Source organism: Eleutherodactylus coqui, chromosome 6 (assembly GCF_035609145.1).
Source record: "Eleutherodactylus coqui strain aEleCoq1 chromosome 6, aEleCoq1.hap1, whole genome shotgun sequence".
Taxonomy (NCBI): Eukaryota; Metazoa; Chordata; class Amphibia; order Anura; family Eleutherodactylidae; genus Eleutherodactylus; species Eleutherodactylus coqui.
In genome coordinates this window covers 116,478,782-116,550,870 of record NC_089842.1, presented here as the reverse complement: position 1 = coordinate 116,550,870, position 72,089 = coordinate 116,478,782, and the positions used below count along the sequence as shown (strand labels likewise).

General features: G+C 47.4%; 1 protein-coding gene across 1 annotated transcript; it reads right to left on the bottom strand.

The window, feature by feature from the left end:
- Positions 1–30,475: 30,475 nt before the first annotated feature.
- Positions 30,476–50,047, bottom strand: LOC136632505 (nicotinamide N-methyltransferase-like). Its single transcript, XM_066607434.1, has 3 exons — positions 49,813–50,047; positions 42,780–42,987; positions 30,476–31,207 (listed from the first exon to the last, which is right to left on the bottom strand). The coding sequence occupies exons 1-3, from the start codon at positions 49,958–49,960 to the stop codon at positions 30,784–30,786; spliced, it is 780 nt and encodes a 259-aa protein (XP_066463531.1). The 5' UTR covers positions 49,961–50,047; the 3' UTR covers positions 30,476–30,783.
- Positions 50,048–72,089: the final 22,042 nt, after the last annotated feature.

Here is a 72,089-nt window from a genome sequence, read left to right as displayed (position 1 = left end):
CTCTATACCTTGAAATTTTAAAGCATCAAAGTAATTACTGTGTTTATCTCTGATATGTGAGGCAAGACTAGTGTGTTCCCCTCGACTATTGTTGCCAATGTGAGCCAATACTCGTCTAAGCAGTTGCTGAATGGTTTTACCAACATAGTTAAGGGGACATGTATACGAGGCCAAATAAATGACTCCACTGGTTCTGCAATTTATGAAATCTCTGATTTTATATTCACTGCCTGTTGATGAGCTTTGAAATGTCGCTCTTCGTTTCATAAATTTATAGGCTTTGCAGCCTGAGCAGGAGTATGAACCCTTTGGTCGCTCGGAGGATAGCCATGTGTTGGTCGAAGGTTGTAATGACAAATGGCTGTGCACCAAACATTCCCCAAGATTCCTGCCACGTGTATAAGTGATCTAGGGTTTCTATGGAAGGCAGTCCAGCAAGTCCACATCTCTACAGAGGATGCCGCAATATTTATTCAGTATATTTCTTATTTCCATTGACCGATCGTCATATGTACCTATGACCCGTATCTTTCCATCACTGGCCGATTTAGTTTTAGTCTTCAGGAATTCACCTTTACTAGAATCCTATGCAAAATCGCTTGCTCTAGTCACTACTTCTCCTGGATAGCCTCTATTTCTGAAACGCTGGGACATTTCCTGGGATTTTTTAAAGAATTCACTATCAGTTGAGCAATTCCTTCTTGTTCTGATAAATTGACCCTTATGGATCCCTTGCTTAAGAGGTATTGGATGGTGACTCTCCCAATGCAATAGCGTATTTGTTGCTGTTGTCTTGCGAAAGACAGAAGTCTCCAATGATCCGTCTTCTGATTTAGAAATACGCAAATCAAGGAACGTGATTGTCATTGGGTCAATCTCTGCTGTAAAGTATAGACCCAGGTTGTTCTTATTTAATTGTTAAACTAATTTCTGGAACTCCTCCATCTCACCCGTCCAGAGAATGGTGCGGTATAATGCAAAAAGAACCTGCGTCGTGAAAGAAGTTCCCTGTATTAATAGCTACGCGTTTCAACAATTGAAATGTCTTTTCAAACTGACGTCCAGAGAATGAGCACATCATCTATGAAACGAATACGTAGGTCCACAGATGACGTTCACCTCTCGTTTGCCTCACAGATTTTAGGATTTTACAAAGCGAGTGGCTTTATGCCAAATACAATTAAAAATACAATTAATATTGGTTTCTTAATACATCAGTATCTTATCAAAGTCTCCTTCTCTCTGCACATGTGTAGCCTTGAGATATATCCTGTGAAGCTTTGGCAGGACATATCTTAAGATAAGAACACAGTACAGGAAACTTTTGTGGTGGTTCAATTAATTTTTCCAGCTGCATTAGTCAAGGTGAAATTTAAAGGGGTTGTCCCGCGCTGAAACGGGGTTTTTTTTTTTCAAACCCCCCCCCCCCGTTCGGCGTGAGACAACCCCGATGCAGGGACGTAAAAAGAAAACCGCTCAGCGCTTACCTTAATCCCCGCGCTCCGGTGACTTCTATACTTACCGGCTGAAGATGGCCGCCGGGATCCTCTTCCTCCGTGGACCGCAGCTCTTCTGTGCGGTCCATTGCTGATTCCAGCCTCCTGATTGGCTGGAATCGGCACGTGACGGGGCGGAGCTACACGGAGCTACACGGAGCCCCATTGAAGAAAGCAGAAGACCCGGACTGCGCAAGCGCGTCTAATTTGGCCATTCGACCATTTTAGACGGCGAAAATTAGGCGGGCTCCATGGAGACGAGGACGCCAGCAGCGGAGCAGGTAAGTGAAAAACTTTTTATAACTTCTGTATGGCTCATAATTAATGCACAATGTACATTACAAAGTGCATTATTATGGCCATACAGAAGTGTATAGACCCACTTGCTGCCGCGGGACAACCCCTTTAACATATTTCTAGGTGAAGGTTAGAAAATGACAAAACCATACAAATATTATATATATATATATATAAATATATATATATATATATATATATATATATATATATATATAATGAGTGTGTTTGTGTAGCTAAGTATTATAACAGACAAGCAAAATAGAGTCTTTGTAGGCCATCTTTTAGGCCTGCAGCCTATACATGATAATATCCATAGACAAGAGGAAGAATAGTACCTTATGTTTCTATGAAAGTTAATCATCTTATTTTTATGTATTAAATACGTAAAAAATTATTTTGCTTGCAAAAATGTTTAATTCTACATATTTTAATACTATTGGAGTATGATGCTATGATGAGATTTATGTACTTGACAGACCTGATGAGTTCATTGCAAACAGAATCAAGTTAATAAAAAATTTGATTAAAGTGTTTCACTTTTCTAACTTATTAGGACAGACATACCTACAGTGATACACACAGAAATTGAATACACCCCAAATGGTGTTAGTAGTATTAGGCCTTTAATGAACCAGCAGTTAACCGCCATTTGTATTATCGTTTTTGCGCAGGTTCCAGAGTTGTTGTGGCACCTTACTGCCCTACTGCTGGCATGGAAATTCTGCATTGAGCACAAATTAAAAATCTATCAGTTACTAGATTCACTAAGTATTAGACCGCCCTGCTAGTATGCTCATATCACAATCAAAATAGTTCTAAGTATAGCTTCATTACTTCCACTAAATTTAGAAAGGTAGAAGGAAGTGTGGCAGGGACAGACCATGACGATATGCTAAAAGCCACTATTTACTTCTTGCTAGAGATGAGCGAGCACCAAAATGCTTGGGTGCTCGTTACTCGGGACGAAATTATCGCGATGCTCAAGGGTTCGTTTCGAGTAACGAACCACATTGAAGTTAATGGGCAACCCGAGTATTTATTTATATCGCCGATGCTCGCTAAGGTTTTCATTTGTGAAAATCTGGGCAATTCAAGAAAGTGATGAGAACGACACAGCAACGGATAGGGCAGGTGAGGGGCTACATGTTGGGCTGCATCTCAAGTTCCCAGGTCCCACTATTAAGCCACAATAGCGGCAAGAGTGCCCCCCCCCCTCCCAACAACTTTTACTTCTGAAAAGCCCTCATTAGCAATGCATACCTTAGCTAAGCACCACACTACCTCCAACAAAGCACAATCACTGCCTGCATGACACTCCGCTGCCACTTCTCCTGGGTTACATGCTGCCCAACCCCCCCCCCCCTGCACGACGCAGTGTCCACAGCGCACACCAAAGTGTCCCTGCGCAGCCTTCAGCTGCACTCAGGCCACACCACCCTCATGTCTATTTATAAGTGCGTCTGCCATGAGGAGGAACCGCAGGCACACACTGCAGAGGGTTGGCACGGCTAGGCAGCGACCCTCTTTAAAAGGGGTGGGGCGATAGCCCACAATGCTGTACAGAAGCAATGAGAAATATAATCCTGTGCCACCGCAATCAGGAGCTGCACACGTGGGCATAGCAATGGGGAACCTATATGCCACACACTATTCATTCTGTCAAGGTGTCTGCATGCCCCAGTCAGACCGCGTTTTTTTATAAATAGTCACAGGCAGGTACAACTCCGCAATGGGAATTCCGTATGCACCCACAGCATGGGTGGCTCCCTGGAACCCACCGGCTGTACATAAATGTATCCCATTGCAGTGCCCTGGACAGCAAAGCTAACGTCAGATTAAATGCAGGTGGGCTTCGGCCCACACTGCATGCCCTAACCTGACTGGGGTTTTTAATTCATAGACACAGCCAGGTAAAACTCCCTGTGGACCCACAGCATGGGTGGGTGCCAGGAAGCCACCGGCGGTACATAAATATATCCCATTGCATTGCCCATCACAGCTGAGGTAATGTCATGTTTAATGCAGGTGGGCTTCAGCCCACACTGCATGCCCCAGTCAGACTTGGGTTCTTTAGAAGTAGACACATGCAGTTACAACTCCCTGTGGACCCACAGCATGGGTGGCTCCCTGGAACCCACCGGCGGTACATAAATATATCCCATTGCAGTGCCCAACACAGCTGATGTAACGTCAGCTTTAATGCAGGTGGGCAAAAAATTAATTGGATTACACTGTAGGCGAGGGCCCCAAAAAATTGGTGTACCAACAGTATTAATGTACGTCAGAAAAATTGCCCATGCCCAACCAAGAGGGCAGGTGAAACCCATTAATCGCTTTGGTTAATGTGGCTTAATTTGTAACTAGGCCTGGAGGCAGCCCAGTTAAAATAAAAATTGGTTCAGGTGCAAGTTTCAACGCTTTAATGAGCATTGAAGCGTATAAAAATTGTTTACAAAAATTATATGACTGAGCCTTGTCGGCCTAAGAAAAATTGCCCGTTCGGCGTGATTACGTCAGGTTTCAGGAGGAGGAGCAGGAGGAGGAGGATGAATATTATACACAGATTGATGAAGCTAAAAGGTCCACGTTTTTGATGGTGATAGAGAACAATGCTTCCATTCGCGGGTGCAGCCTACGTATTGTTTAGGTATCGCTGCTGTCCGCTGGTGGAGAAGAGAAGTCTGGGAAAATCCAGGCTTTGTTCATCTTGATGAGTGTAAGCCTGTCGGCACTGTCAGTTGACAGGCGGGTACGCTTATCCGTGATGATTCCCCTAGCCGCACTAAACACCCTCTCTGACAAGACGCTAGCCGCAGGACAAGCAAGCACCTCCAGGGCATACAGCGCGAGTTCAGGCCACGTGTCCAGTAGTTGTAGGGGGCAGAGGCGTCACGGAGGACGGTCGTGCGATCGGCTACGTACTCCCTCACCATCCTTTTACAGTGCACCCGCCGACTCAGCCTTGACTGGGGAGCGGTGACACAGTCTTGCTGGGGAGCCAGAAAGCTGTCAAAGGCCTTAGAGAGTGTTCCCCTGCCTGTGCTGTACATGCTGCCTGATCTCTGCGCCTCCCCTGCTACCTGGCCCTCGGAACTGCGCCTTCGGCCACTAGCGCTGTCGGATGGGAATTTTACCATCAGCTTGTCCGCCAGGGTCCTGTGGTATAGCATCACTCTCGAACCCCTTTCCTCTTCGGGTATGAGAGTGGAAAGGTTCTCCTTATACCGTGGGTCGAGCAGTGTGTACACCCAGTAATCCGTAGTGGCCAGAATGCATGTAACGTGAGGGTCACGAGAAAGGCATCCTAACATGAAGTCAGCCATGTTTGCCAGGGTACCTGTACGGAACACATAGTTGTCCGCACTAGGAAGATCACTTTCAGGATCCTCCTCCTCCTCAGGCCATACACGCTGAAAGGATGACAGGCAAGCAGCATGGGTACCCTCAGCATTGGGCCAAGCTGTCCCTTCCCCCTCCTCCTCATGCTCCTCCTCCTACTCCTCAACGCGCTGAGATATAGACAGGAGGGTGCTCTGACTATCCAGTGACATACTGTCTTCCCCCGCCTCTGTTTCCGAGCACAAAGCGTCTGCCTTTATGCTTTGCAGGGAACTTCTCAAGAGGCATAGCAGAGGAATGGTGACGCTAATGATTGCACCATCCCCGCTCACCATCTGGGTTGACTCCTCAAAGTTTCCAAGGACCTGGCAGATATCTGCCAACCAGGCCCATTCTTCTGTAAAAAATTGAGGAGGCTGACTCCCACTACGCCGCCCATGTTGGAGTTGGTATTCCACTATAGCTCTACGCTGCTCATAGAGTCTGGCCAACATGTGGAGCTTAGAGTTCCATCGTGTGGGCAAGTCGCACAGCAGTCGGTGCACTGGCAGATTAGACCGATGTTGCAGGGTCCGCAGGGTGGCAGCGTCCGTCTTGGACTTACGGAAATGTGCGCTGACCCGGCGCACCTTTCCGAGCAGGTATGATAAGTGTGGGTAGCTTTTCAGAAAGCGCTGAACCACCACCAAATTAAAGACATGGGCCAGGCATGGCACGTGCGTGAGGCTGCCGAGCTGCAGAGCCGCCACCAGGTTACGGCCGTTGTCACACACGACCATGCCCCGTTGGAGGCTCAGCGGCGCAAGCCAGCGGTCGGTCTGCTCTGTCAGACCCTGCAGCAGTTCGTGGGCCGTGTGCCTCTTCTCTCCTAAGCTGAGTAGTTTCATCACGGCCTGCTGACGCTTGCCCACCGCTGTGCTGCCACGCCGCACGACACCGACTGCTGGCGACGTGCTGCTGCTGACACATCTTGATTGCGAGACAGAGGTTGCGTTGGAGGAGGAGGAGGAGGGTGGTTTAGTGGAGGAAGCATACACCGCCGCAGATACCAGCACCGAGCTGGGGCCCGCAATTCTGGGGGTGGGTAGGACGTGAGCGGTCCCAGGCTGTGACTCTGTCCCAGCCTCCACTAAATTCACCCAATGTGCCGTCAGGGAGATATAGTGGCCCTGCCCGCCTGTGCTTGTCCACGTGTCTGTTGTTAAGTGGACCTTGGCAGTAACCGCATTGGTGAGGGCGCGTACAATGTTGCGGGAGACGTGGTCGTGCAGGGCTGGGACGGCACATCGGGAAAAGCAGTGGCGACTGGGAACCGAGTAGCGCGGGGCCGCCGCCGCCATCATGCTTTTGAAAGCCTCCGTTTCCACAAGCCTATACGGCAGCATCTCCAGGCTGATCAATTTGGCTATGTGCACGTTTAACGCTTGAGCGTGCGGGTGTGTGGCGGCGTACTTGCGCTTGCGCTCAAAGAGTTGCGCTAGCGACGTCTGGACGCTGCGCTGAGAGACATTGCTGGATGGGGCCGAGGACAGCGGAGGTGAGGGTGTGAGTGCAGGCCGGTAGGCACTCGTGCCTGTGTCCTCAGAGGGGGGTTGGATCTCAGTGGCAGGTTGGGGCACAGAGGGAGAGGCAGTGGTGCAAACCAGAGGCGGTGAACGGCCTTCGTCCCACCTTGTGGGGTGCTTGGCCATCATATGCCTGCGCATGCTGGTGGTGGTGGCGCCCTAGATGATCTTGGCGTGACAAAGGTTGCACACCACTGTTCGTCGGTCGTCAGGCGTGTCTGTGAAAAACTGCCACACCTTAGAGCACCTTGGCCTCTGCAGGGTGGCATGGCGCGAGGGGGCGCTTTGGGAAACAGTTGGTGGATTATTCGGTCTGGCCCTGCCTCTGCCCCTGGCCACCGCACTGGCTCGGCCTGTGCCCACACCCTGACTTGGGCCTCCGCGTCCTCGCCCGCGTCCACGTCCTCTAGGCCTACCCCTACCCCTCAGCATGCTGTATTACCAGTAGTGCAGAAACAGAACGCTGTAATTAAATGTGCCGCTTCTTGGCCTGTGGTTGGAGGCTGACTTCGCTTACGGAAGGCACAGCAGAGGCAGGAAAGAATTTTGTTCAAGCCTGCTGTAACACTTAGCTGGCTGCGTATGAATTAGGACAATTACCCCCAGCAGAGACCCAGTACACTTGTGGACAGGAATACAGCGGTGATGTAAGAGGCAACACAGAGGCAGGAAAGAATTTTGCGCAAGCCTGCTGTAACACTTAGCTGGCTGCGAATGAATTAGGACAATTACCCCCAGCAGAGACCCAGTACACTTGTGGACAGGAATGCAGCGGTGATGTAAGAGGCAACACAGAGGCAGGAAAGAATTTTGTGCAAGCCTGCTGTAACACTTAGCTGGCTGTGTATGAATTAGAACAACTACCCCCAGCAGAGACCCAGTACACTTGTGGACAGGAATACAGCGGTGATGTAAGAGGCAACACAAAGGCAGGAAAGAATTTTGCGCAAGCCTGCTGTAACACTTAGCTGGCTGCGTATGAATTAGGACAACTACCCCCAGCAGAGACCCAGTACACTTGTGGACAGGAATACAGCGGTGATGTAAGAGGCAACACAGAGGCAGGAAAGAATTTTGCGCAAGCCTGCTGTTACACTTAGCTGGCTGCGTATGAATTAGGACAACTACCCCCAGCAGAGACCCAGTACACTTGTGGACAGGAATACAGCGGTGATGTAAGAGGCAACACAGAGGCAGGAAAGAATTTTGCGCAAGCCTGCTGTAACACTTAGCTGGCTGCGTATGAATTAGGACAACTACCCCCAGCAGAGACCCAGTACACTGAGGACGGTCACAGGCAGCCCAAATAGATTTTTTTTCCCAAATGTTTTTGGCAAGGTCCACTGCCTATATACACTAAATATGTCTTCTGTCCCTGCCTCACCACTACTGGCCCTGGACAATGTAAAATTACTGCAGGACGCAATGCTCTGCATGGCCGATATACAAAAAAAAAAAAAAGTGCAACACTGCAAAAAGCAGCCTCCACACTACCGCACACGGTTAGATGTGGCCCTAAGAAGGACCGTTGGGGTTCTTGAAGCCTAAAATAACTCCTAACGCTCTCCCTATAGCAGCTCCGGCACCAGCAGCACTGTCCCTGATCTCTGTCAGAATGCATCTGTGGCGAGCCGCGGGAGGGGCCGATTTATATACTCGGATGACACCTGATCTCGCCAGCCACTCACTGCAGGGGGGTGGTATAGGGCTTGAACGTCGCAGGGGGAAGTTGTAATGCCTTCCCTGTCTTACTATTGGCCAGAAAAGCGCGCTAACGTCTCAGAGATGAAAGTGAAAGCAACTCGAACATCGCGTGGTACTCGTCTCGAGTAACGAGCATCTCGAACACGCTAATACTCGAACGAGTATCAAGCTCGGACGAGTACGTTCGCTCAACTCTAATAACAACCAATCACAGCGCAGCTTTCATGTTACCTTAGCAGTATCAAATGTAACAACCAATCACAGCGCAGGTTTCATGTTACCTCAGCAGTAAGAGAAATAACAACCAATCACAGCGCAACTTTTATTCTGCCTCAGCAATATAAAAAATAGCAACCAATCACAGCGCAGCTTTCATGTTACCTCTGCGGTATTATATATAGCAACCAATCACAGCACAGCTTTCATGTTACCTCAGTGGTATAATATATAACAACGAATCGCAGCACAGCTTTCATGCAACCACAGTAGTATAAGAAGTAGCCACCAATCACAGCGCAGCTTTCATGTTACTTCAGCAGTATAAGAAATAGCAACCAATCACAGCACAGCTTTCATTTTACCTCAGCATTCTCAATATCCAGCAATTGTCTTGCGAAACATTCGTCGGATGCATCATTTTGTAGTTGAACACTCATCCCGTTGCTCGTAATTCCTTTTGCTTTCGTGTTTGAAATGAAAATCAAACAATCTTTGTCTGGGGGGCATAACTGTCGACGACGCTCGCACGCCCGCCACCTATCGTAGGATAGACGTACTATGCCAGTAATCTTCCCAGAAGTGTACTCAACAACTTCCCAAAGTTTCATGGCAAATGTATGAATGGTGTAGTAATGCATAAAGGACAGACAGACAGACATACATTCCTTTTTATATATATAGAGGACATCAGGAAGTCAGAGAATTAGATTCTGTACGTAAAATTTGGACGCTAATTCTTTTGTGCTTAGAATTGAATAATCGTGTTGGGACCCATTAGCTTTTCCTATTTATGACATAATCAATGCTTGTGCCAAATTTCAAGTTTTAATGACATCGGTAAGTGAGAAAATTAGATTCCGTACGTAAAATTTGGACGCTAATTCTTTGGCGCTTAGAATTAAAAAATCGAGTTGGGACCCATTAGCTTTTTTTATTTATGACATAATCAATGCTCGTGCCAAATTTCAAGTTTCTATGACATTGGGAAGTGAGAAAATTAGATTCCGTATGTAAAATTTGGACGCTAATTCTTTGGCGCTTAGAATTAAATAATCGAGTTGGGACCCATTTGCTTTTCCTATTTATGACAAAATGAATGCTCTTGCCAAATTTCAAGTTTCTATGACATTGGGAAGTGAGAAAATTAGATTCCGTACGTAAATTTGGACGCTAATTCTTTGGCGCTTAGAATTAAATAATCGAGTTGGGACCCTTGAAATTTGGCACGAGCATTGATTATGTCATAAATAGGAAAAGTTCAAGGTTCTATGACATCGGGAAGTGAGAAAATTAGATTCCGTACGTAAAATTTGGACGCTAATTCTTTGGCGCTTAGAATTAAATAATCGAGTTGGGACTAGAGATGAGCGAACGTACTCGTCCGAGCTTGATACTCGTTCGAGTATTAGCGTGTTCGAGATGCTCGTTACTTGTAACGAGTACCACGCGATGTTCGGGTTACTTTCACTTTCATCTCTGAGACGTTAGCGCGCTTTTCTGGCCAATTGAAAGACAGGGAAGGCATTAGAACTTTCCCCTGTGACGTTCAAGCCCTATACCACCCCCCTGCAGTGAGTGGCTGGCGAGATCAGGTGTCACCCGAGTATTTAAATCGGCCCCTCCCGCGGCTCGCCACAGATGCATTCTGACAGAGATCAGGGACAGTGCTATCTTTTTGGAGCTGCTATAGGGAGAGCGTTAGGAGTATTTTAGGCTTCAAGAACCCCAACGGTCCTTCTTAGGGCCACATCTAACCGTGTGCAGTACTGTGGAGGCTGCTTTTTGCAGTGTTGCACTTTTTTTTTTTTTTTGTATATCGGCCGTGCAGAGCATTGCGCCCTGCAGCAATTAGACATAGTGCAGGGCCAGTAGTGGTGAGGCAGTTCACAGTGCAACACTCTGCAGTTCTGTGACATACCCTAGGGCCAGAAGTGCTTAGGCAGGGACAGAAGACATATTATTGATTGAATATAGGCAGTGGGCCTTTGCAAAAAAATTTGTGGGAAAAAAATCTATTTGGGCTTCCTGTGAGTGTCCTCAGTGTTCTGGGTCTGTGCTGGGTGTAGTAGTTCTCCAAGTTGATACGCAGCCAGCTAAGTGTTACAGCAGGCTTGCGCAAAATTATTTCCTGGCTCTGTCTGGGCTCTGAAATCACCGCTGTGTTGCAGTTTACAGTGCAACACTCTGCAGTTCTGTGACATACCCTAGGGCCAGAAGCGCTTAGGCAGGGACAGAAGACATATTATTGATTGAATATAGGCAGTGGGCCTTTGCAAAAAAATTTGTGGGAAAAAAATCTATTTGGGCTGCCTGTGAGTGTCCTCAGTGTTCTGGGTCTGTGCTGGGTGTAGTAGTTCTCCAAGTTGATACGCAGCCAGCTAAGTGTTACAGCAGGCTTGCGCAAAATTATTTCCTGGCGTTCCGTAAGCGAAGTCAGCCTCCAACCACAGGCCAATAAGCGGCACATTTAATTACAGCGTTCTGTTTCTGCATTACTGGTAATACAGCATGCTGAGGGGTAGGGGTAGGCCTACAGGACGTGGACGCGGCCGAGGATGCGGAGGCCCAAGTCAGGGTGTGGGCACAGGCCGAGCTCCTGATCCAGGTGTATTGCAGCCGACTGCTGCGGGATTAGGAGAGAGGCACGTTTCTGGCGTCCCCACATTCATCGCACAATTAATGGGTCCACGCGGTAGACCTTTATTAGAAAATGAGCAGTGTGAGCAGGTCCTGTCGTGGATGGCAGAAAGTGCTTCCAGCAATCTATCGTCCACCCACAGTTCTGCGCCGTCCACTGCTGCAACTCAGAATCCTCTGGCTGCTGCTCCTCCTTCCTCCCAGCCTCCTCACTCCATTACAATGAGACATTCTGAGGAGCGGGCAGACTCCCAGGAACTGTTCTCGGGCCCCTGCTCAGATTGGGCAGCAGTGGTTCCTCTCCCACCAGAGGAGTTTATCGTGACTGATGCCCAACCATTGGAAAGTTCCCGGGGTCCGGGGGATGAGGCTGGGGACTTCCGGCAACTGTCTCAAGACCTTTCACTGGGTGAGGAGGACAATGACGTTGAGACACAGTTGTCTATCAGTGAGGTAGTAGTAAGGGCAGTAAGTCCGAGGGAGGAGCGTACAGAAGATTCGAAGGAAGAGCAGCAGGACAATGAGGTGACTGACCCCACCTGGTTTGCTACGCCTACTGAAGACAGGTCTTCAGAGGGGAAGCCAAGGGCAGCAGCAGGGCAGGTTACAAGAGGCAGTGCGGTGTCCAGGGGTAGAGGCAGGGCCAGACCGAATAATCCACCAACTGTTTCCCAAAGCTCCCCCTCGCGCCATGCCACCCTGCAGAGGCCGAGGGGCTCAAAGGTCTTGCAGTTTTTCACTGAGAGTGCAGACGACCGACGAACAGTGGTGTGCAACCTTTGTCGCGCCAAGATCAGCCGGGAAGTCACCACCACCAGCTTCACCACCACCAGCATGCGCAGACATATGATGGCCAAGCACCCCACAAGGTGGGACGAAGGCCGTTCACCGCCTCCGGTTTGCACCGCTGCCTCTCCCCCTGTGCCCCAACCTGCCACTGAGATCCAACCCCGCTCTGAGGGCACAGGCACTACCGTCTCCTGGCCTGCACCCACACCCTCACCTCCGCTGTCCTCGGCCCCATCCAGCAATGTCTCTCAGCGCACCGTCCAGCCGTCGCTAGCGCAAGTGTTTGAGCGCAAGCGCAAGTACGCCGCCACGCACCCGCACGCTCAAGCGTTAAACGTGCACATAGCCAAATTTATCAGCCTGGAGATGCTGCCGTATAGGGTTGTGGAAACGGAGTCCTTCAAAAGTATGATGGCGGCGGCGGCCCCGCGCTACTCAGTTCCCAGTCGCCACTACTTTTCCCGATGTGCCGTCCCAGCCCTGCACGACCACGTCTCCCGCAACATTGTACGCGCCCTCACCAACGCGGTTACTGCCAAGGTCGACTTAACAACGGACACGTGGACAAGCACAGGCGGGCAGGGCCACTATATCTCCCTGACGGCACATTGGGTGAATTTAGTGGAGGCTGGGACCGAGTCAGAGCTTGGGACCGCTCACGTCCTACCCACCCCCAGAATTCCGGGCCCCAGCTCAGTGGTGGTATCTGCGGCGGTGTATGCTTCCTCCACTAAAGCACCCTCCTCCTCCTCCTCCTCCAACGCAACCTCTGTCTCGCAATCAAGATGTGTCAGCAGCAGCACGTCGCCAGCAGTCGGTATCGTGCGGCGTGGCAGCACAGCGGTGGGCAAGCGTCAGCAGGCCGTGCTGAAACTACTCAGCTTAGGAGATAAGAGGCACACGGCCCACGAACTGCTGCAGGGTCTGACAGAGCAGACCGACCGCTGGCTTGCGCCAGGTCGTGTGTGACAACGGCCGTAACCTGGTGGCGGCTCTGCAGCTCGGCAGCCTAACGCACGTGCCATGCCTGGCCCATGTCTTTAATTTGGTGGTTCAGCGCTTTCTGAAAAGCTACCCACGCTTGTCAGACCTGCTCGGAAAGGTGCGCCGGATCTGCGCACATTTCCGCAAGTCCCAAACGGATGCTGCCACCCTGCGCACCCTGCAACATCGGTTTAATCTGCCAGTGCACCGACTGCTGTGCGACGTGCCCACATGGTGGAACTCTACGCTCCACATGTTGGCCAGGCTCTATGAGCAGCGTACAGCTATTGCGGAATACCAACTCCAACATGGGCGGCGCAGTGGGAGTCAGCCTCCTTAATTCTTTTCAGAAGAGTGGGCCTGCTTGGCAGACATCTGCCAGGTCCTTGGAAAGTTTGCGGAGTCTACCCAGGTGGTGAGCGGCGATGCTGCAATCATTAGCGTCACCATTCCTCTGCTATGCCTCTTGAGAAGTTCCCTGCAAAGCATAAAGGCAGACGCTTTGCGCTCGGAAACAGAGCCGGGGGAAGACAGTATGTCGCTGGATAGTCAGAGCACCCTCCTGTCTATATCTCAGCGCAGTGAAGAGGAGGAGGAGGAGGAGGAGGAAGATGAGGAGGAGGGGGAAGAGACAGCTTGGCCCACTGCTGAGGGTACACATGCTGCTTGCCTGTCATCCTTTCAGCGTGTATGGCCTGAGGAGGAGGGGGATCCTGAAAGTGATCTTCTTAGTGAGGACAGCCATGTGTTGCGTACAGGTACCCTGGCACACATGGCTGACTTCATGTTAGGATGCCTTTCTCGTGACCCTCGCGTTACACGCATTCTGGCCACTGCGGATTACTGGGTGTACACACTGCTTGACCCACGGTATAAGGAGAACCTTTCCACTCTCATACCCGAAGAGGAAAGGGGTTCGAAAGTGATGCTATACCACAGGACCCTGGCGGACAAACTGATGGTAAAATTCCCATCCGACAGCGCTAGTGGCCAAAGGCGCAGTTCCGAGGGCCAGGTAGCAGGGGAGGCGCAGAGATCAGGCAGCATGTACAGCACAGGCAGGGAAACACTTTCTAAGGCCTTTGACAGCTTTATGGCTCCCCAACAAGACTGTGCCACCGCTCCCCAGTCAAGGCTGAGTCGGCGGGAGCACTGTAAAAGGATGGTGAGGGAGTACGTAGCCGATCGCACGACCGTCCTCCGTGACGCCTCTGCCCCCTACAACTACTGGGTATCGAAGCTGGACACGTGGCCTGAACTCGCGCTGTATGCCCTGGAGGTGCTTGCTTGTCCTGCGGCTAGCGTCTTGTCAGAGAGGGTGTTTAGTGCGGCTGGGGGAATCATCACGGATAAGCGTACCCGCCTGTCAACCGACAGTGCCGACAGGCTTACACTCATCAAGATGAACAAAGCCTGGATTTCCCTAGACTTCTCTTCTCCACCAGCGGACAGCAGCGATACCTAAGCAATACGTAGGCTGCACCCGCGGATGGAAGCATCGTTCTCTATCCCCATCAAAAACGTGGACCTTTTTGCTTCATCAATCTGTCTATAATATTCCTCCTCCTCCTCCTGCTCCTCCTCCTGAAACCTGACATAATCACGCCGAACGGGCAATTTTTCTTAGGCCCACAAGGCTCAGTCATATAATTTTTCTAAACAATTTTTAGACGTTTCAATGCTCATTAAAGCGTTGAAACTTTCACCTCAACCAATTTTTATTTTAACTGGGCTGCCTCCAGGCCTAGTTACCAATTAAGCCACATTAACCAAAGCGATTAATGGGTTTCACCTGCCCTCTTGGTTGGGCATGGGTAATTTTTCTGAGGTACATTTGTACTGTTGGTACACCAATTTTTGTGGGCCCCTCGCCTACAGTGTAATAAAATTAATTTTTAGCCCACCTGCATTACAGCTGACGTTACATCAGCTGTGTTGGGCACTGCAATGGGATATATTTATGTACCGCCAGTGGGTTCCAGGGAGCCACCCATGCTGTTGGTCCACAGGGAGTTGTAACTGCATGTGTCCACTACTAAAGAACCCCAGTCTGACTGGGGCATGCAGTGTGGGCCGAAGCCCACCTGCATTAAACATGACATTATTACCTCAGCTGTGATGGGCAATGCAATGGGATATATTTATGTACTGCCGGTGGGTTCCAGGGAGCCACCCATGCTGTGGGTCTACAGGGAGTTGTAACTGCATGTGTCCACTTCTAAAGAACCCCAGTCTGACTGGGGCATGCAGTGTGGGCCGAAGCCCACCTGCATTAAAGGGGTTGTCCCGCGCCGAAACGTTTTTTTTTTTTTTTTTCAACCCCCCTCCCCCGTTCGGCGCGAGACAACCCCGATGCAGGGACCTAAAGAAAAATCCGCACAGCGCTTACCTGAATCCCCGCGCTCCAGTGACTTCTTACTTACCGGCTGAAGATGGCCGCCGGCATCTTCTCCCTCGGTGGACCGCAGGGCTTCTGTGCGGTCCATTGCCGATTCCAGCCTTCTGATTGGCTGGAATCGGCACGTGACGGGGCGGAGCTACACGGAGCTACACGGAGCCCCATTGAGAAGATAAGAAGACCCGGACTGCGCAAGCGCGTCTAATTTGGCCATTAGACGGCGAAAATTAGACGGCAACCATGGAGACGAGGACGCCAGCAACGGAACAGGTAAGTGAATAACTTTTTATAACTTCTGTATGGCTCATAATTAATGCACAATGTACATTACAAAGTGCATTAATATGGCCATACAGAAGTGTATAGACCCACTTGCTGCCGCGGGACAACCCCTTTAAACATGACATTATTACCTCAGCTGTGATGGGCAATGCAATTGGATATATTTATGTACCGCCGGTGGGTTCCAGGGAGCCACCCATTCTGTGGGTCAACAGGGAGTTGTAACTGCATGTGTCCTCTTCTAAAGAACCCCAGTCTGACTAGGGCATGCAGACACCTTGATAGAATGAATAGTGTGTGGCACATAGGTTCCCCATTGCTATGCCCACGTGTGCAGCTCCAGATGGAGGTGGCACAGGATTGGATTTCTCATTGCTTCTGTACAGCATTGTGGACTATCGCCCCGCCCCTTTTAAAGAGGGTCGCTACCTAGCCGTGCCAACCCTCTGCAGTGTGTGCCTGCGGTTCCTCTGGCAGACGCACTTATAAATAGACATGAGTGTGGCGTGGCATGAGGGCAGCTGAAGGCTGCGCAGGGACAGTTTGGTGTGCGCTGTGGACAGTGGGTCGTGCAGGGGGGTTGGTCAGCATGTAACCCAGGAGAAGTGGCAGCGGAGTGTCATGGAGGCAGTGATTGTGCTTTGTTGGAGGTAGTGTGGTGCTTACTTAGCTAAGGTATGCATTGCTAATGAGGGCTTTTCAGAAGTAAAAATTGTTGGCAGGGGGGGGGGGGCGGGCCCACTCTTGCCGCTATTGTGGCTTAATAGTGGGACCTGGGAACTTGAGATGCAGCCCAACATGTAGCCCCTCGCCTGCCCTATCTGTTGCTGTGTCGTTCCCATCACTTTCTTGAATTGCCCAGATTTTCACAAATGAAAACCTTAGCAAGCATCGGCGATGTACAAAAATGCTCGGGTCGCCCATTGACTTCAATGGGGTTCCTTACTCGAAACGAACCCTCGAGCATCGCGAAAAGTTCGTCTCGAGTAACGAGCACCCGAGCATTTTGGTGCTCGCTCATCTCTAGTTGGGACCCATTAGCTTTTCCTATTTATGACATAATCAATACTCGTGCCAAATTTCAAGTTTCTATGACATTGGGAAGTGAGAAAATTAGATTCCGTAGGTAAAATTTGTACGCTAATTCTTTTGCGCTTAGAATTGAATAATCGAGTTGGGACCCATTAGCTTTTCCTATTTATGACATAATCAATGCTCGTGCCAAATTTCATGTTTCTACGACATCGAGAAGTGAGAGAATTAGTGGCAATGTTGGAAATCGAACAATCTACTTGGGGGGGGGGCGTAAATGTCGATGAAGCTCGCACGCGCGCCATTTATCATAGGATAGTTGTACTATGCCTATAATCTTCCCAGGAGTATACTCAACAACTTGCCAAAGTTTCATGCCGATCGGATGAATAGTGTAGTAGCGCATAAAGGACAAACAGACAGACAGACAGACACATAGACACACGCATACATTCAATTTTATATATATAGACTAGCTTTCCCGTCGCGTGTTGCTGCGAAGACAGACAGACATACATTCATTCGTTTTTATATATCTAGATAACAACCAATCATAGCGCAGCTTTCATGTTACCTCAGTGGTATAATATATAACAACCAATCACAGCGCAGCTTTCATGTTACCTTAGCAGTATAAAATATAACGACCAATCACAGGGCAGCTTTCATGCTACCTCAGCAGTAAGAGAAATAACAACCAATCACAGCGCAACTTTTATTCTGCCTCAGCAATATAAAAAATAGCAACCAATCACAGCGCAGCTTTCATGTTACCTCTGTGGTATAATATATAACAACGAATCGCAGCACAGCTTTTATGTTACCTCTGCAGTATAATATACAGCAACCAATCACAGCGCAGCTTTCATGTTACCTCTGCGGTATAATATACAGCAACTAATCACAGCGCAGCTTTCATGTTACCTCTGCGGTATTATATATAGCAACCAATCACAGCGCAGCTTTCATGTTACCTCAGTGGTATAATATATAACAACGAATCACAGCACAGCTTTCATGTTACCTCTGTGGTATAATATATAGCAACCAATCACAGCGCAGCTTTCATGTTACCTCTGCGGTATTATATATAGCAACCAATCACAGCGCAGCTTTTATGTTACCTCAGTGGTATAATATATAACAACGAATCGCAGCACAGCTTTCATGCAACCTCAGTAGTATAAGAAGTAGCCACCAATCACAGCGCAGCTTTCATGTTACCTCTGCGGTATAATATACAGCAACTAATCACAGCGCAGCTTTCATGTTACCTCTGCGGTATTATATATAGCAACCAATCACAGCGCAGCTTTCATGTTACCTCAGTGGTATAATATATAACAACGAATCACAGCACAGCTTTCATGTTACCTCTGTGGTATAATATATAGCAACCAATCACAGCGCAGCTTTCATGTTACCTCTGCGGTATTATATATAGCAACCAATCACAGCGCAGCTTTCATGTTACCTCAGTGGTATAATATATAACAACGAATCGCAGCACAGCTTTCATGCAACCTCAGTAGTATAAGAAGTAGCCACCAATCGCAGCGCAGCTTTCATGTTACCTCAGCAGTATAAGAAATAGCAACCAATCACAGTGCAGCTTTCATTTTACCTCAGTATTCTCAATATCCAGTAATTGTCTTGCGAAAGTTCGCCGGATGCATCATTTTGTAGTTGAACACTCTTCCCGTTGCTCGTAATGCCTTTTGCTTTCGTGCTTGAGATGGAAATCAAACGATCTTTGTCTGGGGGGCATAACTGTTGACAATGCTCGCACGCGCGCCACCTATCGTAGGATAGTTGTATTATGCCTATAATCTTCCCAGAAGTGTACTCAGCAACTTCCCAAAGTCTCATGGCAATTGGATGAATGGTGTAGTAATGCATAAAGGACAGACAGACATACATTCCTTTATATATATCAGGAAGTGAGAGAATTAGATTCCGTACGTAAAATTTGGACGCTAATTGTTTTGCGCTTAGAATTGAATAATTGACTTGGGAACCATTAACTTTTCCTATTTATGGCATAATCAATGCCCGTGCCAAATTTCAAGTTTCTATGTGAGAAAATTACATTCCGTACGTAAAATTTGGACGCTAATTCTTTTGCGCATAGAATCGAATAATCGAGTTGGGACCCATTAGCTTTTCCTATTTATGACATATTCAATGCCTGTGCAAAATTTCAAGTTTCTATGTGAGAAAATTACATTCCGTACGTAAAATTTGGACGCTAATTCTTTGGCACATAGAATTGAAATCGAGTTGGGACCCATTAGCTTTTCCTATTTATGACATATTCAATGCCTGTGCCAAATTTCAAGTTTCTATGTGAGAAAATTACATTCCGTACGTAAAATTTGGACGCTAATTCTTTGGCGCATAGAATTGAATAATGGAGTTGGGACCCATAAGCTTTTCCTATTTATGACATAATCAATGCTCGTGCCAAATTTCACATTTCTATGACACCGGAAAGCGAGAAAATAAGATTCCGTACGTAAAATTTGGACGCTAATTCTTTGGCGCTTAAAAATGAATAATCGAGTTGGGACCCATTACGTTTTCCTATTTATGACATAATCAATGCTCGTGCCAAATTTCAATTTTCTATGACATTGGGAAGCGAGAAAATTAGATTTCGTACGTAAAATTTGGACGCTAATTCTTTGGCACTTACAATTGAATAATCGAGTTGGGACCCATTAACTTTTCCTATTTATGACATAATCAATGCTCGTGCCAAATTTCAAGTTTCTATGATATTGGGAAGCGAGAAAATTAGATTCCGTATGTAAAATTTGGACGCTAATTCTTTGACGCTTACAATTGAATAATTGAGTTGGGACCCATTAACTTTTCCTATTTATGACATATTCAATGCTTGTGCCAAATTTCATGTTTCTATGACATTGGGAAGCGATAAAATTAAATTCCGTACGTAAAATTTGGACGCTAATTCTTTGGTGCTTACAATTGAATAATCGAGTTGGGACCCATTAACTTTTCCTATTTATGGCATAATCAATGCTTGTGCCAAATTTCAAGTTTCTATGACATTGGGAAGCGAGAAAATTAGATTCCGTATGTAAAATTTGGACGCTAATTCTTTGGCGCTTAGAATTAAACAATCGAGTTGGGACCCATTAGCTTTTCCTATTTATGACATAATCAATGCTCGTGCCAAATTCCATGTTTCTACAACATCAGGAAGTGAGAGAATTAGTGGCAATGATGGAAATCGAACGATCTACGTGGGGGGGGGGGGTGTTGTAAGTGTCGACTTCGGACGCGCGCCATTTATCGTAGCATAAATGTACTATGCCTATAATCTTCCCAGGAGTGTACTCAACAACTTCCCAAAGTTTCATGGCGATCGGATGAATGGTGTAGTAGCGCATACAGGACAAACACACACACACAGACAGACATACATTCAATTATATATATATATATATTACATAAGGAGTCTATGAGTACTCGGGCAGCTGCGAATCAGTAAGCAATAGAACTAATGTCTATTCACTGCCATTTATAAAGGGATCATACTCTCCTTATTCCTTATTCTTTCCCTGATAGAGTGTGTTTATAAAGTAAAGTCCCACGTTGAATTTACGCTCACTGTAAAGGAGAACAAAAGACACGGGATACACCTGACATTTTTTATTAAAGTATCTCGACATCAGTTTAATTCAGTAACAGTGACTAGTTCTGCTACAAATAACAGAGCATGGGAATAGAAGTTTAGGAAACAAACCAACTTACCTAGACCTGAGTTCTAGAAATCTTGATAGCCATCCTATTATATCATCTTATGACCTAACGCCATGTAACGTCCCCTCTGAATACTTGACGAAAAAGAGGGAACGTTCTCTACTCTAAAACTATAGGTGGCATTTGATAATAGTCTCCAAGCGAGACCTGTACACCTCTGGAAACCTAGTTGTTTTTCTGTAGTGCCCTGTTTATGTCCATTATGCTTTTAATGTATATTTAATAAAAGGAACTGATTTTAATTTCGTCTAAACTGTGAAGGACTTCAACTAGAGATGAGCGAGCACACTCGTCCGAGCTTGATGCTCGTTCGAGTATTAGGGTGTTCGAGATGCTCTTTACTCGAGACGAACACCACACGGTACTTGAGTCAATTGCATTTCCTTCCGCGCATGTTTAGCACCATTTTTTAGCCAATAAACATGCGGGAAGGCATTACCACTTCATGCTGTGATGTGCCAGCCCACTGCCCACCAACAGCAGTGAGTGGCTGGGCCGATCAGGTGACTGACGAGTACTTAAACTGGTCCCGCCCGCGGCTCGCCTCAGACGCATGCTGGCAGTGGCTAGGTAAAGTGCTGATGCTTATACAGGGATAGTGTTAGCGTAGGATCCTGTTTTCAAGAACCCCAACAGTCCTTCTTAGGGCTACTCCTCATTGTGTGCATTATAGTTATGGCTGGCTTGGAGCAGTAGTGCATCAATTTTTTTTTTTAAGCATCTCGGGCTGTGCAGGCCATTTCAGCTATAGCGTTCTCAGTCTGAAGTACATTAGGCAGAGTTTAGGGACAGAGCTTCTTATGTAGGGAAAGTTTTACAGTCGTGATCCTCTGTACAAGAACCCCAATGGTCCTTTTTAGGGCTACATCTCACCGTGTGCATTATAGTTGTGGCTGGCTGGGAGAAGTAGTGCATTAAAGGGGTTGTCCCGTGAAAGCAAGTGGGTCTATACACTTCTGTATGGCCATATTAATGCACTTTGTAATGTACATTGTGCATTAATTATGAGCCATACAGAAGTTATAAAAAGTTATTCACTTACCTGTTCCGTTGCTAGCGTCCTCGTCTCCATGGTGCCGTCTAATTTTCGGCGTCTAATCTCCAGATTAGACGCGCTTGCGCAGTCCAGGTCTTCTGCTTTTCTCAATGGGGCCGCTCGTGCCAGAGAGCGGCTCCGTGTAGCTCCGCCCCGTCACGTGCCGATTCCAGCCAATCAGGAGGCTGGAATCGGCAATGGACCGCACAGAAGAGCTGCGGTCCACGGAGGGAGAAGATCCCGGCGGCCATCTTCAACCGGTAAGTAAGAAGTCACCGGAGCGCCGGGATTCAGGTAAGCACTGTGCGGTTTTTATTTTTAACCAGTGCATCGGGGTTGTCTCGCGCCGAACGGGGGGGCTGTTGAAAAAAAAAAAAAAACGTTGCGGAGCAGGACAACCCCTTTAATTTTTTCATTACGCATCTAGACCTGTTCCCAGCCTTTCACTTATAGCATTCTCAGTCTGCAGTACATAACACTGAGCTCTCACCGTGAAACAGTCCTATAATATTTTCTAGGCCACTGCAAAGTATTTCAGCTCTGTCACTGTGCAGAGTGTCTCACAATACTCTGTCCTTAATGGGGGGTTGAGATAGCCGCAGTTTCTAGCACTATCCACTGGCTTTAGCATCTTCTCCCACTCCATGCAGCCTCTCTTATCTACAAGTCTCTGCGAGCGGTAAATTACCCCAAGGTATGAGCGCAAGAAAGTGGGTTAATTTTTTCAGGTCACAGCATAGACCTCCACTATTTACAAGTCTCTGTGTGCGGTGAATTAGCCACAGTTGTTAGCGCTGTCCAGTGGGGTAATTTGTTTGGGCCCTGCTCTATCATTAATCCGCCATGATGAGGAGTAGGGGTACGGGTCGAGGACGTGGACACGGGCGCCCAAGTGAGGGTTTGGGCACAGGCTGAGTTCCTGGGTGGGGTGAATCACAGACTGCTGCTGAGGGATTAGGAGAGAGGCAAGTTTCTGGGCTCCCCAGCTTCATATTACAATTTGTGGGTTTGCGTGGTAGACCTTTATTACAAACAGAGCAGTGCGAGCAGGTCCTGTCATGGATGGTGGAAAACGCATCCAGCATATTGTATCGACCACCCAGTCTTCTACGCAGTCCACTACTCCTGGCCTAGGGACTGCAACTCTGAATCCTCTGGCTGCTCCTCCTTCCTCCCAGCCTCCTTACTCCATGAAAATAATAATAATAATAATCTTTATTTGTATAGTGCCAACTTATTCCGCAGCGCTTATAATAACATATTCTGAGCAGGCAGACTCCCAGGAGCTGTTCTCGGGTCGCTGCCCTGAGTGGGAAAAAACGGTTCCTCTCTCAGCTAAGGAGTTTGTCGTGACCGATGCCCAACCTTTGGAAAGTTCCCGGAGTCCGGGAGATGGGGCTGGTGACTTCCGGCAACTCTCTCAAGAGATTTTTGTGGATGAGGATAATGAGACACAGTTGTCTGTCAGTGAGGTAATAGAAAGGGCAGTAAGTATGAGGGAGGAGCGCACAGAGGATTCAGAGGAAGAGCTGCTGGACGATGAGGTGACTGACCCCACCGGGTTTGCTAAGTCTACTGAGGACAGTGCTTCAGAGGGGGAGGCAAGTGCAGCAGCAGGACAGGTTGGAAGAGGCAGTGGAGTGGCCAGGGGTAGAGGCAGGGCCATAGCAAAGAATCCCCCAACTGTTTCCAAAAGCACCCCCTTGCGGGAAGCCTCCGTGCAGAGGGCTAGGTGTTCAAAGGTGTGGATGTTTTTTAGTGGGAGCGCCAATCCGATAGACGACGAACTGTGGTGTGCAACCTGTGTTGCACCAAGATCAACCGGGAAAACACCACTATCAGGCTGACCACCACCAGCATGCGCAGGCATAAGATGGCCAAGCATCCCACAAGGTGGGACGAAGGCCATTTACCACCTCCAGGTCACACCACTCCCTCTTCCCCTGTGCCACAACTTGTCACACAGATCCAACCACCCTCCCAGGACGCAAGCCTCCCGACCTGCACCCACACCTTCACCTCCACCGTCCTCCACTCCATAGAGCAATGTCTCTCAGTGCAGTGTTCAGCTGTCGCTAAAACGAGCGTTGGAGCAAAAGCGCAAATACGCCACCATCCACCCGCATGCACAAGCTTTAAACATGCACATTGCCAAATGAATCAGCCTGGAGATGCTGCCATATAGGCTTGTGGAAACGGAGACTTTCAAAAACATGATGGCAGCGGTGGTCTCGTGCTACTCAGTCCCTAGTCGCCACTATTTTTCCCAGTGTGCCGCCCCGCCCTACACCAGCACGTCTCCCACAACATTAATGGTGCCCTCACGAACACGGTTACTGAGAAGGTCCACTTAACCACGGGCATGTGGACAAGTACTGGCGGGCAGGGCCACTATATCTCCCTGACGGTACATTGGGTGAACTTGGTGGAGGCTGGGACCCAGTCAGAGCCTGGGACCACTCACATCCTACCCACACCCAGAATAGCGGGTCCTACCTCGGTGCTTGTATGTGTGGCGTTTTATGCAACCTCCTTCAAACCCTTCCCCTTCTCCTCTTCCGCCACCTCTACCTCTCAATTAAGAAATGTGAGCACATCGCCAGCAGTCAGTAGCGCGCGGTAGCACAGCGGTGGGCAAGCATCAGCTTAGGTGACAAGAGGCACACAGCCCCCGAGCAGTTGCAGGGTCTGACAGAGCAGACCGACCTCTGGTTTTCGCCGCTGAGCTTCCAACCGGGCATGGTCGTGCATGACAACGGCCGTAATCTAGTGGCAGCTCTGCAGCTCGGCAGCCTCACACACGTGCTATGCCTGGTCCCCGTCTTCAATCTGGTGGTTCAGCTGTTTTTAAAAAACTACCCCCACTTGTCTGACCTGCTCGGCAACGTGCACCTTGTCTGCGCACATTTCCGCAAGTCCACCACGGATGCTGCCACCCTGAGGACCCTGCATTGTTGGTTTATTCTGCCAGAGCACCGACTGCTGTGCAACGTGCCCACGCGCTGGAGTTCTACGTGTTGGCCAGGCTGTACGAGCAGTGTAGAACAATTGTGGAATACCAGCTGCAACATGGGCGGCGGAGTGGTAGTCAGCCTCCGCAATTCTTTACTGAGGAGTGGGCATGGATGGCAGACATCTGCCAGGTCCTCAGAAACCTTGAAGAGTCTACCCACATGGTGAGCGGCGATGCAGCAATCATTAACGTTACCATCCTGCTGCTTTGCGTGCTGAGAAATTCGCTGCTAAGCATAAAGGCCGACGCTTTGCGGTTGGAACAGAAGACGGGGGATGACAGTATGTCGCCTAATAGCCATACCACCCTGATGTCTTTATTCCAGCGTGTTTTGGAGGAGGAGGAGGAATGGGAGGGGGAGGAGGAGGAATGGGAGGGGGAGGAGGAGGAGGAAGAGACAGCTGGCCACACTGCAGAGGGTACCCATTCTGCTTGCGTCTCATCTGTTCAGCGTGTATGGGCTGAAGAGGAGGGGGAGGAGGATGATCATAAAAGTCATCCTCTAGTGAGGACAGCAATGTGTTGCGTACTGGGACTCTGGCACACATGGCTGACTTCATGTTAGGCTCCCTTTCCCATGACCGTCGCGTTAGACGCATTCTGGCCAACACGGATTACTGGGTGTACACCCTTCTCAACCCACGGTATAAGGAGAACCTTTCCACTCTCATTCCAGAAGAGGAAAGGGGTACGAGACTGATGCAATACCACAGGGCCCTGGTGGAAAAATTGATGCTAAAGTTCCCATCTGACAGTTCAAGTGGCAGGAGACACAGTTCCGAGGGACAAGTAGTAGGGGAGGCACGGGGATCAGGCAGCATGTCCAGTGCAGGAAGAGGAACACTCTCCACGGCCTTTGCCAGCTTTATAGCTCACTAGCAATAAAGATTATTATTATTATTATTACCACTCCCCAGTCAAGGCTGAGTCGGAGGGAGCACTGTAAAAAGATGGTGAGGGAGTACATAGCAGATCGCACCACCGCCCTCCGTGATGCCTCTGCTCCATACAACTATTTGGTATCAAAGCTGGACACGTGGCACGAACTTGCGCTGTACGCCCTGGAGGTGCTGGCCTGCCCTTCCGCTAGCGTCTTGTCAGATAGGGTGTTTAGTGCAGCTGCGGGAATCATCACGGATAAGCGAACCTGCCTGTCAACTGCAGTGCCGACATGCTTACAGTCATAAAGATGAACAATGGCTTCTCTTCTCCACCGGCGGAAAGCAGCGGAACCTAATGATTCTTTTCGCTGCAACAGTAGAAAAATGCATCCTCTATCATCACAAAAAAAGGGGGAATTAGCTTCGTTAATCACCATAGGATATTGTTACTCCTCCTCCTCCTAATACAGCATGTCATCACGCTGAAGTGCCATTTTTTTCTGCGGCCCAAAAGGCTCTGTTTAACCCCTTCCCGCTCCAGGACGTACCGTTACGTCTCAGGAGCCTGGTACTTCCCGCAAAAGGACGTACCGGTACGTCCTGGAGATAGCATGGGATCACATAAGATCCCGCGCTATCCCGCAGCGTGAGCCGGCTGTCAGTCACAGCCGGCGTCCCGCTCCAACAGCGTGGGGACATCGGAGATGCGCCCGCCGCTGTTAACCCCTTCCCTGCCGCGATCTAAGTAGATCGCGGCAGGGAAAGAGTTCACAGAGGGATCGCGATACCTGTGTGTCTCCGGCCGGCTCTCGCGCTGTCATCGCGAGAGCCCGGCCTGTCACCATGGCAACAGGACGTCAGACACTGGCGTCCTGTATTGCCTGTGCCTATAATCGCTGTACAAGCGATAAGGCATGGCAGAGCAGTAGCTCTGCCATGCCTTATGACAGCGATCATAGGCACAGTGATGTAAGTCCCTCAGATGGACTCAAATAGTATAAAAAAAAGAAAAGAAAAGTGTAAAAAAAAGAAAAATGTAAAAAAAACCCCTTTTTTATGCTTTTTCTAATATTAGCATAAAAAAAGGGAAAAAAAACTAAAACCCCACATATTGGATATTGACGCGTCCGTAACGACGTGTACAAAAAGTTGAACACGCTTTTTATTTTGTACGACAAAAAGCATAAAAAAAAACCGCTAAAAAAATGCAATAAAAGTGATCAAAAAAGCCATACATTTCCCAAAATGGTACCAATAAAAACTACAGCTCGTCTCGCAAAAAAAAAAGGCCTTAAAGAGCTCCGTACATAGAAAAATAAAAAAGTTACAGGACTTTGAATGCCGCTATAGAGAAAAAAAAAAATTCCAAAAAAAAGGGGGTTTTATTGCAAAAAAGTGTAAAAACCTAAAAAAAATATAACAATTTTGGTATCGTTGTTACCATATCGACCCGCAGAAAAAATTTAGTGCGTCATTTATGCTGCATGATTAACGCTGTAAAAATGCCTTTTGAAAAATGGAGATGGAAAAATACCAAAAAATCGCTTGGTCCTCAACGCCAAAATAGGCCGTGTCATTAAGGGGTTAAAACTTTTTTAGTTTTCAAAATTTAAAAAGTACTTATACTTTAACAGAAACCAATTTTTTTCACAGGGCTGCCTCCAGGCTCTGTTACAAATTCAGCAATAGCGAGCTGTATCTTTAAAAAATGTTTATGTGTTTCTCCTACCCTCGCAGTTGAGCAGTTTTTCGAGGGTACACTTGTACTCTTGGCACAACAATTTTTCAGGCCCTTGCCCGTACTGTTATCTGACTAATTTTTCCGGCCTTCGCCTCCACTCTTGGTAACCAAATTTTTTCAGGTGTTCGCCTATACTCTTGGTACACCAATGTTTCAGGGGTTCGCCTACACTCTTGCTACAGAAATGTTACAGAGGTTCGCCTATACACTTGGTACTAAAAGTTTTGAGGGGTTCACCTATACTCTTGCTACAGAAATGTTACCAGGGTTAACCTATTTTCTTGCTACAGAAATCTTACTGGGGTCCACCTGTACTCTTGCTACATAAATGTTACTCGGGTCCGCCTATACTCTTGCTACAGAAATCTTACAGGGGTCCGTCTATACTCTTGCTACAGAAATGTTACTGGGTTCTGCCTATATCGTTGCTACAGAAATGTTACTGGGTTCCGCCTATACTGTTGCTTCAGAAATGTTACAGGGGTCCGCCTATACTCTTGCTACAGAAATGTTACTGGAATTCGCCTATACTCTTGCTACAGAAATGTTACTGGGTTCTGCCTATATCGTTGCTACAGAAATGTTACTGGGTTCCGCCTATACTGTTGCTTCAGAAATGTTACAGTGGTCCGCCTATACTCTTGCTACAGAAATGTTACTGGAATTCGCCTATACTCTTGCTACAGAAATGTTACTGGGGTCCGCCTATACTGTGGGTGCACAAAGGTTTCCCATTGTGGTGTTCAGCTACCTGACACATACACAGAATGAAGTGTGTGGGAACACATGGATTTCCCATTGCTATTTAACTCACGGCACCTTGAGTCACACAAGGTGGAGGCTGGGACTGAGCCTGACCCAGGGCCCTCTCACGTACTTCCCACACAGAGTACTGCGGGTCCTACCTCGGTCATGGTTTCTCGGCCTTATTATGCCACCTCCTCCTCCTGCTTGGGGCCTGGGGATCAGCGCTGGGCAACATGTATTTTCTCTCATGTTACTTCAGTTATCTGAGACAGTGGTTTGGGCCCAACAAAAGGAGCGTTACTGCATTAATGAGACGTTCACAGCTGCACTAGCATCCGAGTCCAATTCAGGCGCACAATTACTGAGGGTGTGGGCAGAGGCCAAGGTCCTGGGGGGCAAGAATCAACTGCGCCAGGTTTGGCCTGTGGAACTTCTTAGTGGTTCATCCAGTCTTTGGAGTGATGAAAGCAACCATAACTGATTTAAAGAGACGTTCACAGCTGTACTAACATCCAAGTCCGCTTTATGCCTACGATTACTGAGGGTGTGAGCCAAAGCCGAGGCCCTGGCAGGACGAAACTCTGCCATGTTTGGGCAGTCTGATGAGTTTCCTCATGTGTAATACCATGTTTGAGTTCCTTGGGCTTGCCTATGCTGTGGGTGCACAAAGACTTCCCATTGCAGTGTTTTACCTATCTGGCACAAATACACTGACTGACTAGGGCAGAAATGTGGGCCGAGGCCGAGGTCCTTGGCGGGGTGAAACTCTGCCATGTTTTGGCACTTTGATTTCTTCCTGTGTAATACCATCTTTGTGCACCCACAGCATAGGCGAGCCCAGGGAACTCAAAGACTTCCCATTGCAGTGTTGAGCTATCTGACACCTACACAGAATGAATTGTGTTGGGACACATGGATTTCCAATTGCTATGTAATTCGCGGCACCTTGGGTCACACAAGGTGGAGGCTGGGACCGAGCCTGACCCTGGGCTCACTCACATGCTTCCCACACAGATTATGGCTGCATTGTGGAGATGTGTAGAAGTGCAGGCACTTGAGTCCCCTTTATGCCCACGTTTGCGTCTCCTGAAAATTTTGTGACGCAGGTGGCACAGGATTGCAATGATGATTGTACATCAATTTATCATTAATTCTCAACAGCATTATGGGCTATCGTCCACACTTTCAAATAGGGTCGCTGCCTAGCCCTGCCAACCCTCTGCAGTGTGTGCCTCTGGTTCCTCCTCATTCAGCACACACTTATAAATAGACATGAGGGTGGGGTGGCTATCAAGCGAGTGCGTGGCATGAGGCTAGCTGAACACCGCGCAGGGAAAAGTTTGTGTGCGCTGTGGACGCAGGGTCGTGCGGAGGGTTGGACAGCAATACCAGCATGTAACCCAGGAAAAGAGGCAGCGGTGTCACCTGCAGGCAGTGATTGTCCTTGGTTTCAGGTAGTGTGGTGCTTAGCTAAGATGTGCCAGTGCATGTGCCTTCCTAATGAGGGTTTGTCCCAAGTAAATTGTTAGGGGGGTGACCGCCAGGCTCTTGCCCCCATTTTTGCTTAATAGTGGGACCTGGGAGCCTCAGATGCAGCCATGCATGCTGCCCCTGCTGTTCCCTATTCGTTTCTGTGGTGTTTCCATGACTTTCTGATGTTTTTTGGTGTTTCACAAGTCATCACCTATGCGGAACATCCGTCCCATACAAAAATGCTTGAGTCCCCCATTGACTTCAATGAAGTTCGTTACTCAAAACGAGCTCTCGAGCATTACGAAAAGTTCAACTTGATCAACGAGCACCCGAGCATTTTGGTGCTTGCTCATCTCTACTGACAACCTTTCGCTGACTACTGGTGTCTTCCCTTTGTCCTTTAACCATGCATCCATCACACCTAAACTCAAAAAGCATCCCTTAATCCTTCCTCTCTTTGCAGCTACAATGGCCTATTGCTGCTCCCTTTTCCATCAAAAGTCCAGGAACAGCACATCCACCTTGAACTATTATCCTACCTCTCCTATAACTTGCTATTCAATCATCGGAAATCTGGTTTCTTGTATCTAGAACTCCTAAGTATCTATCAGTTATATCCTCCGCTTTCTCATCTTGCTTCCTATAACTTAACATGGACAAAATGGAACTGATTACCTTTATTTCAGCTCACACAACACCCCCTCATTACTTTAATAAGTGTGGTCAGACCCACAGGGTTTTTGTCACCACCTCATACAGAGTGAGCATTTCTTCCCACATGTATCTTCACCTATGTGGCTTTACTGAGGCCCATAAAATTCTACATTTTTCATCCAAGACACTATGTGAGAGCTTGCTTTTTGTGTTTGATCTTCAGTATTTGTTGGTCATCTTTTTTGATGTGCTTGTCTTTTCATGGTCTGTGTTTGTCGATCCAGCCCACTTCTCCTCTTGATCTTTTGCTTTATATTTTTTTCTGTCATTTATGGTATTATGTGTTGTATATGTCGCTTTTATCCTTGTTTTTCCATTTTATGTATGAATACATGATGTAACATGATGATTTATTGTTGTACAGCCATGCAGCTTAGAGGGAATACAGGTTGGGGGTAGATTTCACAAAGATTACGTTAAAAGCACAAAGGATATAGTGACTATCTATAATTACATGCAATCAGGAAATCTATATGTCTATTGCTTTTGATTAGAATCATGAGGGTTGATAGGTAGCAAATATTGAGATCCAGCTTGCAAATTTTATTTTTTTTATCTATCAAAGCTATCAATGATTATATTGAAATGCGTTGCTAGTCACTTTATGCTAAATATTTCAGCTCCTTATTTGCCACCTTTAGGCATTATTTTGCTTTCCTGGCTACTGCGAAAAGCACAGCTGTGTAATCAGCGTTTTCATGTTCTTTGACAGCTGGTATGATCTCCTTTTTAACCATGTCAAGGCTAAGGTCATTTAGCACCTTTTCTATTATCTTTTCATCCAATGCCAGGGAAGAAAATTTGTGTCTGCCTGCCTGATAAAATGTCATATTGAGTGCATGAAAAAAGACTAGACATCCACCAACTTTCAGCCTCGATGTAAGGATTTTCATGTTGTGCTTGAAATCCTCCTTAGTTTGACAGATGATATTGAATTGGTAAACTGTAAGGACACAATCCACTTCAGGGATGGCCACTGAATTTTTAGAATTGCAGTCAAGTAGATCATACTTAAAGACCTTCTTAACTGCTCTTCTTGCTTGCTCCTCCTTTTCTTTCCATCCATCTCTGGAAAAGAATTAAATGTTAATAATTATAAAAAAATAGTTAAAATACTTCATGTTAAGTCCAATCCTAGCTAAATGATATCCAGCAAGATAAAAATCATGCTACTGAGGTTTCTATTGTTCCCCAAAGGACATGGGAGTTTGACAGCTGGTCCATCTACACGTCCTACGCACTGTGGAATAAGTTGGCGCTATACAAATAAAGATTATTATTAGAGATGAGCGAGCACCAAAATGCTTGGGTGCTCGATACTCGAGACAAACTTTTCACGATGCTCGAGGGTTCGTTTCGAATAACGAACCCCATTGAAGTCAATGGGTGACCCGAGCATTTTTGTATATCGCCGATGCTCGCTAAGGTTTTCATTTGTGAAAATCTGGGCAATTCAAGAAAGTGATGGAAACGACACAGCAACGAATATGGCAGGCGAGGGGCTACATGTTGGGCTGCATCTCAAGTTCCCAGGTCCCACTATTAAACCACAATAGCGGCAAGAGTGCCCCCCCCAACAACTTTTACTTCTGAAAAGCCCTCATTAGCAATGGATACCTTAGCTAAGCACCACACTACCTCCAACAAAGCACAATCACTGCCTGCATGACACTCCGCTGCCACTTCTCCTGGGTTACATGCTGCCCAACACCCTCTCCCCCAGTGTCCACAGCACACACCAAAGTGTCCCTGCGCAGCCTTCAGCTGCCCTCATGCCACGCCACACTCATGTCTATTTATAAGTGCGTCTGCCAGAGGAACCGCAGGCACACACTACAGAGGGTTGGCACGGCAAGGCAGCGACCCTCTTTAAAAGGGGCGGGGCGATAGTCCACAATGCTGTACAGAAGCAATGAGAAATCCAATCCTGTGCCACCTCCATCTGGAGCTGCACACGTGGGCATAGCAATGGGGAACCTATGTGCCACACACTATTCATTCTGTCAAGGTGTCTGCATGCCCCAGTCAGACCGCGTTTTTTTCTATAAATAGTCAAAGGCAGGTACAACTCCGCAATGGGAATTCCGTGTGCACCCACAGCATGGGTGGCTCCCTGGAACCCACCCGCTGTACATAAATGTATCCCATTGCAGTGCCCTGGACAGCAGAGCTAACGTCAGATGAAATGCAGGTGGGCTTCGGCCCACACTGCATGCCCCAGTCAGACTGGGGTTCTTTAGAAGTGGAAACAGATGCATTTACAACTCCCTGTGGACCCACAGCATGGGTGGGTGCCAGGAAGCCACCGGCGGTACATAACAATATCCCATTGCATTGCCCATCACAGCTGAGGTAGTAATGTCATGTTTAATGCAGGTGGGCTTCGGCCCACACTGCATGCCCCAGTCATACTGGGGTTCTTTAGAAGTGGACACATGTAGTTACAACTCCCTGTGGACCCACAGCATGGGTGGCTCCCTGGAAGCCACCGGCGGTACATAAAAATATCCCATTGCATTGCCCATCACAGCTGAGGTAGTAATGTCATGTTTAATGCAGGTGGGCTTCGGCCCACACTGCATGCCCCAGTCAGACTGGGGTTCTTTAGAAGTGGAAACAGATGCATTTACAACTCCCTGTGGACCCACAGCATGGGTGGGTGCCAGGAAGCCACCGGCGGTACATAAAAATATCCCATTGCATTGCCCAACACAGCTGATGTAACGTCAGCTGTAATGCAGGTGGGCTAAAAATTAATTTAATTACACTGTAGGCGAGGGCCCACAAAAATTGCTGTATCAACAGTACTAATGTACATCAGAAAAATTGGCCATGGCCAACCAAGAGGGCAGGTGAAACCCATTAATCGCTTTGGTTAATGTGGCTTAATTGGTAACTAGGCCAGGAGGCAGCCCAGTTAAAATAAAAATTGGTTGAGGTGAAAGTTTCAACGCTTTAATGAGCATTGAAACGTATAAAAATTGTTTAGAAAAATTATATGACTGAGCCTTGTGGGCCTAAGAAAAATTGCCCGTTCGGTGTGATTATGTGAGGTTTCAGGTGGAGGAGCAGGAGGAGGAGGAGGAATATTAGACACAGATTGATGAAGCGAAAAGGTCCCCGTTTTTGATGGGGATACAGAACGATGCTTCCATCCGCGGGTGCAGCCTACGTATTGCTTAGGTATCGCTGCTGTCCGCTGGTGGAGAAGAGAAGTCTGGGGAAATCCAGGCTTTGTTCATCTTGATGAGTGTTAGCCTGTCGGCACTGTCGGTTGACAGGCGGGTACGCTTATCTGTGATGATTCCCCCAGCCGCACTAAACACCCTCTCTGACAAGACGCTAGCCGCAGGACAAGCAAGCACCTCCAGGGCATACAGCGCGAGTTCAGGCCACATGTCCAGCTTCAATACCCAGTAGTTGTAGGGGGCAGAGGCGTCACGGAGGACGGTCGTGCGATCGGCTACGTACTCCCTCACCATCCTTTTACAGTGCTCCCGCCGACTCAGCCGTGACTGGGGAGCGGAGACACAGTCTTGCTGGGGAGCCATAAAGCTGTCAAGGGCCTTAAAGAGTGTTGGCCTGCCTGTGCTGTACATGCTGCCTGATCTCCGCGCCTCCCCTGCTACCTGGCCCTCGGAACTGCGCCTTCGGCCACTAGCGCTGTCGTATGGGACTTTTACCATCAGTTTGTCTGCCAGGGTCCTGTGGTATAGCATCACTCTCGAACCCCTTTCCTCTTCGGGTATGAGAGTGGAAAGGTTCTCCTTATACCATGGGTCGAGCAGTGTGTACACCCAGTAATCCGCAGTGGCCAGAATGCATGTAACGCGAGGGTCACGAGAAAGGCATCCTAACATGAAGTCAGCCATGTGTGCCAGGGTACCTGTACGCAACACATGGCTGTCCTCACTAGGAAGATCACTTTCAGGATCCTCCTCCTCCTCCTCCTCAGGCCATACACGCTGAAAGAATGACAGGCTAGCAGCATGTGTACCCTCACCTGTGGGCCGAGCTGTGTCTTCCCCCTCCTCCTCATCGTCCTCCTCCTCCTCCTCCTCACCGCGCTGAGATATAGACAGGAGGGTGTTCTGACTATCCAGCGACATACTGTCTTCCCCCGGCTCTGTTTCCGAGTGCAAAGCGTCTGCCTTTATGCTTTGCAGGGAACTTCTCAAGAGGCATAGCAGAGGAATGGTGATGCTAATGATTGCAGCATCACCGCTCATCTCCTGGGTAGACTCCTCAAAGTTTCCAAGGACCTGGCAGATGTTTGCCAACCAGGCCCACTCTTCTGAAAATAATTGAGGAGGCTGACTCCCACTGCGCCGCCCATGTTGGAGTTGGTATTCCACTATAGCTCTACGCTGCTCATAGAGCCTGGCCAACATGTGGAGCGTAGAGTTCCACCGTGTGGGCACGTCGCACAGCAGTCGGTGCACTGGCAGATTAAACCGATGTTGCAGGGTGCGCAGGGTGGCAGCGTCCGTGTGGGACTTGCGGAAATGTGCGCAGAGCCGGCGCACCTTTCCGAGCAGGTCTGACAAGCGTAGGTAGCTTTTCAGAAAGCGCTGAACCACCAAATTAAAGACGTGGGCCAGGCATGGCACGTGCGTGAGGCTGCCGAGCTGCAGAACCGCCACCAGGTTACGGTCGTTGTCACACACGACCATGCCCGGTTGGAGGCTCAGCGGCGCAAGCCAGCGGTCGGTCTGCTCTGTCAGACCCTGCAGCAGTTCATGGGCCGTGTGCCTCTTATCGCCTAAGCTGAGTAGTTTCAGCACGGCCTGCTGACGCTTGCCCACCACTGTGCTGCCACGCCGCGAGACACCGACTGCTGGCGACGTGCTGCTGCTGACACATCTTGATTGCGAGACAGAGGTTGCGTTGGAGGAGGAGGAGGAGGAGGAGGAGGGTGGTTTAGTGGAGGAAGCATACACCGCCGCAGATACCACCACCGAGCTGTGGCCCGCAATTCTGGGGGTGGGTAGGAAGTGAGCAGTCCCAGGCTCTGACTCTGTCCCAGCCTCCACTAAATTCACCCAATGTGCCGTCAGGGAGATATAATGGCCCTGCCCGCCTGTGCTTGTCCACGTGTCCGTTGTTAAGTGGAACTTGGCAGTAACCGTGTTGGTGAGGGCGCGTACAATGTTGCGGGAGACGTGGTCGTGCAGGGCTGGGACGGTACATCGGGAAAAGTAGTGGCGACTGGGAACTGAGTAGCGCGGGGCCGCCGCCGCCATCATACTTTTGAAGGACTCCGTTTCCACAACCCTATACGGCAGCATCTCCAGGCTGATAAATTTGGCTACGTGCACGTTTAACGCTTGAGAGTGCGGGTGCGTGGCGGCGTACTTGTGCTTGCGCTCAAACACTTGCGCTAGCGACGGCTGGACGCTGCGCTGACAGACATTGCTAGATGGGGCCGAGGACAGCGGAGGTGAGGGTGTGGGTGCAGGCCAGGAAATGGTAGTGCCTGTGTCCTCAGAGCGGTGTTGGATCTCAGTGGCAGGTTGGGGCACAGGGGGAGAGGCAGCGGTGCAAACCGGAGGCGGTGAACGGCCTTCGTCCCACCTTGTGGGGTGCTTGGCCATCATATGTCTGCGCATGCTGGTGGTGGTGAGGCTGGTGGTGGTGGCTCCCCGGCTGATCTTGGCGCGACAAAGGTTGCACACCACTGTTCGTCGGTCGTCTGCACTCTCAGTGAAAAACTGCCAGACCTTTGAGCACCTCGGCCTCTGCAGGGTGGCATGGCGCGAGGGAGCGCTTTGGGAAACAGTTGGTGGATTATTCGGTCTGGCCCTGCCTCTACCCCTGGCCACCGCACTGCCTCTTGCAACCTGCCCTGCTGCTGCCCTTGGCTACCCCTCTGAAGACCTGTCCTCAGTAGGCGTAGCAAACCAGGTGGGGTCAGTCACCTCATTGTCCTGCTGCTCTTCCTCAGAATCCTCGGTGCGCTCCTCCCTCGGACTTAATGCCCTTACTACTACCTCACTGATAGACAACTGTGTCTCATCGTCATCGGCCTCCTAACCCACTGAAAGGTCTTGAGACAGTTGCCGGAAGTCCCCAGCCTCATCCCCCGGACCCCGGGAACTTTCCAATGGTTGGGCATCAGTCACGATAAACTCCTCTGGTGGGAGAGGAACCACTGCTGCCCAATCTGAGCAGGGGCCCGAGAACAGTTCCTGGGAGTCTGCCCACTCCTCAGAATGTCTCATTGTAATGGAGTGAGGAGGCTGGGAGGAAGAAGGAGCAGCAGCCAGAGGATTCTGAGTTGCAGCAGTGGACGGCACAGAACTGTGGGTGGACGATAGATTGCTGGAAGCACTTTCTGCCATCCACGACAGGACCTGCTCACACTGCTCATTTTCTAATAAAGGTCTACCGCGTGGACCCATTAAATGTGCTATGAATGTGGGGACGCCAGAAACGTGCCTCTCTCCTAATCCCGCAGCAGTCGGCTGCGATACACCTGGATCAGGAGCTCGGCCTGTGCCCACACCCGGACTAGGGCCTCCGCGTCCTCGACCGCGCCCACGTCCTCTAGGCCTACCCCTACCCCTCAGCATGCTGTATTACCAGGAATGCAGAAACACAACACTGTAATTAAATGTGCCACTTATTGGCCTGTGGTTGGAGGCTGAGTTCGCTTACGGAACACCAGAAAATAATTTTGCGCAAGCCTGCTGTAACACTTAGCTGGCTGCGTATTTATTTGGAGAACTACTACCCCCAGCAGACACGGACCCAGAACACTGAGCACAGTGACAGGCAGGCCAAATAGATTTTTTTTCAAGATTTTTTTCAAAAGGACCACTGCGTATATTCAATCTATAATATATGTCTTCTGTCCCTGCCTACACATTTCTGTCCCTGGACTGTGTCACGGAATTGCAGTGTTGCACTGTTATTAACTGCAACAGACCGGTGATTTCAGAGCCAGGAAATAATTTGGCACAAGCCTGCTGTAACACTTAGCTGGCTGCGTATTTATTTGGAGAACTACTACCCCCAGCAGACACGGACCCAGAACACTGAGCACAGTGACAGGCAGGCCAAATAGATTTTTTTTCAAGATTTTTTTTCAAAAGGACCACTGCGTATATTCAATCTAATATATGTCTTCTGGCCCTGCCTACACAATTCTGTCCCTGGACTGTGTCACGGAACTGCAGTGTTGCACTGTTATTAAGTGCAACAGACTGGTGATTTCAGAGTATCAAGCTCGGGTGAGTACGTTCACTCATCTCTAATTATTATCATTATTACTGGAACATTGCAACAGATTACTAACTCCGTTGCAGATACTTGTCTCTTAGAAATCTTGAGTGGTCTAATTGTTTTATATATTGAGCTTAAAGGGATTTTCTGGGACTTTTAGGGCTTCCACTCACTGGCGGTTTTTTCTCCACTGCGATGCAATTCTAAGGTTAAAGTCTCGCATTGCAGTGCGAGGAAAAACGCCGGCAGATACCCGAAAATCGCTGGGATATCGCTGCGACATCGCCAGTCTTTTCAAGGGGGCCAGCGGCAGCAGCGCTAGCCCCATTGAAAAGATATGGAGAATGCCGCGGACTTCTGCCACAGCTGTCACAGCTGTCACAGCTGTGGCAGAAGTCCGCGGCATGCTATCCCATTGCTGCCGATCCCATTGAAAGCAGTGGTTTCTGACAAGCCCCGCAGAATGATTATCGGAGAAGGGCTTGAAATATAAGCCCTTCGCCAATAATCATCAAAAATTGGTTAAAAAAATAATAAAAAAGTTATTCACCGCTCTGGTGCTCAGATGCGTCCTCCGGCTGGCTCCCCGGCACTGCTATCCAGCACTTTCAGCAGACGGGGATTTAAAAATCCCCACCTCCTGAAAGGGCTGTGCGGATTGGCTGAGGGCTCAGCCAATAGCAGCTAGTGCTTAGCTATTGGCTGAGTGCTCAGCCAATGACAGATAGCTCTTAGCTATTCATTCATGAATAGCTAAGATATTGCTATTCTCGAATGAATAGCTAAGAGCTATCTGTCATTGGCTGAGTGCTCAGCCAATAGCTAAGCACTAGCTGCTATTGGCTGAGCCCTCAGCCAATCCGCACAGCACTTTCAGGAGGCGGGGATTTTTTAATCCCCCTCTGCTGAACGTGCTGGACAGCAGTTCCGGGGAGCCAGCCGGAGGACGCGTCTGAGCACCGCAGCGGTGAGTAACCTTTTTTATTATTTTTTATACCACTTTTTGATGATAATCGGCGAAGGGCTTATATTTCAAGCCCTTCTCCGATAATCATTCTGCGGGGCTTGTCAGAAACCACTGCTTTCAATGGGATAGGCAGCAATGTGATAGCATGCAGCGGACTTCTGCCACAGCTGTGACAGCTGTCACAGCTGTGACAGAGGATTCCCTTTATCCCCACGGTCCCAGCGGGGATGAAGGAAACTCCTGCCACAGCTGTGACAGAAGTCCACGGCATTCTCCATATCTTTTCAATGGGGCTAGCGCTGCTGCCGCTGGCCCCATTGAAAAGACTGGCAATGTCGCAGCGATATCCCAGCGATATTCTCGCACTGCTCTGCGAGACTTTTCACTTACTCTCGCAGCGCAGTGGAGAAAAAAACGCCAGTGGGTGGGAGCCCTTACTATTGATGACCATTTCTCAGGATAGGTTATCAACAGTTGATCTTTGGGAATCCACTGCTCAGAATTCCCAGGGATCAGCTGTTACCCTGCCTGCTGTTAGTGTGGACAGTGCTAGTAGCAGGAAGCAGATAGAGCTGTTAACAATGCAGTGGCCCCCATTTGGTGCTACAGGCACAATGCCTATTGAATTCAATGGGAACTGTGCCAGCAGTACCAAACCAGGCCACTGCAATGTGGAGCACACTATCTGCTTCCTGTGTTGTCTGCAATGACAGAGGACCCATATATAAGCTGATAAGCTGATCAGCAGGAAACCCAAATGATGACCCCCCCCCCCCCCACACTGATCAATAATTAAAGTTCTGGAGAACCCCCTTAAGAATGGTTAGTCTCAAGTAATAGATTTTTTTAAAAGATTATAATTATTTTCCAGAAGTATTGGATAAAAGATAACTACACTTATCGAATTGTGGCTTATCAGAGCTGTTGTGGGCGGGTGTCGGCTGTAAGAAACAGTCAGCATCCGCATTGTATGGAGCCGGATCGACCCGTGATTCTCCTCCGTACATACCCCAAACATGTAGGATGTAACTGTATGTCTTGAAGCTTTAATGGGTGAAAGAAGCAGTTGAGAAATTGTTTTGGGGTATAATGCTAACTCATCAGCAATATTTTAGCTGTTTAATTTGTTTTAGCTCTTTTAGTTACATCCATTCATTTTGAACACTTCCATTATGGGCAACTGTATCATATGATCTCTAGTCTCTAGTCTAGTCTGACTACCAGTTGAGAGCTTACCGTCTGAAGGAATTCCTGTGAACTATATGATAACATAATCTTTGATTAAATCCATAGTGTCATAGTAAGTAAGATGAAAATAGACTTGTGTCCATCCAGTTCAGCCTATTATCCTGCAGTGTTGATCCAGAGGAAGGCAAAAAAAACTAACAAGGTAGAAGCCAAACTTCCTTATTTTAGGAAAACAATCCCTTCCTGACTCCAATCTGGCAATCAAAATAAATCCCTGGATGAACAGCCCTTGTGGAGTAATCAGTGACTATAGAATGTTATATTGTTACACAGAAGAAAGGCATCCAGGTCCATTTTGAAGTCACTTAGTGAGCTCACTGTTCCCAGCTCCTCGAGCAGAGAGCTCCATAGTCTCAGTGCTCTTACAGTAAAGAACTCCCTTCTATGTTGGTGTAGAAACCTTCTTTCTTCTAATCCACATGTGTCAAACTCAAAGCCTATCCTTAGGATAGACAATAGTTAATCGTCTGCTACCTGCTGCTAGGAATTCCAACCTTCAGCTGATCAGAGGCCCACTGACAGCACCACAAACACACAGTGGTTGGAACAGAAGCCGCTGCTCCGACCCATGTAGTGGTTGGTACTTGCAATTGCAAGTACAGCTTCTATTGATTCCAAAATCCTATTGATTTCAATGGGCAATTGTGTTTTGTAATACAGACCAAAATAGTATGTGATGCGTTTTTCTTTATGTGCAAAAAATGCATGGCTAAATATGCCAATGCAAATCAATTGTGTTTAAGCTGTTCATATCGTACACAAAAAAAAATACATGGAGCGGAAAAACGCTTGTGTGAACGAACCCTTGGAAGGCAACCATAAAGTTGATGTTGCCCTCGGTGAAAATGAGTTTGACACCACTATTCTAGATGTACAGGATGACCACTTATTACAGTCCAAGCCCTGGATATAAATAGATCACGGGAGAGATCTCTGGATTGACCCCTAATATATTTATACATCGTTATTAGGTCCGCCCTCAGCCGTCTTTTTTCTAAACTAAATAACCCCAATTTTAATTACCTGTCTGAGTATTTTGTTCCGCCCATTCCGTTTATTACTTTAGTTGCCCAACATTAAACACGCTAAGGGTGCGGTGATGTAATATGTGAATTCATACAATGATTAGCTGTAGACTTAAGGTCCATTTAGATGGGATGAATGTCGGGCAAACAATGCCCGACACTCGTCCCTGTGTGTCTTTGCTCCCAGCTATTGCACGGGAGCTAGTAGCGCTGGCTCACTCACAGAGCATACGGAAGATGTTTCCTTCACCCCTGCTAGTTAAAATTATTCCCTGCAGCACATGTGGCAGATGCAGCAGAGGAATTCTTCAATTCTCAACCGCAGCTGTCACCTATGACAGCTGCGGTAGAGAATCCTGCTGCCGGCATTCCCCTCAATCGCTTTTCAGGGAAGGACTTCCTAAGCCCTTCCCTGAAAAGCCATTTAATAAGTGTATTTAAAAAAATAAATAAATAAATAAATACTCGCCTCCCTTCAGCTGCCGGGGCTCAGCTGCGACGTCTGCTGCTGTGCCCGGCTCTGTAGTTCTGAGCTACCAGCAGCCGGGAATTTAAAATCCCAGCCTGCTGGTAGCTCTGATTGTGATTGGCTGAAGCGCTTCAGCCAATCACAATCAGAGCTACCAGCAGGTGGGGATTTTAAATCCCCGGCTGCTAATAGCTCAGCAGTGCTACAGAGCTGGGGACAGCGGCAGAAGTCGCGGCTGAGCCCCGACAGCCGTCAATGGCTTTTCAGGGAAGGGCTACATAAGCCCTTCCCTGAAAAGATATTTAAAATAGTGTTAACAAAATAAAATTATATACTCACCTGCCAAGGCTCAGCCGCGACTTCTGCCGCTGTCCCCGACTCTGTAGTAGGGAGCTATCAGCAGCCGGGGATTTAAAATCCCCGCCTGCTGGTAGCACTGATTGTGCTTGGCAGAGCCGGGGACAACCAGGAGAAGACACGGCTGAGTCCGGCAGCCGAAGGGAGGTGAGTATTTATTTATTTTTATTTTTTACAGTTATTTAAATGGCTTTTCAGGGAAGGGCTTATGAAGCGCTTCCCTAAAAAGCCATTGACGGGGTGCCAGCAGCAGAATCCTCTACCACAGCTGATATGTGTGACAGCTGCGGTAGAGAATTAAAGAATTCCCCTGCTGCATCTGCCACAGATGTGGCAGATGTAGCAGCAGGGAATTCTTTTAACTAGCGGGAGTGAAGGAAACATCTACCGCATGCCGCAGATTTGCTTTTCATGCCCGCAGGGGTCACAGCAGTGGCGGAGGGTAAGGTTTTTTGTTTTTTTTTAACACTTATATGTAAAGCCCTTACCTGAAAAGAATGCAGGGGGCCAGCAGAGCATTGTTTTCAATTAAAAACAATGCGTGCATTCCCTATGGTGTGTTCACATGTCCCATCTTTGCAGGAAGCACCTGCAAAGTACGGACATGTGAACACACCATAGGGAATGCATTGTTGTAAATACAAACGTGTGAGCCCACCCTAAGGGTGCCCACCCACTGGCGTTTTTTTTCACTGCGAAATTCGCAGGTTGTTTTTTTTCTGCAGGGGGTCTATGGGACTTGTAATGTAAAAATCGCGATCGCGCAAAATCACGATTTACCGCGATATCGCGATTTTAGCTTTGCATGTCCCATAGCCCAAAGACCCCTGCAGAAGAAAAAAACCGCTGCGAATTTCACAGTAAAAAAACGCTAGTGGGTGGGCACCCTAAGAAGGGACCAAAATGTCCGACAACCCATTATTAGCATATCCAGGTATATGCAAGGCATATACAAGAGCTTTCCCATTATCATATATATTATTTAGGAAAAAACATGCCTGAGTGCTCCTTTGAGACAAGAAAAAGGTGTTGTACTGATTTCCTAATGTATATTAGATAAGTTTGTCTGAAACATCTATTGTTGTCACTGTTGCTGTACGGCTCTTATTTTTGACAGTGGGGATGGAACTAAGCTATGTCCTGGCCAATTGTAATTTTGTCATGTTCCCATATTTTTACAGCACCATTTAGTGGACTTTATAATGTACCTTTGTACAAGGGAAATATTGGATAATAAGAATGACGAACATGATCATAATTACTGTTCTGTTTTGATGGGAAAAAGGATTCTCAGTATTTACAAATTGTATAGCACTCATGTTCAAATGTTACATAGATGGGCTCACATACTCGTTGCCTTCCAGTCCACTGACTAATTGGGCAGGGTATGACCAATCTGTGGCTTCATCACTATTCTCCAACCATTGCTTGAAGTGGTTGACACTGGCATCTGTGAACTCCATCACATAAATTTCTTTGAAGTATTTGCTGGCCGAGAAGAGTGGAGAGACCATTCCCCCAGCACTTGATTCAAGCATTATGTCTCCTTCCACCAGTCCTGTAGAAAAGAGAAGATAAACAAGAATTGGCCAAATAGAATTGAACTGTGAATTAAGGATGTTGGCTGAGAAGAGCAGGTAGGTTTTACTCAACATACTATCATAATGAACCCCACAACAGTCATGTTAAAATTGAAAAAACGCTCAGAAAAATTTAATTTTTTATTGCAAATTTTGAATTTGTCACATGTAAATATATTTGATGTAGAACTCCTTAGACGCTTTAAGTGCATTTTTGACCCCTCAGTGACCTAACTAATGTTAGCGTTTAGAGCCATTAAATTGTACCCCTTTTATGCTCCAGTGGTCATTTTTTTTATCAATGTAGCTGTATGACACCTTGTATTTTATGGAACCAATTTTGGGTACATATAAAGTATTGAATAACTTTGAGGTTTTTTTTTTTTGCTGGGGCCAATGGAAAAAAAGCTATTTTACCACATTTTTTTGTGATTTATTTTTATGCCATTCACAGTGTGGTATAATTATTATCTTACCTTTATTATATGAGTCATTACAATTATGACAACACCATAATTATAGAGCTTTTATTATGTTTTACAATTTTTGCAGAATTTAATTTTTTTTTTTACAAAAGGATCAAAACCTTTTTATTTTTCACTTCACAGAGCTGTATTAGGTTTTACGTTTGTGTTGGCAAGTGAGCACAGGGCTATCCATGGTAACATGATCGTTACCATGGATTGTGAACATCAGGTAAAACAAGCACTGATCAACACTTCTGCCTATTTTCTACAAAGGATGTTGACCAAGGATCCGACTGAGCGGGAATATCACCCCAGTAAAGGGCAGCCTAGCAGTTTTCGGATCTGGGCCCTTGCTGCACTTAGGAACACAAGCACCCAGGCTAGGACGCATATACATGCCAACCAACAGGGACAACTAACAGGATAAAATGAGTTCATGATGCCACCACACAGCAGCCAATACGCAAATGCTAGTAGCAGATGTTAATGCTATAAATACCAGGTATTTGTTGACATTTTGGCCAAAATATGGAAGCTAGTGGGCCACATCACAGTTACTAGCAATTTCGCTAGTCCTTACACTAACCAGGAGACCAGCGGCATAACAAAACAAAACACAAACCTTTTATGCAGCCACCACACATAGAACCTGCTTACAAAACACAGAGAGAATGAGAACAGAGAAAGCTAACCACACCCACACCTGGGAAGACAGCTTTATTTGTACTGACCTGGAGTGATTGGCTAACTGAAGACACACACAGGCCAGCCAGCACAATCCCCCACACCTGAGCAGGAGAACGCCAAAGCAACTGTAGCACCACAGATCTCAGGAGACGGACGAGACATTAGGCTTGTTTGTTGTCTGACAACTTGTAAATTTTATTGGTACAATTTTAAGTTATAATTGATGTTAAATCTATTTTTTTATTCCTGCTTAGGGGAAATAATTTATTCAGAAAATTGTACATTTTAATTTTTTTTCTTTCAATGGAATTTTCTGTGCTTTATAAATAATGTAATATTTGTAGGTCTTTTTTTGTTCTTTAAATTTTTTCAATATTTAACCCCTTAGTGACCAGCCCTTTGCCTGCTGGGCTTCATTCCTAGAGGGCATAAAAAAAGCTTCCTCTGGAGAATAAAGCCCTGCAGGCTCGGGACATAACAGGTCCATGCTGTCGCCTACCAGACGTAGCCGACATCCTGGAACTGTCATCCCAGGCCGCGACGATCACAATAAAGTCATTGTAAAATAAATAAAAGTTCGTTTCAGCTCACATTACGGATTGGATCTGTAAGGGGAGCTGATAATACTCACCCCAATCCTCCACGATGTCCTCCCATCATTCCAGTCCTGCAGGACCTGATGCCGGCGTCTGTGCATGTGCGCCAAACGGCATTACATCACATGGATGCGCAGAGGGCTGGGAGGCCCTGGAAATGTAGAAACTCCCTGCTTCCGGCTAGACTGAGTAACTGAGAGCAGGGAACTGACACCGGGAGCTGCTGTATGTGGTTCCTGGTCACATGATCGCTGCTATCCAATGGATAACAATGATCATGTAAAAGTTTAGAAAAGTTGAAAAAGTATTAAAAAAAAGAATAAAGTTTGTTTCATCTCTCCTCATGGATCATATCCATGAGGGGAGATGAAATTAAGTACCTAATGCCCCTGGATTTATCCGTGGACCTTACTCCGACTTCTGCGCATGCGTGCATCGCCAAAATGGTGGACGCATGTGCAAAAGCCACAGATTGCCAGGGTAATTTAAAATCTCCCCGCACCTGGCTACTAAATGTAGCCGAGAGCCTGGAGATTTCATGGGGGTATGCGGAGTATGTGGTTCTTGGTCACGTGATTGCTGTTATCGAATGGATCGGATCCATAACAGATCCAATCCATGAGGGGAGGTGAGAGTACTTAACTTAGGCCACTGGTGATGTCCTCCAATGGGATCCTTATCCGTGGACCTTTCCCCAGGTTTGGCGCATGCACCCATCGCCAAAGTGGCAGACGCGAGCACAGAAGCTGGGGAGGGAACAGAAAATTTTAAATTTCCTTGCTCCTGGTTACTAAAGATAGCCGAGAGCTTGGAACAGTATTGGAGGGCTGTAATGAGCGGTCCCCAGTCATGTAATCACCGTTACCCAATGAATAAGGGCGATTATGTAAAAGTTAAAAGACAGTTAAAGTTTGATGCTTCGTTCAGTTTGGGCCCCGTTGTGCATCCAGACAGAAGATTAGGGCCACAAAGGGTATGTTTCTGAACACATGACAAATGGGGGTATCCATTTTGGGGTGAAAGCCTTCATTCATATGTGTGCTGTATAAAAAAAATATTTTTAAAATGACACAATTGCCAAATAAACAAAAATTGTAATTTTTTCCTTCTGCTTTGCTTCGATTCATTTAAAAATTGTGGGGTCAAAATACACAGTACACCCCTAGATGAATTCAATAAGGGGTCTAGTTTCCAAAATGGGGGTTATTTGTGTGGGTTCCCTGTCGTTTTGGCCGCTCAAGGGCTCTACAAGTGCGCAATGGGGCCTAAAACGCCTTCAAACAAAATGTCTGATCTGAAAGCCACTGACTGCTTCTTTTTGGTTTGGGCCCCATTGTGCATATGGACATAAGATTAGGGCCACAATGGGTATGTTTCTGAACGCAGGACAAACAGGGGTATCCATTTTGGGGTGTAAATCGTCATTTTCATGTGCATAATAGAAAAAAAATCCTGTCTTTAAAATTACATATTTGCAAAAATATGAAATTTAGTTTTTTTCTCAAATACTCATGTCACCCCTCAGTGAATACATTTTGGGGTATAGTTTTTTTTTAAATTGGGTCATTTGTGGTGGTATCTATCATTCTGACAAATATGAGTCTTTGCAATGTTGGCTTGGTGCAGGAAAACTAAGTGTTCCTTAAAATGTCGATTATCAATGTTAAATTTGTACGTCTCCTAAATGGTTAAAAAAACCCAAAAACGAACGTTTCTCCAATGTGCACCAAGAATAATGTAAACTTATGGCAATATATATCTCATCAAAAAATTGTACAGTATGTTTGAGATATTTCAGTTGGAAATGTAAAAAACTTTTCCAATTTTGACACTTTTAATAAATATACACAAATTCTATCAGTCTATTTTTACCACCTCAATGAAGTACAATATGTGGCAAGAAAAAAAACAGAATCCCTTGTATATGGAAAATCTTTTGCACTGTTATTCCATGTTAAAGCGACACATGTGAGATTTCCAAAATTAGTCTTGGTCATTAAGGCGCAAACAGGCTTCATCACTAAGGGTTTAAAGCCTTGCTTAAGTGGAAAAAAGTTAAAAAAAAATTAAAAAGTGCTTCACACTTGCGAGAAAATTGTGAGATTTTCTCACAATGCGAGAATGAGTGAAAATGCAGGATAATGAAACCAATGATTTTCGATGCTTCTACGCCGCACACTGTCCCTTCTGCACCACCTGCTATCTTTCAGCATCACCCGCTGTCCCTTCTGTGCAACCCTCTGTCCCTTCTGCACCGCCTTGCTGTCCCTTCAGCACCACGCCTCTCCTTCAGCATCGCCTGCTGTCCCTCCAGTATCGCCAGCTGTCCCGTCAGCAACACCCCTCTCTTTCAGTGTCACCCTGCTGTCACTTCAGCACCACTCGCTTTCCTTCAGCACCACCAACCACTCTTCAGCGCTGCCTGCTGTCCCTTCAGCACCACTCGCTCCAGTGTAGCACTACTTGCTCTTCTTCAGTGCCACCCGCAGTCTCTACTGTGCCACCTGCTGTCCCTACTATGCCGCCTGCTGTACCTTATGCGTAGCCCGCTCTCCTTCAGCGCACCCGCTGTCCCTTCTGTGTCATCAGCTGTCCCTTTTACACTGTCCGCTCTCCTTTCTGCGCTGTCTGCTGTCTTTTTTGTGACACCCGCTGTCCCTTCTGTACCACCCTCTCTCCTTCCACGCCGCCCACACTCTTTCAGTGCTGCCCGCTGTCACTTCTACTCAGCTGTCTCTTCTGCATCACCCCACCATCTCTTCTATGCTGCCCCGCTGTCCTTCATTGCTGCCCCGCTGTCCTTCAGTGCTGCTCCGCTGTCCTTCAGTGCTGCTCCGCTGTCCTTCAGTGCTGCCCTGCTGTCTTTCAGTGCTGCCCCACTGTCCTTCAGTGCCGCCTGCTGCCCTTCAGTAGCAGCTGCACCCCATCAGCATCGGCCGCTGTAAATTTAGTAATGCCCCCTCTACTTCAGTACCACCCACTCACGCTCGCTTAGCAATGATTCACTGTCCTCAGGCTCGCGCTCATGTACTTAACATAGGATGTTTAGGCTGTCCTTGCAGGTCACTCACTGTACCAATCTCCAATTGTAGGATTTTACGGCACCTGTAAGGATATCACTAATCTAATGACAGCAAAATCGTCCACCAAAGGTCAGACAACGGAGTGAAAGTGGGGTGTAGGAAAAAGGCCGTAGGCTTATTAATATTAGATAAATGATGTTTTCACTCCTGCAATGCTGCATGAAAAAAAATTGCAGCATTTCCTTTGTTTTTGCGACATCGCCCATTGTTCTCAATAGGGTCAGTGCTGCTGCAATGGGAGAACATCATGATCCCGTAATGCGGCTGTGACAGCTGCTGTGGGGAATTCCTTAAGCTCGCAGGCATGCTTGGCTGTCACATCCAGGGTTTTACACATGTTCTCAATGGGGCCGGCGGCAGCAACGCTGTCACGATTGAAAACAGTGGAAGAACATTGTGATCTCCTGCTACGGCTGTGATGCAAGACTGTTGTCATGTGAAAACGCCTTGCAGCTGTGGGTATTCAGAAGGATTGCGAGGGCAATATCAGGCTGTGAATCACAGACCAATATCACCCTCGCCAGTGTGCAGGAGCCCTAAAGTGCATAAATGCCACAGTTGGCAATTGCTGCAGCATCTTTGGGTTTAAATGGTGTAGAGGAGTGATTAGATTACCAAGTCTTCATTATTTCACTCCTTTTCTGAGAAAACCATATATGTGACTGATGGGGATGATAACATGAACAAAGAATTCTGTCATCCCTCTCCTGGGACAGGGAGCTATACAGAAGAATCACAGATTATCTCTGTTGCCGCTGCTCTCCCCTCGCTCTCCCTCCTCCCTCTGAACACACATTAAAAAAAGACAGCTGTAAATTCAGTATTCCATACTCAACTTCAAATGGCTGTAGCTCCAGTTCTGAAAGGGTTACAAACATGCTTCCAGTGTAATATTAAAGCCACAAATCTCTATAAAAACTTTTAACCTGTACGTTTTTTTTTATTAATTATGCTAAATAAATGCTATGTCATCATTATTATACTAATATTCAAGTGTATAATTATATCACTCAGTGTAATCAAATAAACAGAGACAATAAATCAAAATTCCATTAAGATAACTTCATTTATCTCATAGTTCAGATCACAGGCATTTCATACTCACAGCCCAGATCTGGCACCTCAGGGACCAGTAATGCTGAAAAATATACAGCAGTTTACCATAAAAGGGCTTAAACTCCTAAGTCTGAAGAACACAGCTATATTAATCAAAGTAGAAAGCCCAATGTGCTAGTCAAGATGTGTGAAAGACCAAGATTGATGTGTTTTCCCTAGTCACACACTATACACTATCAGCAATCAAGCAGAGTGACTACCCTGATACGTGCAACAATGCTTTTTTGAGGCTTAGTCCTCTTGTTGTGCACTATGGCATCTTATGAAAAGATCCAACACTCTTTCTCTCTATATCCTGACACATTTCCCCATTCTGTGGATTTAAAAGTGCTCTCTCGCCTCTTTCATAATAGACAGATATGATATCCACTGGATATGCTGGAGTTCTAGTATATTATCCCTGCTTATATACATATATCAGGTAAAATATGTATACACTTGAATATCAGTATTTAGAAGCAGTACAAAACAGAACTGCGTGAAGAGGGATGATCCATAAAGTGTTAGAGAGTCAGCCCCGACTTAATAGATAAAGATAGATGTTATTGATGACTTATAGAATTTTTTTTTAGCGTAATTAGTAATGAAAGTAATTTTTTTTTCTTTTCTGTGGAATGTTATGTTGTAAATCTAAGTCCCATAAGATGCTAATGGGCTTCCATTCAAAATAAGTATCAGGCTTTCCTTGAACTGTCATATAAAGTTCCCGGACTTCACAAAGTGCACAAGTAACTTCTACACCCTCTATCGATACACTCCTGTTCTATGCGCTGTATATCACTAGACCCTAGGAAACCAATCTTTTCTCCTCATAATTATGTCCCAGTGTACACAAGTAACTTAGTTATACAGACCAGAAGAAAACAATTCATGTAGTCGTTTCAAAGGCTGAACCGTGGAATCTTCTGTGTGATAGACATCTCCATGGGAAAAGTGAGTCTCCAGGAAATCTTTGGCATTCCACTCTTCTGAAAGGCAATGCTTAAGAACGGTGTAAGGCATTGTCACTGCTTGATGTGCTGTTAAGAGATTCTGGAGTTTATTCCTTATAAGCCATCCAGAGGAATGTATTGCATCTTATGACTCATGTTATATCAGGTGTTACTGAATGATATTTGCTCAGAGAATGTGGACAAATACTTTATGTTTGTGCTTTTGCTCTAGACACCTTGTGATTTCATAATATATGTGAGGAGGAGAGGGGCGGGGGGGGGGGGGGGACTTTTATTAGTTCAAAAGATGTCATCGGTAGGATTCCAAGAGCTGAGCCCTCTCTTGGACTTAAATAGAAATGTGTTGCATTGAACTTCCATTTTATTTGAAGAATTTAGAAGAGTCCAAAGATTGATAGGTATCTGTTAATAAAGCTTCTACTATGCTGCTCTGATTTTTCAAAAGGCTGATATAGGTTGCAATATGCTTTCCTCCATCAGGATACACAGAGGTTGGAGCGTAAACCGCTGTTCCGAACTCTGTGTAGAGGCTGGCACTTGCAATTGCAGGCACAGCTGTCATTGAAATGAATGAGACCCCAGTCTTCAATTGTAAGTGCAGCTCCCATTGATTTCAGTGAGAGCTGCACCTGCAAATATGAGCGCTGGCACTATACAGGGGTTGAAGCAGCGCTTCCACTCTGACCCCAGTATAACCTTGGGCAAGTATGGGGTCACTTTTACTACTGGGAGCACTATGGGGGAACTGTTACTACTGCAACCACTAAGCAGGTAACTATTATTACAGGGGCCAATATAGGGGACACTGTTAGTACTGGGACCACTATAGGGGTCACAGTTAGGGCTTCTTCACATGGGAGTAAGTGCATTTCAGTCGTAAAAATATGCTGTGTTTTGTGTGACCAAAAATCTCTTATTCCAGCGTGTTTTTATGTGGGCGAAAGCACTGTGTCTTTGCACACTTCAAAAAGAATGCAGATAGGCTCATTAAAATGGTGCACAAAAACAGTGACTACACAAGATTACAACATATTCACGGCATATTTGCAACCGCCTATTCCCTTGCACATAAAAATATGCTGATATGAATGAACCCATTGAAATCAATGGCTTCTATTTATCATGTATTATGCCACCAAAAATTGCGCACAAATCCACTCATGTGAATGAACTTGTATCTTTCTTTTCTCGCATAAGCACATAAGAACGCAATGACATGCACACTTGCTGCGTGCCGCCAATCACCATACACCATCTTGGCACGTTTGGGATCATAATACACGTCAAGATAGTGCATGCCACAATTTTGTTTGCGCAAGTTGCTACCTTCTATCTGCCATTTTGCAGTACAAAGGAAGACTACAGAGTTGGGTACACTTCAGTGTGCTTTTCTGTAAAATGAAGAGAAATTTTGCCAATGTGAGGCCTCTACTAGGGATGAGCGAGCGTACTCGGAAAAGCACTACTCGCTCGAGTAATTTGCTTTATCCGAGTATCGCTGTGCTCGTCCCTTAAGATTCGGGTGCCGGCACGGAGCGGGGAGCTGCAGGGGAGAGCGGGGAGGAACGGAGGGGAGATCTTTCTCTCCCTCTCTCCCGCCTGCTCTCCCCTGCTCCCCGCTGCGACTCCCCTGTCAGCCGCAGCGGCACACGAATCTTAAGGGACGAGCACAGCGATACTCGGATAAAGCAAATTACTCGAGCGAGTAGTGCTTTTCCGAGTACGCTCGCTCATCTCTAGCCTCTACCCCTACGTAGGCATCACTTGCATATGATGCGAAAAGTAACTTTGATGATTGTGAGATGACAACCTCGGCAGCAGGTAACAATGTTTACAAAGTTGTAGTCCTACCTCTATCTATTTTTATCAAGTTTCTTTAATTAATTTTTTTTTCAAACTTGGATATTTACACATATATGTGGGATTAGGGGCAAACCAAAAGGCTCAGGAACCCGGGTGCAAAAATTCAGGTTGGAGACCCCCCTTCCCAATATCCATACCTAAACCGTGCTACATACAGCTGCAAAACACATTTACATACATGATTTAGCCCCTTGGCATAAGCTTTCCAAACTTGGCTCATTTTCTAGACTACATGAAAATTTTGTATGTAGGCCCTTAGGCTGTGTTTATGTTTTTTGTAGTATTTGTCAACCACAATTAAAAAACATAAAAATACTGTATGCACTATTCAGAAACCACTTTCATTTTTAAGAAATTGCATAGACTATTAACATCTTAATGCCAGAGCACGTAAGGTAAGATGACCAGATTTTCCCACGGTCAAAGTGGGGAAGAAGGGGGTGGTGGTGGTGGGGGGGAGGGGCTTATCGCAACATATGATTTTACCTCCGTCATTCTAAAAAGTACAGGGACATTTCAAAATAGACAGGAAGCAAATTCTGCAGCATTTCTGCATCCAAAAAACAGTCAAAATCTGTGCTATTGGTGCGAATTTTGACAGTAAATTGGCTGGGTACCCACAACTGATTTCATACTATGCGGTGCTCCCCCTACCTCCTCCATAGGCCTTCCTGCACTCCTCGACTTCCGGTTCCCAGTGGCCTGTAGTGACGTCACCTAACCAGCATCACTTGACCAGCAGCATCATACCTGACCAGGCCACGGGGAACCATAAGTTTGGGAGCGCTGACTGTGGGAAGCTTTCGGTGGAGGGGAGGGGAGCGCCACATAGCATGAAATCAGCTGTGGATGCACGGCTGATTATCAGTCAAAATCTGCACCAATAGTACAAATTTTGACAGTTTTTTTTTTAATGCAGAAATACTGTGGAAATTTCAGCTGCAGACATTCTGCAGAATGTCCGCTATCAGTAAAAATACTGTAAGTCAACTTGATTTATGCTGCCACATATAGGGCAGCCTAAGTAGTAATAGTGCCGCCACAGTAGCCCTCAGTAGTAATAGTGTCACCCACAGTGACCCTCAATAGTAATCTTGTCCCCGACAGTGACCCTCATAGAGATGAGCGAGCACCAAAATGCTCGGGTGCTCGTTGCTCGAGTCGAACTTTCCGCGATGCTCGAGCATTCGTTTCGAGTAACGAACCCCATTGAAGTCAATGGGCGACTCAAGCATTTTTATATATCGCCGATGCTCCGCTAAGGTTTTCATTTGTAAAAATCTGGAAAACCCAAGAAAGTGATGGAAACAACACAGGAACGGATAGGGCAGGCGAGGGGCAACATGCTAGGTGGCATTTCAGGTTTACAGGTCCCACTATTAAGCCACAACAGCGGCAAGAGTGCCCCCCCCTAACAATTTTTACTTTGGGCAAACCCTCATTAGCAAGGCACACCGTAGCTAAGCACCACACTACCTCCAACTAAGCACAATCACTGCCTGTGGGACACAGCGCTGCCTCTTCTTCTGGGTTACATGCTGCCCAACCCCCCACATGACCCTTCAGCTGCCCTCATGCCACACGCTGGCTGCCTAGCCACATCACCCTCATGTCTATTTATAAGTGAGTCTGCCATGAGGAGGAACCAGGGGCACACACTGCGGAGGGTTGGCAGGGCTAGGCAGCGACCCTCTTTAAAAGGGGCGGGGCGATTGCTTCTGTACAGCATTGTGGGCTATGAGAAATCCAATCCTGTGCCACCTCCGTCAGGAGCTGCAAACGTGGGCATAGCAATGGGGAATCTATGTGCCCACACAGTATTCATTCTGTCAAGGTGTCGTATAGCTCAATCGACACCGCAAGGGGAAAGCCATCTGCACTCTGCCCCCTACCCAAGTCAGTCAGTGTCTTTGTGCCAGACAGGTCAAACACCGCGATGGGAACTAAGTGGGCACTAACAGCATAGGTGGGTCCTGGGCAACCCAAGACATGAACAATTAATAAATCTGAGCGGCCAAAAATGGCAGACTTGCACTGCGCCGACGACATAGGCCTCTGCCAACAGCTTCAGCAATCGTAGGCCTAGAGCAGACTCCAATGCTAGCGTAGCTGTGACCATCTCATTAGCGCCGTATTGCTCCTGTAGTTTGTCCCAATGCAGTGCCCCGGATAGCAGAGCTAACGTCAGATCAAATACAGGTGAGCTTCGGCCCACACTGCATGTCCCAGTCAGACTGGGGTTTTTTATAAGTAGACACAGGCAGGTACAACTCCCCTATGTGAAGTCCGTGTGGACCCACAGCATGGGTGGCTCCCTGGAACCCACCGGCGGTACATAAATTAATCCCATTGCAGTGCCCAGCACAGCTGAGGTAACGTCAGGTTTAATGCAGGTGGGCTTCGGCCCACACTGCATGCCCCAGTCAGACTGGGTTTTTTTTAGAAATAGTCACAGGCAGGTAAAACTCCGCAATGGGAATTCCGTGTGCACTCACAGCACGGGTGGCTCCCTGGAACCCACTGGCGTTACATAAATAAATCCCATTGCAGTGCCCTGGACAGCAGAGATAACGTCAGATAAAATACAGCTGGGCTTCGGCCCACACTGCATACCCCAGTTAGGCTGGGTTTTTTTATAAGTAAACACAGGCAGGTACAACTCCCCTATGTGAAGTCCATGTGCAGCCACAGCATGGGTGGGTCCCAGGAAGCCACCGGCGGTACATAAATAAATCCCATTTCAGTGCCCTGGACAGCACAGCTAACGTCAGATAAAATACAGGTGGGCTTCAGCCCACACTGCATGCCCCAGTCAGACAGGAGTTTTTTATAAGTAGACATAGGCAGGTACAACTCCCCTATGTGAACTGTGTGTGCACCCACGGCATGGGGGGGTCCAAGGAAGCCACCGGCGGTACATAAATAAATGCCATTGCAGTGCCCTGGACAGCAGAGATAACGTCAGATAAAATACAGCTGGGCTTCGGCCCACACTGCATACCCCAGTCAGGCTGAGTTTTTTTATAAGTAAACACAGGCAGGTACAACTCCCCTATGTGAAGTCCGTGTGGACCCACAGCATGGGTGGCTCCCTGGAACCCACCGGCGGTACATAAATTAATTCCATTGCAGTGCCCTGCACAGCTGAGCTAACGTCACATTACATACAGGTGGGCTTCGGCCCACACTGCATGCCCCATTCAGACTGGGGTTTTTTATACATAGACACAGGCAGGTACAACTCCCCTATGTGAATTGTGTGTGCACCCACAGCATGGGTGGGTCCCAGGAAGCCACCGGCGGTACATAAATAAATCCCATTGCAGTGCCCTGCACAGCTGAGCTAACGTCAGATTAAATACAGGTGGCCTTTGGCCCACACTGCATGCCCCAGTCAGACTGTTTTTTTTTATTAATAGTCAGAGGGCAGGTAAAACTCCGCAATGGGAATTCCGTGTACACCCACAGCACGGGTGGCTCCCTGGAACCCACCGGCATTACATAAATAAATCCCATTGCAGTGCCCTGGACAGCAGAGCTAACGTCAGATAAAATACAGGTGGGCTTCGGCCCACACTGCATGCCCCAGTCAGACTGGGGTTTTTTTATAAGTAGACACAGGCAGGTGCAACTCCCCTATGTGAAGTCGTGTGGACCCACAGCATGGGTGGCTCCCTGGAACCCACCAGCGATACATAAATAAATCCCATTGCAGTGCCCTGGACAGCAGAGAAAACATCAGATAAAATACAGGTGGGCTTCGGCCCACACTGCATGCCCAGTCAGACTTGTAATATGTACATTTACAGTAACCGCGTGGAAAACTGGTCGCGACTGCAGGCCTAGTAGCGCGGTTTTATTCAGTTGGTTTTCGGAATGTGGCCAGGATTAAGTGGGCCATGGTGGTGGTGGTGGTGGGCTTTCTTATTGTGTCGTTTAAGGTGAAATTCTTGGACTGCCACCAGACGGACCAATGCAAAAGCACTTGCCAAGAATGTTTTCATTGTTGGAAGAGGAGGAGGAGGGGGATGTTTTTGAGGCAGTACGTGTCCTCTCCACGTGTCCGTGTTTATATGCACCTTAACAGTAACCGCGTTGGTGGGAAATGGCCTCGCCGCTATCATGTCTTTGGGAAGCCTCCGTTTCCAGACCCCTGTAACATAGCAGTAGCAGCTGTATAGGCAGAGCCCAGAATTAGTAACATTTCAGCGGTAGCATTAGGGACAGGCCCCAGTAACATTTCAGTAGCAACAGTACAGTCAGACCCCAGTAATATTTTAGTAGCAACAGTATAAAAAGACCCCAGTAAAATTTCAGTTCCAGAAGTGCAGACAAACCCCAGTAACATTTCATTGGCAGCATTAGGACAGGCTCCAGTAACATTTCAGTAGCGACAGTATAGTCAGACCACAGTAACATCTCAGTTCCAGAAGTGCAGACAGACACCAGTAACATTTCAGTTCCAGAAGTGTAGACAGACCCCAGTAACATTTCTTTGGCAGCAGTGCAGTCTGACCCCAGTAACATTTCAGCAGCAACAGTATAGTCAGACCCCAGTAACATTTCAATAGCAACAGTATAGACAGACACCAGTAAAATTTCAGTTCCAGAAGTGCAGACAGACCCCAGTCACATTTCATTGGCAGCATTAGGGACAGGCCCCAGTAACATTTCAGTAGCAACAGTATAGACAGATCCCAGTAACATTTCAGTTTCAGAAGTGCAGACAGACGCCAGTAACATTTCTTTGGCAGCAGTGCAGACAGACCCAGGTAACATTTCAGTTCCAGAAGTGCAGACAGACCCCAGTCACATTTCATTGGCAGCATTAGGGACAGGCCCCAGTAACATTTTAGTAGCAACAGTACAGTCAGACCCCAGTAACATTTTAGTTCCAGAAGTGCAGTCAGACCCCAGTCACATTTCATTTGCAGCATTAGGACAGGCCCCAGTAACATTTCTGTAGCAACAGTATAGACAGAGGCCAGCATTGGTAACATTACAGTAGTAACAGTATACACAAACCAAGGTAACATTTCAGGAGCAGAGGTATTGGCAGACCGATGTTACATTTCTGTGAAAGAAGTATAGGCAGAGCACTCTAGCATTACTGTGGCAGAAATATAGGTAGGCAGAAAAGAGTTACATTTCTGTAGCAAAAGTGTAGGCCAACCCCAGATACATTGTTGTACCATGAGTGCAGGCGAAGCCCATAAAAATTACTTGGATTACATTGTAGGCGAGGTCCCAAACAATTTGGTGTACCGACAGTACAAAAGTACCCCAGAAAAATTGCCCATGACCAACCCAGAGGGCAGGTCAAACCCATTAACTGCTTAGCTTACTGTGGCTTAATTTGTAACTAGGCATGGAGGCAGCCCAGCTAAAATAAAAAAATTTTCAGGTCACGTGGAAGTTTCTATGCTTTAATGAGAATTACAAAGTTAAAATATTGTTTTAAAAAATTAGATGAGCCTTTTGGGCCACAGACAAATTTCCCGTTCGGGGTGATTACGTGAGGTTTCAGGAGGAGGAGCAGGAGGAGGACGACGAATATCATACACAAATTGACAAAGGTAAAGGTCCCCATGTTTTACGGTGATCGAGAAAAATGCTTGCATCCGCGGTTGCAGCGAAAATAATCTTTAGGTACCAATGCTGTCCGCTGGTGGAGAAGAGAAGTCTGGGGAAATCCAGGCTTTGTTCATCTTTATGAGCGTAAGCCTGTCGGCACTGTCAGTTGCCAGGCGGGTGCGCTTATCCGTTATGATTCCCCCAGCTGCACTAAACACCCTCTCTGACAAGATGCTAGCCGCAGGGCAAGCAAGCACCTCCAGGGCATACAGCGCGAGTTTGTGCCACGTGTCCAGCTTTGACACCCAGTAGTTGTGCGTGCAGAGGCGTCACGGAGGACAGTGGTACGATCGGCTACGTACTCCCTCACCATCCTTTTACAGTGCTCCCTCTGACTCAGCCTTGACTGGGGAGTGGTGACGGAGTCTTGCTGGGGAGCCATAAAGCTGGCAAAGGCCTTGGAGAGAGTGTTCCCCTGCCTGCGCTGAACATGCTGCCTGATCTCCGCGCCTCCCCTGCTACTTGCCCCTCGGAACTGCGCCTTCTGCCACTAGCGCTGTCGGATGGGAAGTTTACCATCAGTTTGTCCACCAGGGCCCTGTGGTATTGCATCACTCTCAAACCCCTTACCTCTTCAGGAATGAGAGTGGAAAGGTTCTCCTTATACCGTGGGTCGAGCAGTGTGTACAACCAGTAATCCGTAGTGGCCAGAATGCGTCTAACGCGAAGGTCACGAGACAGGCTTCCTAACATGAAGTCAGCCATGTGTGCCAGGGTACCTGTACGCAGCACATGGCTGTCCTCACTAGGAAGATCACTTTCAGGATCCTCCTCCTCCTCCACAGGCCATACACGCTGAATGGATGAGAGACAAGCAGCATGGGTACCCTCTGCAGTGGGCCCAGCTGTCTCTTCCCCCTCCTCTTCCTTTGGCTCCTCCCTCTCCTCCTCCTCCTCCTCAACGCGCTGAGATATAGACATGAGGGTGCTCTGACTATCCAGCGACATACTGTCTTCCCCCGCCTCCGTTTCTGACCGCAAAGCGTCGGCCTTTATGCTTTGCAGGGAACTTCTCAACAGGCATAGCAGGGGAATGGTGATGCTAATGATTGCAGCATCGCCGCTCACCATCTGGGTAGACTCCTCAAAGTTTCCAAGGACCTGGCATATATCTGCCATCCAGGCCCACTCCTCTGTAAAGAATTGAGGAGGCTAACTCCCACTACGCCGCCCATGTTGGAGTTGGTATTCCACTATAGCTCTATGCTGCTCATACAGCCGGGACAACATGTGAAGCCGAGAGTTCCACCGTGTGGGCATGTCCCAAAGCAGTCGGTGCACTGGCAGATTAAACCGATGTTGCAGGGTCCGCAGGGTAGCAGCGTCCGTGTTGGACTTGCGGAAATGTGCGCTGACCCGGCGCACCTTGCCGAGGAGGTCTGACAAGTGTGGGTAGCCTTTCAGAAACCGCTGAACCACCAAATTAAAGACGTGGGCCAGGCATGGCACGTGCGTGAGGCTGCCGAGCTGCAGAGCCGCCACCAGGTTACGGGCGTTGTCACACACGACCATGCCCAGTTGGAGGCTCAGCGGTGCAAGCCAGCGGTCGGTCTGCTGTGTCAGACCATGGAATAGTTCGTGGGCCGTGTGCCTCTTCTCTCCTAAGGTGAGTAGTTTCTGCACGGCTGCTGACGCTTGCCCACCGCTGTGCTGCCGCGCCGTGCCACACCGACTGCTGGCGATGTGCTGCTGCTGACACATCTGGATTGCGAGGCAGGGGTTGCATAGGAAGAGGAGGAGGGTGGTTTAGTGGAAGTGGCATACACCGCCGCAGATACCAGCACCGACCTGGGGCCCGCAATTCTGGGGGTGGGTAGGAAGTGAGCAGTCCCAGGCTCTGACTCGGTCCCAGCCTCCACTAAATTCACCCAATGTGCCGTCAGGGAGATATAGTGGCCCTGCCCGCCTGTGCTTGTCCACGTATTCGTTGTTAAGTGGACCTTGGCAGTAACCGCGTTGGTGAGTGCGCCTACAATGTTGCGGGAGACGTGATCGTGCAGGGCTGGGACGGCACACCGTGAAAAATAGTGGCGATTGGGACAGAGTAGCGCGGAGCCGCCACCGCCATCATGCTTTGGAAAGCCTCAGTTTCCACAAGCCTGTGTGGGAGCATCTCCAGGCTGATCAATTTGGCTATGTGGACATTTAAAGCTTGAGCGTGCGGGTGTGTGGCGGCATATTTGCGCTTTCGCTCCAACGATTCTCTTAGCGACAGCTGGATGCTGCGCTGCGAGACATTGGTGGATGGGGCCGAGGACAGCGGAGGTGAGGGTGTGGGTTCAGGCCAGGAGAGGCTCGTGCCTGTGTCGTGAGAGGTGGGTTGGATCTCAGTGGTAGGTTGGGGCCCAGGGAGAGAGGCAGTGGCGCAACCCGGAGGCGGTGAACAGCCTTCGTCTCACCTTGTGGGGTGCTTGGCCATCATATGCCTGGCATGCTTGTGGTGGTCAGGCTGGTGGTGGTGGCTCCCCAGCTGATCTTGGCGCGACAAAGGTTGCACACCACTGTTCGTCGGTCGTCCGCGCTCTCAGTGAAAAATTGCCATACCTTTGAGCACATTGGCCTCTGCATGGTGGCTTGGCGCGAGGGGGTGTTTTGGGAAACAGATGGTGGATTATTCGCTCTGGCCCTGCCTCTACCCCTGGCCACCCCACTGCCTCTTCCAACCTGTCCTGCGGCTGTAATTGCCTCCCCCTCTGAAGACCTGTCCTCAGTATGCTTTTCACACCAGGTGGGGACAGTCACTTCATCATCCAGCGGCTCTTCCTCCGAATCCTCTGTGCGCTCCTCCCTCGGACTTACTCCCCTTACTACTGCCTCACAGATAGACAACTGTGTCTCATCGTCATTGTCCTCCTCACCGACTGAAAGCTCTTCAGACAGTTGCCGGAAGTCCCCAGCCTCATTCCCCGGACCCTGGGAACTTTCCAAAGGTTGGGCATCGGTCACGGCAAACTCCTCCGGTGGGAGAGGAACCATTGTTGCCCAATCTAGGCAGGGGCCCGAGAACAGTTCCTGGGAGTCTGCCTGCTCCTCAAAATGTGTCATTTTCATGGAGTGAGGAGACTGGGAGGAAGGAGGAGCAGCAGCCAGAGGATTCAGAGTTGCAGCAGTGGACGGCGTAGAGGACTGGGTGGTCGATAGATTGCTAGTTGCACTTTCTGCCATCCACGAGAGGACCTGCTCACACTGCTCGGTTTTTAATAAAGGTCTACCGCGTGGACCCAAAAATTGTGATATGAAGCTGGGGACCCCAGAAACGTGCCTCTCTCCTAATCCCACAGCAGCCGGCTGCGATTCACCTGAACCAGGAACTGGGCCTATGTCCACACCCCCACGTGGAACTCCGCATCCTCGACCGCGTCCATGGCCACGTCCTCTAAGCCTACCCCTCAGCATGGTGGATCAAGAATCGAGCAGACACTGAGCAGTGTTAAAAATTTTTTTGAATTATTGCCGCGCAGTTGGTGGCTGCCAACGATTATACAACGCAAAATGAAGGCAGAGATAAATTAGATGGAAGGATGCAAGCAGGACTAGCTGTGCACGATGCAGTTGAGATGCACCTCAAGTCCCACAGGCTACGCAGTAATATGCACTGGGTTACAAGCAGCCGTAAAAAGGATTTATTTTTTTAAATTTTAGTTTTTTTCCAATGCAATGCAGGAAATTGAGTGTGTATTGGACTCTCCCTCTATGGCTGTCTGGCACCGTACACTGTGCCGGCAACTGACTGCTAATACAGAGCGATGAAAAATAAAAGTGCTTTCTTGGCGTGCACTTGGAGGCAGAGAGCGCTTACGTTACGCTAACTGCACCCAGCCAAAAATTTAACTGAAGGCTGAACTCAGGCCTTGCAGTGCAATACTGAGGTACTACCACACCCAGCAACCACGGAGTTAAATGCACAGGTAGCCCTAAGAAGGACCGTTGGGATTGCTGTAGACAGGATTCCACACTACCACTGTCCCTGCCTCACCAATACTTCCCCTATACTACTGCAGCCTGAGACACTATAGCTGTAATGGGGCTGCATGCCCGATATACAAAAAAAAAAAATGCTAATCTGCTCCCAGCACCCCCAGCAGTAGTGCAATAGGTGAGCTGTGGCCCTAAGAAGGACCATTGGGGTTCTTGTAGACGCTAACACTCTCCCTAAACCAGCAACAGCAGCCGCAGCACTCTCCCTAATCTCTGCCAGCGTGTGTCTGAGGCGAGCCGCGGGCGGGACTGATTTAAATACTCGGGAGTCACTTGATTTCTCCAGCCACTCACTGCAGGGAGGTGGGATAGGGCTGGAACGTCACAGGAGGAAGTTGTAATGCCTTCCCTGCGTTTCTATTGGCCAGAAAATGGCGCAAATCTTTCAGGGAAGGAAATGGAATTGACATGAACACCGCGTGGTGCTCGTCTCGAGTGACGAGCATCTCGAACACCCTAATGATCGAAAGAGCATCAAGCTAGGACGAGTGCGTTTGCTCATCTCTAGACCCTCAATCATAATAGTGACCCCTACAGTGACCCGTAGTAGTAATATTGATGCCCAAAGTGACCCTCAGTAGCAATAGTGACCCCCAAAGTGACCCTCAGTAGTAATAGTGACCCTCACAGTGACCATTATTTGCAAAAGTGACCCTCAGTAGTAATATTGAACCCCACATTGTTCCTTGGTAGTAATAGTGTCCCCCACAGTGACCTTCATTAGCAATAGTGACACCCCACAGTGACCCTCAGCAGTATTAGTGTCCCCCACAGTGACCCTCAGTAGTAATAATGACTCCCTCAGTGCCTCTGAGTAGTAATAGTGACCCCACAGTGACCCTACGTAGCAAGAGTGATTCCGCACAGCTTCTCTGAGTAGTAATAGTGACCCGAACACAGTGAACCTCAGTAGGAATAGCACCCCCCACCGTGACCCTCAGTAGTAATAGTGACCCCCAACAGTGACCCTCAGTAGCAATAGTGACCACCACAGTGACCCTCAGTAGAAATAGTTGAGATACTTTTGTCAAATGCTTTATTACAGTCAAGGTATAATATATTGACGACATTTACTTGATCAACCCAGTCCGTGATTCTGTCATAGAAGGAAATTAGATTTGTCTGGGATAACATTTTTTTGTTAAAAACTCAAGCTGGCTCTGCTTAATGACTCCATTCTCATCCAAGTACTTCCGTATATGCTGTTTAATATTTTGTTCAAAGATCTTTCCTGGTACAGAAGTCAGGCTCACAGGCCTGTAGTTTTCTGGCTTCACCTTCTTCCTTTTTTGAAGATAGGGACAACATCTGCCCTTCTCCAATCTTCTGGCACTTTTCCTGTTCTCCAGGAATTTTCCTAGATTACAGCCAGTGGTTCAGCAATTACATCTTCTGCTTACTTCATTATCCTAGGATGTAATTCAAATGGACCTGGAGACTTGGATTCATGTAACTTAGTCAAGTAGTCCGTCACGATCTCTCTGCTTATAGATAATATGCATTCTTTAATTTCCCAATAGCACAGGGAAGATCAGCTGATGTTACATAACTTTTGGAGAGAAAAAATATGTACAATAGGAATTTGAAACTTCTGCCTTCTCAACAACATTTTTAACCAATTCATTATTTTCATCCTGCAAATATCGTAGAGCATTTTTGACTTTTCGTTTGCTTTTGACATATTCCATAGACGTATTGTTTTTCTGTGAATATGCACAATTTTTAAACAATTAGGCCTTAGTCAGACGGGCGTTTTTTCGCGCGATTTGCGCATCACATGTCGCATGCGCAAATCGCGTGACCGGGGGCGAAAAATCACGGGAAAAATCTACACCTAGCCGCGTTAATCGTCGCAGCAAAACGCCCGTCTGACCGGAGAAAAATCGCCGTGCGCATCAAAATGCGCATGAAACTTAGACTGACCGGCGAAAAAAATGATTTTGGTGCGCACATAAAACACCGAACGCAGATAGGCGCGATCTGCGAATCGTCGTGTCCTATAATTTATCGCATATCCGCATAAAAAGCGGACATGTGACTGATACCATAGCGAACCATTGGTTCTATATATGCGCAAATCGCATGCGCAAATCGCGCGAAAAAACGCCCGTCTGACTAAGGCCTAAAGCTGCAAGTTTCTCACAGCAGTGCCTCCCCTTCTATGGAACTTACTTGTGAAAGAAAGCCAAACTGACTGCAAGGCTGTACAAGCACTTGGAGACGCACCTGCTGCATGGAACCAGGATCGAGTAGCCGTCTAAGGTGGGAGAAAAATCTTTTTTTCTAAACATAGACATATTGAGTCTAGGAACATTGATGAGAAATTTGCCATGCCTATTTTGGCATACATACAAACTCTAGTTGAGGAATGCACATCCCTCTCTGTACCTTACAGCGTTTTTTCTGAGGTAGACTGCTGGCATTAAATGGGCTATCAGAAAGGGGTGAAACAAGACCACAGACAGGTGTACAGGGCCCAGCTTTCATGAACTGGGCTCACTTCACACAGCACAACAGGGGCGAGCTCAATTCAGGCCACATAGCCCTGACATGGGCCAGATGGATCTGTATGGCGCATTACAATGCCAGGCTACTACTATGACATATGGACCAGGATAGCCTCCAGGACAAAACTTGTTAGAGGTTTTTTGTTTGTTTGTTTAATAAATATTAGCGTTGTAATGTTATGTGGTTTCATTGTCAAATTTTGGTGCTGCTTTCACATCTGAAGAAAGGAATCCCTATTGCAGCTACATTATGGGAGCAGTCATGGGCCCCCATCCCCTGGCAGGTTGGATAATCCTGAGTTTACACAAGACAAGCTGCTGAACAAATGCTGCCCAACAATGCGTCCCAGTGTTACTCACTCATGTCCTGCTACACTGGACCAAGTATTGCTTTAGACATACAAAGCAAAGCTGGGGCATGTGTTTACACTGAACAATTATTGTTCAGAATTCTGCAGGAGCGAGGAATTCCAAATGATAATCATTCACTGTTGTCGTGTGTAAACAGTGCATAAGTGGGGATGTCCTTACATAGCACCGTGTAATGCACCACAAGTAAAAACCAAGACACATTTGTTTTAACATATTTATTTGGAAAAGCAAATTGATAATGAGGTATTTTTTAATAGTTTGACCAAAATTTGCAAAAAGTTTACTAAAATTTGTAGATATTTTGGCCAAAATCTATAAGCTCACTATCCACATCAAGGTTCCTCATTCACTTGCAAGTCCCTAACTAAAAAATAGCAATTAAAGCAAAAAAGAAGCAAAACAGAAAGCCAGTTAAAAAAAAAATAATTTGGAAGGTCTAGATAATTTGTCTCCTCCTACAATGTTCATCTGTCATGGGACCTCTCTCTCTCTGAGGGAACAGGAAGTAGTGCATGATGCTGTGTGACTCCACCTGCCGCAGTCCTACCCTGTGGGATCAAATCAACTGCAACAACCTGCGAAGATGGTGCAATTTGATGATCTCCCACAGTTCAACCCAGTTTCATTTTCCTGGCAAAAAGTTTGCAGAACCACGATACTTGAATTACTGCACACACGTTATCAGGTTCCATCTGAATAGTGCCCAGTAAAACTTGCCACTTACTGATAGAACTCCTAAAACATTCAATGAAAGACTGAGCCAATGTGAGACATTAATTAAAAACCTCAAAGAGTAAGTCCCGCAGCACTCCAAAGTAAACCTGTATCGTGCCGAGGTATTTACTTCATGCCAAGCCACTAGTAGGACCATGGACCTCTAGTCCCAATGTGTCATCCAGAGAAGCAAAAGGAGTGGCAGCATTAGCGGTGGATTTAAAATAAAAACAACTTTTATTGCTATATATTAAAAATACAGGCAACGTTTCAACTGTAAAAAGACTTACGGTTGAAAAGAAGTCACTGACCCATTCTGGATGCCCTGAAGATGTGAGCATCCGCAGAGCTTCCATAGGACCCAATATCAACAATTACAAGCCGATAGTTGCTATCAACAACAGCTAACAGAACTACAGAAAAGTATTGTTTGTTATTGTAATAGTTCACCGGCTTCTTCACACAGATGTGCTTGCAATCCAGTGCCTCGATGCAGTTTAGAAACTGTGCTGCAGCTTTAAAACCATTGGCAATGTTCATCTATGCTTGCAGACAGGGTGGAGGCTTCAACAATGCCTTCAAATGCATCAAAGTACAATGTTGGTCCTCCTGATGATTCCAGAGAGGGTGGAGCTGCCCAACAGGAACTCAAAATGCAGCAATGCAAATGAGTTTCCAGTGGTGAGGACTCTGTAAAAAAGAGGAAAAAAAAGGATTTCAAAACTATAGGCACCACACCAAAAGTATACTATCTAGGGAACACTGAATAGAGCAAAAGGGACGCTACACTGAACATTTCACATTCCAAATTCCTAACCCATCCCCCGGCATCCCACAGGGGGAGCAAAAGATGTTCCTCAGCAGAGATACAGTGGTGCCTGTGCAAGTCGGTGTAGCTCAGTCCAGAGCACACGACCTTCGTCAGCTTGTAAAAATGCATAAAAATGCAGCTTAACCCTTTCCAATCCATTTATTTTTTCTCACCCATTCTCCCCAGCTCCAAATAAATTGGAGCTGGGAGAATGGGTGAGAAAAAATACATTTTCCCTGCACCCTCCTGATCTGACAGAGTTCAGGAGGGTGCAGGGAGGGACCTGCTTACCTGACCGGCGTCTTGTGCATTCTCCTTCTGCCTCCCGTCTCGGCGATCATGTGACCGCTGGGGTCAGGTGACACCTGGCGGTCACATGATCGCCGGGTCGGGAGACAGAAGGAGAATGCACAAGATGCTGGTCAGGTAAGCAGGTCCTTGCACGGTGCAGGCTCCTGGCTCGGCGTTCATGTGACCGCCGGGGGTCAGGTAACACCGGTGGTCACATGATCGCCGGCCGGAATCTATGCATTGCATAGCGCTAATTGAGCGCTATGTAATGTATAAATAAGTGGGCAGAAAGGGTTAAAAACCCTTTCTGCCTTCTCCTCGGGGGTCCTCGATGACGACCAGTAAAGGAGTGCATCTGCACCCGATGTGCCTGACGATCGGGTGCAGATCCACTCCTGCACTGCAGTGTCGGGCCTGCCCCGACATCCGAGCTGTGGAGGAAAATGATGATGTCGGGGCAGGCCCGACATTGGACTGGAAAGGGTTAAGGGCTACTGTCCACGGCCGGATTTCTGCCAGAACTCCACAGCGTTTCACCGCAGCTATTAGGTTCTATTTACCCTAGTAGCTGAATGTTCATGCTGCAGAATTTCACAGCGTAAAATTAGCCGCGGCATGTCATATTTGCCACGGAAATACGCGCGGACGACTTCCATTGTAGTCAATGGAAGCTGCCCGTCACGCTATTTTTCTGCTGTAGCACAGCAGAAGTATAGCGTGAATTTGCGCCCCACCCACCACCGACAACTTCACATGATGCTGCCGATGCATCATGTGCTGTACTGCACATGCGTGCTGGTGTGTCATGCGGGAGCTACGCAGCGGATCTGGAGGTGAGTATGGATTCTTAGGGGGGTGCCGTGACAGACTCTGCTGCGGTCATGGCTGTGGGCATGAGCCCTAAGGCATAGGGTTTTTACAGATGCTTGCGTTAGAGTGGCCTAACGGTCTGTCTTATGGATGGACTATAAATATACAGTGAAACTTTTTCCAAAAAAGCTTCTCTTTGAAAAGAAAAAGCGTTTAGACTGTTTGTGACAGATTTTGAATTCCCCTATAGCTTTTGTACAGTGTATTGGCTACTTTACTGGTATTTTGTAGCCTTTAACCCCTTCAAGACCAAGCCTGTTTCCGTCTTAAAGTGGTTTTCTAACATCTTGCATTAGTGGCAGTGGGAGGTGGGACGACATAAACTAAAACTAAAAAATACACATACTTACCTCTTGCTGAGCACTAATCCCCATCACCACTGGCCATTGCTCCAGGAAGCCCAAAACTATATAAAAGAAATAACTTGCAAAACACTTTAAATGATGAGGACAAATTTTGGAAATCTGGCATGTGTCACCTCAACAAAGAATAACCCTGTAAAGGCTTTACATATCCAAGTAATCCTGACAATATTTTTTCTGGAACATATTGCACATTATTTAGGTGGTCAAAGCAGATTGATATGATTTGCGTATATTTATTAAAAACACCAAAAGCTGTGGCAGCTATGGTAGAGGATTACTTCATCCCACGCAGGGGCCACAAGGATGAAGGAATCCTATGCCACAGCTGTCACAGCTGTGGCAGAAGTTCAGGATGCTATCCCATTGCTTTCAATGGGGTCGGCACTGCTGTGGCCCGATTGAAAGCAGTGGGTTGCAGGCAACCCCCACAGCGATGATTTTTGGGGAAGGGCTTGAAATAGAAGCCCTTCCCTGAAAATCATCCCTAGCTGTAAAAAAAAAAGTTTAAAAAAAATTATACACACCTAGAAGAGCAGTCCTATCCTTCAGAAAGCACTGGTCTCATTGGCTGAGCACTCAGCCAATCATAGGCAGCACTCAGCCATTGAATGACAGCTGAGTGCTGCCTGTTATTGGTCACAGTGCTCTGCCAATCACAGGTAGCACTCAGCCATTGATTGAATTTGTGAATTTAATTTCACACATGGCTGACATACACTGACCCTCTCTACAAAGGGAGGAGGCAGGACTGGGCGGGAGCTAGTGTGCTGAGCTCCCGCCCCCTACCTGCCTCTCACCAGTATTTGCAATGGGAGGGGTGAGATTGGACTCCAACCAGTCCCACCCCTCCCATTGCAAACAATGGCAGGGACCTCAGCACAGATTTGCAGAGAGGGGCAGCCTATATCAGCCAGGAGTGAAAACTAGGCCGATATATGTCCATGTGATTAAGCCATTGGACTGTTGCAATGCAAATTTAATTATTTCTTTAAAAAAAAACTTTTTTACTTTGTAAACACTTTTAAAATTACAACATAAGGCTGCAGTCAGACAAGCGTTTTTTTCATGCACAAGAAAAATACCTGGTATAGCTCTAGTAACTGAAAAATAAAACTGCTGCTGGAATGTGGAACCCCACAAAGTATTTTTGTAAAAGAAAAAGTGTTTATATTGTGCAAAAGCACTAAAACATAATAAAATCTCAATAAATTTGGTGTTGCCATAATTGTAATGCAATAAAGGTAACATAACATTTCTATCAAATCGTGAATGCCATATAAATAAATTGCAAAAAAGCAATGATGAAATTGCTATTTTTCCATTGCTGCAAGGAAAAATAAATTATTTAAAATGATTCAATACATTATATGTACCCAAAATTGGCTCCTATAAAAACTAGACAGAAACAGAAAAGGTATAACTATTTAATGGCTCTTAAGACTAAACGTAATAAGGTTGCGAAGGGGTTAAAGTGCACTAAAAGGGGTATTTGCCTAACACTTCTATTCATTGTGATTATTCCAAACGTGCACCAATATCATCCAACTGAGCTGCAGTTCCTTTTTTGGCTGACCTGCACCAATGCTGCTTCCAGCCAGCTTCTGATATCCACATTGCTTTTTAAAATGGCTCCCAGGATAGCAAAAACTACATCTCCCACAATGCCCTACTGCCACTTACTGACAAGTGCGCATCGACAAATAAACAAACTGTGTCATCATTACAGAAATTGAAGGCACTGAGCATGTCTGACCTGTAAAACTGTGGAGCGAACAGGTCGTAACCGTTGGATACCAACGGAGAAGTCAGCAAGGAGGGAGACCACAGGTAGGGGAATATCTGCAGCTCTGTAAAACAAGTTATAACATTATATAGGTAAATAGCATGTTATCACCTTATGAAGCATATAACCTTTACTTTGAACTGACGGAATACCCATCTAGTACGGCTGAGTTTTGTGGCACAAATATTTACGTGAGACATAAATTCAACATCTGCAATAAAAAAGGTGTCATTTTCAGGAAGGTTTTTACAAATTTAAAGCAAGTGTTTGGGGGTTAAAAATCGAGCATATATGTACCTCTGTGTATCATTCTCATACAGATGGATTAGTGGAGAGGTTTAATAAAACCCTAAGGCCTCTTTCACACAGACGACAGCGATACTGCTGCTACAAAATCACTGCGATATGGCTGCTATGGACAAACGATTTTGTAGCATCAGTGATGCTTAATTTTTTGGGAAAAATGTAGCATCGCGTCGCTGCTACCTACGATTTTCTCGCACTTGCTTGAAGATCTTGCCTTCCCATGCTTGAAAAAGATCTGAGACAAGATCGAAACGTCGCAACTTTTTGTAATTTTCTGCTGAGGAATAAAGATGCCTTTATTTTAAAGAAAACCCAGGAGTGCTGATCCACCGCTTTACATTTGTGATCAACTATTATACTAGTGTCCCACTATTAAAATCTCTCCATGCCTGAGAGACAGTAATATAAAACAGAGCCGGATTCCCACAACTGGTGTGCAGACGCGTGGAAAGCAAAGCATCACATGCGCTTGCAAATGACCCACTGCTCGCCGTCAGGTGGCATGACAAGAAGGATGTCTACATGAACTTGACTGTGTACACAGGCATCTCATCAATAGTGGGGGTTGGGGGGGGGGGGGCTGCCACGGACAAGAGAAAACCTGTCTGCATCACAGGTACAGCAAGTTTTATGGGGGGTGCAGACCTGTCTGACCAGGTGCTCCAGCAATGCCTGGTGAAGCAAAAGACTAGGGCCTGGTACAAAGAGGTAGCAATCTACCTATGTGCTATACAAAAAGTTCCAGGGAGTATTCACTTGGAAGCACTTACCAGAAAAATCTCTGTTCTGAAATACACTGGCTGCTCCTTTCCTTTTGGGCCTGTTGTATGCAGATATGAGATTATCGGCATATTTCTGAACATGGGGAAAACGGAAATTTTCATCTGCACCTTTTAAGAAGCCATAATGTTTTAATTTTTGCGTCGACTTTTTTTAGGAGGGCAGGAAGGAAAAACACTAGAGATGAGCGAACGAGCTCGATATTCGTGCGAATATTAGGGTGTTCGGGATGTTCGTTATTCGTAACGAACACCATGCGGTGTTCTGGTTACTTTCACTTCCTTCCCTGAGACGTTAGCGCGCTTTTCTGGCCAATTGAAAGACAGGGAAAGCATTACAACTTCCCCCTGTGATGTTCAAGCCCTATACCACCCCCCTGCTGTGAGTGGCTGGGAAGATCAGGTGTCACCCGAACATAAAAGTCGGCCCCTCCCGCGGCTCGCCTCAGATGCCGTGTGAGTTAGATGAGGGACAGTGCTGTTTGTACCGGAGCTGTTGTAGGGAAAGAATTGGTAGTTAGTGTAGGCTTCAAGACCCCCCAAAGGTCCTTATTAGGGCCACTGATAGCTGTGTGTTGGCTGCTGTTAGCAGTGGCAATTTTTTTTTTTCTCAAAATCGGCTCTGCAGAGCGTTGCACCCGGCATTAGGGACAGAAGTGCTGCATAGGCAGGGAGAGTGTTAGGAGTGAGTGTAGCCTTCAAGAACCTCAACGGTCCTTTCTAGGGCCATATTTAACCGTGTGCAGTACTGTCCAGGCTGCTGTTAGCTGTGCTGCATTTTTTTTTGCTTCTCAAAATCGCCTCTGCAGAGCATTGCACCCTCCATTGATACTGCAGGGAAAGAATTGTATAGGCAGGGCCACAACACAGTTATTATTCATTGAATATACGCAGTGCTGCCTTTTGCTTGTAAAACAAGTGAAAATAATTCTATTTGTCCTGCCTCTGTCCGTCCTAAGGGCGGTGGACACGTGTCGGCTGCGTGTGCAACCTTTAAAAATCAGACGCACCCAGCTACGTTTTACTCCTGGCTTCGCCATTTGCTTTCCTTAATTGGGAAAAAAAATACCTGCTCTGCCACAGTTAATAACTCTGCTACCCTCACGTTCTGTGACACATTAGCAGGAAAACAGCACAGTTATTAAACTTCTCATGTTCATAGAATATACGCAGTGCTGCCTTTTGCTGCAAAAAAACGGAAAATAATTCTATTTGTCCTGCCTCTGTCCGACCTAAGGGCGGTGGACACGTGTCGGCTGCGTGTGCAACCTGTAAAAATCAGACGCACCCAGCTACGTTTTACTCCTGGCTTCGCCATTTGCTTTCCTTAATTGGGAAAAAAAATACCTGCTCTGCCACAGTTAATAACTCTGCTACCCTCACGTTCTGTGACACATTAGCAGGGACACAGCACAGTTATTAAACTTAGATTATACATTCACTAGAGGCAGTGGGGCCTTTCGTTTTCAAAAAAGGGAAAAAATTATATTTGGCCTGCAGTCTTGCGCCAATTTATTAGCTGCCTGTGAAATCAAATCACTGGTAATACAGCATGCTGAGGGGTAGGGGTAGGCCTAGAGGACGTGGACGCGGCCGAGGACGCGGAGGGCCAAGTCAGGGTGTGGGCACAGGCCGAGCTCCTGATCCAGGTGTGTCGCAGCCGACTGCTGCGCGATTAGGACAGAGGCACGTTTCTGGTGTCCCCACATTCATCGCCCAATTAATGGGTCCACGCGGGAGACGGTTATTAGAAAATGAGCAGTGTGAGCAGGTCCTGTCCTGGATGGCAGAAAGTGCTTCGAGCAACCTATCGTCTACCCGCAGTTCTGCGCCGTCCACTGCTGCAAATCCGAATCCTCTGTCTGCTGCTCCTCCTTCCTCCCAGCCTCCTCACTCCACTACAAT

Bases quoted from the DNA above. Each gene is read 5' to 3' on its own strand.
- LOC136632505 (XM_066607434.1), bottom strand. From the start codon at position 49,960: ATGCCTTACACCGTTCTTAAGCATTGCCTTTCAGAAGAGTGGAATGCC. The intron at 42,988-49,812 runs GTCTGTATAACT...TCTTTTCTACAG, and splicing joins ACATGAATTGTTTTCTTCTG to GACTGGTGGAAGGAGACATA. The intron at 31,208-42,779 runs GTATGTGAGCCC...ATTCTTTTCCAG, and splicing joins AGTGGACTGGAAGGCAACGA to AGATGGATGGAAAGAAAAGG.